Source organism: Lactuca sativa, chromosome 3 (genome assembly GCF_002870075.4).
Source record: "Lactuca sativa cultivar Salinas chromosome 3, Lsat_Salinas_v11, whole genome shotgun sequence".
NCBI lineage: Eukaryota > Viridiplantae > Streptophyta > Magnoliopsida > Asterales > Asteraceae > Lactuca > Lactuca sativa.
Window position 1 is genome coordinate 238,082,642 of NC_056625.2, and position 72,089 is coordinate 238,154,730.

General features: G+C 38.7%; 1 protein-coding gene and 1 non-coding gene across 2 annotated transcripts; both read right to left on the reverse strand.

Annotated features, from left to right (window-relative positions):
- Positions 1 to 26,221: 26,221 nt before the first annotated feature.
- Positions 26,222 to 29,211, reverse strand: LOC111883234 (uncharacterized). The gene is made up of 5 exons (XM_023879575.3): positions 28,828 to 29,211; positions 28,364 to 28,506; positions 26,896 to 27,077; positions 26,674 to 26,787; positions 26,222 to 26,560 (listed from the first exon to the last, which is right to left on the reverse strand). The coding sequence occupies exons 1-5, from the start codon at positions 29,086 to 29,088 to the stop codon at positions 26,424 to 26,426; spliced, it is 837 nt and encodes a 278-aa protein (XP_023735343.1). The 5' UTR covers positions 29,089 to 29,211; the 3' UTR covers positions 26,222 to 26,423.
- Positions 29,212 to 33,180: 3,969 nt separating this feature from the next.
- LOC111883241 (small nucleolar RNA R71) lies at positions 33,181 to 33,287 on the reverse strand. Its single transcript, XR_002847380.1, has one exon. It is a non-coding gene; the product is annotated as a small nucleolar RNA R71 (small nucleolar RNA).
- Between the last annotated feature and the right edge of the window lie 38,802 nt (positions 33,288 to 72,089).

Consider the following 72,089-nt stretch of genomic DNA (forward strand, 5'->3'; position numbering starts at 1 on the left):
CTCGCGCAATCACCATGGACGAGGCACATCAAGGAATCCTTTACTACCAGGCCCTAGTGGCCCACAGAGTGATCGAAGAAGACCCTGTGATGGGTCAAGAGGAAGCCCCCGGTGTTGGGCCCGAGGAGTATATGGAGACGGACTACGAGTTTGGAGAAACCGACGAGGTCATGAAGAAAGACAGGGACACTGATGAAGTCCGCAGTGAACCTCCTATGGTATTTTAATGTAATGAACTTGGTAAGTTTTAAGCTTGTTGTTTATCTTATAGTATCATAAAATACTCCTATAGTATTTTAACTTTATGTTTTGATCTAGAAATCCCTTGAATAGAGTTAGGTAAGTTTTAAGACTGTTGCAACACCACATCACTCCCAAACACATGTTTGTCATATCTCAAATAAATATAGTTGATCAGGCTATATTGATCCCTTATATGATTACATAACTGTCCAGGTTTGACCATAGTGTCCAACCTTTAAATACTTATGTTTTGTTCTTCCTGTGATACTTGTTCTAGTATGTATATATGTATAAGCATGTATGTATACTTTTATAAAATGTTGTTATATATATTTAAAATATACTTTTAGTCAGAGCACTTCGGCCCCATTGTATTTATAGTTGTATATATTTTATAGGTTGATATACTTAGTTCACTATAAACAATGCTCTGATACCAATCTGTCACACCCCAAACCGGAACGGCGAAAACGTTCGGGGGCGGAGGACGTCATATGTAGTATCACAACACATGCATCATAGTACTCAAAGTAACAAACAACCATTGCATTAATATTAAAGTGTTTACAATGTATGTGATTCACAAAAGATTGACTCCAAAAGTAAATAACAAAACAAGACATGAATCTACTATACTTCATCTTCTAAATCCCAGTGTGTGTACATGTCTACTAGTTTCATGATAATACAAGTTATTTTGAAAGAGTAGATGTAACATACACGTTTGAAATCGTGTTTTAAGTAAATAATATTATGAAATATTAAGTGAAATTGAATGTTGAGTTCTAACAGATAGTTTTTTACTAGAAATGAAGTAAAATTATGTTTAGAATCACTCATAAAATGTTGGAAGTCTTATGAGATTGCAATTAAAAGCCAAATAGGGAAATTTAGCAAAAATATAAAATTTGAAATAAGTGAAATTTTATTATGTAATGTTTGCAGAGAATCTCGTTAGAAAATTTTAGGCGAAAACCTCGTCGAAATCCGAGTTATAACGAAGAAGTTATGACCAAACGAAAATCCGTGATAAATCCGGAAAATACTTTGTCGCGTAAAAATTTAGTTTTCGATAAACTAATTTTTAGCCTTAGTGATGTAAATGAAACTTGTAGACCTCATGAAAATAATCAACTTTCATATAAAGAACCCCAAAATTTGACTTCGTATGAGAAAGTTATGATTTTTCGAATTTCAGCTTAGCAGTAGACAGCTAAAAACTCGAATTTTAGATCGAGTGATTTTTAGCCGACACAACCTAAACGAGAATTGAAGGTCTCGTCATTTGTAATACAACGGTAAAAAGTCTGACAAAAACGGATGTCAGATGAAGAAGTTATGAATTTTTAACGGATTTTCATGTCCCGGTCTGTTAAAAATAATAATATTAAAATTAAAGTCAAAATTAGCCGACGAAGTCTAAACGAAAGTTGTAGAGCATAATTTTAGCTACGCGTGCATATAAAGAACGTCAAAAACGGAGCTCGTATGCGAAAGTTATGGATTTTAGAAGTTTTTGCACAAAAATCGAGAAATTTCGCATAGGTGGCTTCAGCCACGTCACCTTCGCTCTATGCGCGCCACGTGTTCGAACAGCTGAGTCATTGAATCCAGCTGGCGAGGCGTGTTGCAACCCTCGCATCCGATGTGTAGGTCCAACCGCGGTCCGACGCGTGCCCTCCTTACGCGTCTGAAGCTCGCTCCTCCACCGCGTCATCCTCGTTTGTCCGAACCGAGCCTCGCTGGAGCCCTGCGCAGCTGCCGCGTGTCTTCGCTGAGTCACCCTTCTCGGCCGACCCTCGCATCTGTTGCCGCGTGCAGCCTTCTCAGCCCTCGGATCCGAGCCTCTCCTCTATAAATAGAGGGCCTGCGAGACTTCCCGCGTAGTTTGAGAAATTTCACACTTTTTCACCATTTTTCAATACTTTTACTATCCCGACATCCCCCGAAGCCCCGGTACTGATTCCAAAGCCCGAAACGCGCCCCGAGACACCCGAGAAGCCCGAAAAATTTATCTTTTCGGTTTCGAAGCTCAACCTTCGCAGAGCCCGGTTTTCAACGACGAAAGTCATATTTAGAGCCGAAGTACTGCCCAAATTAATATTTTAGCCCCCGGTTATTTCACGGTGAGTTTAATATATAGGAACAATTGTATGTTATGTGTTATATGTGCTACGTGCCTTTCGGTGTTATTATTCCAGGTTATTTTTATTTGCTATTTTTAATAGCAAAGAAATACCTTTGACCATGTGATCAGTGAAAGGACTTAGATTCACATTGGTACCGGTATGTAGCCTCTGGCCATGTAGAACATATCTCCGTAAGAGAATGAATTCTATTCTATGGTATTGGCAGAAGGTTAGACAGAGCTTTAAGCCTGAAATCTACCAAAATGTTAATCCGAAGTTGTATATCTTCTGTGCCGTTTGGGCCAAAGCTTTATTGATGTATATCAAGCATGGAAATTGTTATGTCTCATTGATTGTATATCTTTAAATCAAATCAATGATTGATGTGGAATGTTTGTCACATGATTCACATATACCCTTGTTGTTCCTTGTTTCTCTTTGCTTCTGTCATATTAAAGTATATATGGCATAATGTTATATAGTATCTATTATTGAACTCACTAAGCGTCACCGCTTACCCTCTCAATGTTTAACAAATTGCAGGAGATAAGCATCCAGTATAGTTATATACTGGTAGAAGATTTTTGAATAGTTTAAAACTATTATATCGATAGAAGCTTATGAATAGTTTGAAACTATTGTATTTTGCACTCCCATATGTATAAAACTATAGAATCCTGGGAAGTTATGTAATATATAACACTTTAAAATAGTCGGTTTGTATCCAATAGTTTGTAATCTCTTTATCAATGTAAAATATTGTTTTTATGAATATGCAAGTAGCATGTTTTGGAGTAACTATATTGTCGAGTATGAAAGTTTGGGTCTTTCATAAATACGAAAGTTAGGGTCTTTCAGTAGATCAGCATTTAAGCTGGTGATTTCTTAAGTATATTAGTGATGAAAAGTAAATTGTAAGTTCTTTAGAAAAATTCGCCTGGTGATTTCAAAGACGTACCGCTTTTTGTTGGTGATTCTGGGGTAGTTTCTCCTGCGGTGATCATCAGAATTCGTCCATCCACGGCTGAGTTCCTCGTTAGCGAGCAGTCTCTCTTGTAGTTCCCAGTCTCGCCACAGCCATAGCAAGCCTGGTTTACTTCAACTCTAGGGATTTGGGAGATCGGTTGTGTCGGCGCCCTGCAGAAATGGGTAGTGTGCCCCTACCTGCGACAATTCAAGCAGTGCATTTCACGATACACTCAGGTGTGGTGGTAGTTACACTTTCCACATTTCGGGAGGGTCTAGCATATCGACTGACAGATGTTGGAGTGGCAGGTGTTGTGGCGGCGTATACAGTAACCATTTGTTGCTCCTGTGGGGGTTCCTGTGTTGTTCGCTCCTTCCTCTTTTTCCCCAACTTTCATTTATAGTCCTCTCCCTTTGACGGCTCGGGAACAGGGACCACCACGCCATGGCGGACTCCATGGTCAATGAGTCATTGGGCCAGGTGTTTGGCACTATCGAAGGTTGCTGGTTTAGAAGACAATACATCCCTCTAAATCAGGGTAGATAACCCCTAGATGTACTTTTCTATCTTCTTGCTCTCCGGGGTAAACATCCCGGGGCACAGTGCTTCCAGGTCGCTAAACCTGTCAGTGTAGGTCACTATGTCTGAGCCGACCATGGTATGCTCCCATAGCTCTTGTTCCAGCTTTTGAACTTCTCCTCTTGGGCAGTATTCTCCCAACATCATCTCTTTTAGGTTCTCCCAGCCTATTGAGTTAGCCACTGATAGGGTCAGTGACTTAACATGGCTATTCCACCATGTTAGGGCTCTGTCAGAGAAGGTGCAGGCAGCAAACTTCACTTTGCTCCCTTCTGGGAACCGATATATTTCAAAGACCGAATCTGTTTTCTCAAACCATCGCATCAGAACAATGACTCCCCCATTTCCATTAAAGGATTTGGGTTTGCAGTTTATAAAGTCCTTATACGAATACTCCCGTGGGTGTCCATGGGTAACTCTGGGGTTAGTTAAGTGGGTACCGCTACCAGATCCGCTGGCACTACTTGCGAGAATGTGAGTTATAGTAGTTGTTACTGCGGCCGTTATCACTGCTTGGAGAGCAGTAGGATCGAATTGTGGTGGTGGATTCTTTGTTGTGCTATTGACTACACACCTTACAGGTCTACTGCGAGGCATCTTTTGCTAAAAAGAATACAAAGATGAGATGGAAATAAGTCCATATCAGTTATTATAAGTCGAAAGTTGAATGACTAAGTTATCCTAGTTTTGAGTGTTTCTGATTCCGACTCTCATAGGGTTCTGGAAACAATTCATAAAGGAAGTCTACATAAAATAAACTTTATGAATCAGAAGTGGTTGTCCTTGAATGAATCACTGTGAATTGAATATCCGTTACTGGCTACTTGAAAAAGAAATAATCCTAACACATAGTGTGAGTAGTGTACTCACTAGCTCACAAAGTCATTTAAGGTTATTATTTATTAGTGTGATGCATAGGACGTTTTGGTTTCTTCGGCTGATCCTTCCTTGGAAAACTCTTTATGAACTTCTTCTTGTTCCTCCTTGACTTCTCTACTGACTGTTATGATGGAGTGGTTACATCTATCTGGGTTTGTCGTGCGAGAATCGAAGTGTCTAAAGAATATATTGGATTAAGTGAAACATTATGGGGTGATCCTTACCGGGTCCTCCTATAATTGCACAGTGTACACAAGTAGTATATAATTTAAGATTAAATAGACCTTCGAATAAGTGATCCTACTCTAAAACCACAACCAAACAAGGAACAGGAAGTAAGCATAGATCACAAATTCTAAGTCTATAGAATGTCAATTATATAAAACCTTGGGAGTACACACTCCGAAATTATAGACCTACCAGGAGGGTCTTTAAATTATCACATAAGTTATTTATAGTGCCTAAAATAATCCTATGGTATTTTAATGTAATGAACTTGGTAAGTTTTAAGCTTGTTGTTTATCTTATAGTATCATAAATACTCCTATAGTATTTTAACTTTATGTTTTGATCTAGAAATCCCTTGAATAGAGTTAGGTAAGTTTTAAGACTGTTGCAACACCACATCACTCCCAAACACATGTTTGTCATATCTCAAATAAATATAGTTGATCAGGCTATATTGATCCCAGATATGATTACATAACTGTCCAGGTTTGACCACAGTGTCCAACCTTTAAATACTTATGTTTTGTTCTTCCTGTGATACTTGTTCTAGTATGTATATATGTATAAGCATGTATGTATACTTTTATAAAATGTTGTTATATATTTAAAATATACTTTTAGTCAGAGCACTTCAGCCCCATTGTATTTATAGTTGTATATATTTTATAGGTTGATATACTTAGTTCGCTATAAACAATGCTTTGATACCAATCTGTCACACCCCAAACCGGAACGGCGGAAACGTTCGGGGGCGAAGGACGTCATATGTAGTATCACAACACATGCATCATAGTACTCAAAGTAACAAACAACCATTGCATTAATATTAAAGTGTTTACAATGTATGTGATTCACAAAAGATTGACTCCAAAAGTAAATAACAAAACAGGACATGAAGCTACTATACTCCATCTTCTGAATCCCAGTGTGTGTACATGTCTACTAGTTTCATGATAATACAAGTTATTTTGAAAGAGTAGATCAGCATTTAATCTGGTGAGTTCTTAAGTATTTTAGTGATGAAAAGTAAATTGTAAGTTCTTTAGAAAAATTCGCCTGTTCCTCTAGATAATCCTATATTTTCCGATGTGATGAATGATAAGTAAAAATGACTCTACAATTCCTTCTATGAGTACTAAATGGATACAAGTTATCCCTAATGTATCCACCGAGGAATCATAAAGTTAGCATTATAGGCCCCCTTCTAACTGAATGTTCATGTTACTAGGAAGTTATGTGGCGCTGTTCTATTTGTTAGGAAGACTACTACAAGTATTGAAATCCTATACTCTAAACGCCTTAGTCGATACTGTTGTGAGTTTTATATATTGCTATGTTTTATTTATTATTGTCCGGTACTTTGTAGATGTACCCTTTTTAAATAAAACCCGATACTTTGTAGATGTACCCCATATATAAGTCCGGTACTTTGTAGATGTATCCCATATATAACCTGGTACTTTGTAGATGTACCCCATATATAACCTGGTACTTTGTAGATGTACCTCATATATATCCTTATACCTTGTATATTATCATATTTTGTTTTAAATAATGAGTTAATGATACGTTCCCTTCCTAGGTTACTGGGAGTGTAAAGTATACGTTCGTGAATCATGATTTGTTCCTCTGTTCTAGAATATAGTATGTTCCTTCCTGTTCTTGTTATAGTATGTTCCTTCCTGTTATAGTTATAATATGAACTGAACCCCTAAACTATACCTTATGTGGGTGATTCAATTGAAGATTCGAGTAAGGATGAGAAGTTCCACGAATGAAGTCCCGAAGCACAAACGAGTCCTAAATGACATATATTGATACATATAGGCATGTAATCAGTGAATATAACTACAAAGGAGATTGGGAAACAACCTAGGATGCAAGAATAACTAACCAAAAGAGTGTTAGAAGCAAGTTAGGAGGTTGAAGGGGTGTTTACGGCCCAAAAGAAGGATGGTTCACGGCCCAATGGAGTTCACAGACCAACTTGATGTTCATGGCCCAACTTGATGAGTGGTTCACGGCCCACTTGATGTTCACAACCCAAATTATGAAGAACACTTGAAGATCTTGGTGTTTTAGTGAGTGTGTTGAAGATCCTAGTAAGCTTCTATGAAGTAGTAAAGGAAAGGGGTGTTTAGGATGATGAAGCTGAGCGACACTGCTCCTGAGAATCATTGTCGTGAATCACTATCAACTAGATTTTCTTTCCTAAGTCTGAAATGGTCAAAATCCCAGATGGTTTATATGGTAAATTAGAACTTAAAGTGTACTTAAAAGGAAAAGGTGGGTCCATAGGCAACCTGACTTTTGACTTTCATGCTATGAAACATGACCTACCGCGAAATGGTGGGTACACTGGCCAAACTTTTGTCATATTGGTGTTATAATTAAAATAAATAATTGAAAAAAATGAGAGATGATTTGCGAACATGGCTTTGTCTCATTGGCTATGGGTAAAAATCTTTAGACTCATAGTCATTTGCTTGCTGCTCCACTATCGAGAGTACAAACTTTTTCACGTAGTTATTTTATCTTAGATATTAAAAACATGGTATAATATATATATATATATATATATATATATATATATATATATAATTTTATCTTAGATATTAAAAACATGGTATAATATATATATATATATATATATATATATATATATATATATATATATATATACACTAGTCGTTTACCCGCGCTAAGCGACGGGTGCAAATAACTTATTTCAGAAAATAGTTTCTAAAAGCTACTTTTTTTTATGTAAGTAGTTTCCTACATCTAACAAAATTTCAATAATAGTCATGCTAGTAGAAATGAAATCAATAAGTATTAAAATTGAAAAGTTATATTTCGTAAAAAGAAATATATTAATCGTGCTACACATCCTTATTCATTACTTTTGATGTATAGATTTCATTGTCATTAAATTGTTCATGATGTTTCACTTATGTATGTTTATATTAACACGTGATTTCGGCAGACAGACAGGCGGTTGATGGCAAAAATTTTTATTTATTCGAATAGTTTACTTCTAGTAACTTTGGTTCTAAAGCATAAATAATTAAGTAGTATTAATTTAAAATAACAAATGCATTGAAAATATATAACTATTATGTAAGATTTTATTATTATTTATTTGATTCTCTATAGTTGAAGTATGACTCAAAACTTTCTAATCATAAATAAGAATGTCAAATTTGTCATTTATAATAATTTTACAAAAATCATTTTCCATATATAAGATATAGTTAGGGGGTTTGTAACCCAATTGCAACTGTTAATCGATAAGAAAATTAACGCACGCACATACAAATCCGTTGAAGAACACATACAAACTCATCAATCGTGTTGAACTATGATACTTGAGAGAGAGAATGGAGTGTTTGCGGCCAAGAGAAAAAGAAGTGAAGGAAAAGTGGCAAACACTCATATATATGCTAAGGGTTCACGACCTAAGAGGGGTTCACGACCGTGAACATGGTCCTTGGCCATGAACGTCACTTGTTGAGGTTTAATGGCTCAAATGTTGTTCTAGGCTCTTGGTTCTTACGTGGCTCACTTCCTAACACGCAACCCTTATGTATATTAGGCTCAGAACTCATTAAAATGACCCTTAATGAGGCTAAAAGGTAACAGAAACAAGTCTGACTTTTGATTGATTGAATTGACTTTACAAGATAGAAATTTATGGGTTGTCACATCATCCCCTCGTTAGATGGAATTTCGTCTCGAAATTAGCTTTCTTAGCAGCACTCTTGGGGTGGTGCTCCTCTGAATGGCAGAATACCCACTCATAGACTTGGGCAACTTTGCCCTGCCATTCATGATAAGATTCATACTTGGTCCATCTATCATTACCTCGTGTATACGAGTCGTATATAATTAAGATTAGTAAGACAGTCGGATGTGTGACTCTGCCCCAGGTCCACAACCAAACAAGGAATAGGAGATAAGGCGGAAACACACATACTAAATCTGCATAATCATAATTATATACTGTCACACCCCAAAACCATGAACGGCAGAAACGTTCTGGGGCAGAGGACGTCATGTACAATATCACAACAATGAAAAGTTGTAAACAAGCAACAACATCATCCATTGCATTGATAATATAATTTTAATACAAGTGTGTTCTGTCAAATTATAATAGACACTAAAGTATAAATCAAAAATGAAAGATGAGTCTTGAACGAGCACCATCTTCTCTAAACCTTGCACTGGTACCTGTCTACTGTTGACCTGAGGATACAAGTTATTTTGAAAGAGAGTATCAGCTTTAAAGCCGGTGAGATCATAAGTATTTTAGTGTCTTAATTTGTATGTAAGTATTTGTACGTATATGAAATGTAAGTATTTGTATGTATATGAACTGTAAGTATTTGAAAACGTTTTGAACATCCTAAAAAACCATATGTGTTCCTACTAAAAGTATCCTTCTACCAAGGCATCTAGTATCTATGTGTGTCTCTTGTAGGAGTGTGTATTTTTCCAAATCCGACTATCATTACCGTGCATCGTGTGAATGTTCACGAAGTGAATGTAATGGGAAAATGAAATAGTACTATGGTGTAGTATCAAATAACTACAACCGTACTAACTACCTTTAACCTATTGTAATCTCGTAAGTACTGTAGTATTTGTAATAAGTGACTACTTTTGTACTAATATTGCCTTATTTGAGGGATAAGGCATAATGTAATGGCTAGATCCCAGGCTAGACGCTCCCCTGTCAAAGAGATTTTGGAACCCATACACGACCCCTGCATGTTTGCAAGCCGTGAACATCCACATTACTATGATCATGTATACCCAAGATAACTATCACAATGCGTTGTGATTCATTGGTATAGTTAGATCCTAAAATCGTTCCATGCTATAGCACCTAGTGATGTATGTCCTATTATCGTATATGTAAACGCACTCATGTAAACGTATCTATGTAAAGCCGGTGAGATCATAAGTATTTTAGTGTCTTAATTTGTATGTAAGTATTTGTACGTATATGAAATGTAAGTATTTGTATGTATATGAACTGTAAGTATTTGAAAACGTTTTGAACATCCTAAAAAACTATATGTGTTCCTACTAAAAGTATCCTTCTACCAAGGCATCTAGTATCTATGTGTGTCTCTTGTAGGAGTGTGTATTTTTCCAAATCCGACTATCATTACCGTGCATCGTGTGAATGTTCACGAAGTGAATGTAATGGGAAAATGAAATAGTACTATGGTGTAGTATCAAATAACTACAACCGTACTAACTACCTTTAACCTATTGTAATCTCGTAAGTACTGTAGTATTTGTAATAAGTGACTACTTTTGTACTAATATTGCCTTATTTGAGGGATAAGGCATAATGTAATGGCTAGATCCCAGGCTAGACGCTCCCCTGTCAAAGAGATTTTGGAACCCATACACGACCCCTGCATGTTTGCAAGCCGTGAACATCCACATTACTATGATCATGTATACCCAAGATAACTATCACAATGCGTTGTGATTCATTGGTATAGTTAGATCCTAAAATCGTTCCATGCTATAGCACCTAGTGATGTATGTCCTATTATCGTATATGTAAACGCACTCATGTAAACGTATCTATGTAAACGTACTCATGTAAGCGTAATCATCTAAACGTAATCATGTAAACGTAATCATCTAAACGTAATCATGTAAATGTAATCATGTAATAGTATAGTAGTATATTGTAATGTTCTGCGTGTGCTAGTGTGACAACCCGATATTTCGAGACAATGTAATGCAAAACCAATCAAATTTAGGTCAAAATGTAACTTTCCTAAAATCTTATTTGGGTTAAATAAAGTAGTAGGAATCGTGTCAAGGTTTCCAAACATATAAAGAACCCTAAAATCCGAGTTATAACGAAGAAGTTATGACCAACCGAAGATTCTCGGCAAAACCGGCATCAGCGATTAAACGTAAAACGCGAAATTTCGATTCCATAGTTTTTAGCCTTAAGTATCTAAATGAAAGTTATAGACAACCTCAATCTATGATCGTACATAAAAAGAACGTCCAAATCTGACTTCGGATGTGAAAGTTATGAATTTTTGAAGAAATTCCTTAATCGCGTCATTTTATTAAATAAATAATAAAAATAACTTTGGAATTTGCCAACGGATTCTAAACGAAAGTTGTAGATCTTGGTCTCACCTTCGCGTGGATATAAAGAACATCAAAAACGGAGTTCGTATGAGGGAGATATGAATTTTAGAAGTTTAATTAAAATAAATATAAATTTAATTATAAACTCCCGGTATTATCCGAAGGGGAGTCATCGGATAGGACCGAAGTACGCCCTGCGTACCTTCGTACGCCCCGCGTACTGAGATCAAGGGCCTCGGATCGTCCACGTCGCCCTATCCGAGGTGTCCGACCCGTCCGACCCGTCCGAAGCGTCCGACCCGTCCGACCCGCCGTCCCATCCGACCCGCGTACCCAGCAACCCGTCCCATCCGAAGCTGAGGCAGTCGAGGCTTCGGTCATGCATGACGTACGCGTACGCGCTGCGTACGAGCGTACGCCCCGCGTACCGAGGCGGTTCAGCCTTCCTATAAATAGGATGCGAGGCTTTCCGAATTATTTGCTCAATTCTCCTCTTTTCTCTTGCGTCTTGCCTCGTTTTCCATGCCCGTTCAAACCCGAAGCTCTGGCCTTTTTGCTCAAGTCCCGAGGGTCGATTTTACTCCCGAGATTCCCGAGAATCCCGAGAAAAATCCGCTTCCCGAGACGAAACTCTACCCGGTTTTCCATCTCGCTATCTTCAAGCTTTCAAGTGAGTTCATACCCCTTAAATAATGTTTTAAACTACTTTTAAATGCTTTATGGGGGGGATACAAGTAGAATCATGCTAGTATTACATCAATCACATGTGATTATTATACAACATTCAAAAGATTTGGCTACTCATTAGCCGTTTTACCAAACAGTTTCCTTCAAATGATTTTTATAAACATTTTATATGTTTTAAACTCCTTATTTCACTGTACCTCTTACTCCATTTATCATATTTCAAACTCATTTACAACTGTGTTTCAAACAAATGTTCCTTATACTTATATCGTTTTATCAAACTTATGCCTTCAAATTGTTTTATAGATTGACATCAAGTCGATCTTTCCTTAAACTAATATTTATGTTTCAAATGTTTTACCAAACTTATTTATGCTTTTATATTATAAATTCCATGCCTCTATATGTATAGTTATATAAGAAATGTTTAAAAGACTTAGGAAGGCTATCCACCCTATTTCCTTTTTCTCGATTTGGATGTGGTCTGGTGGGATATTGGATACTCGTCCGAAGGTCGTTTAAATATTAGTTATATATCATGTGTACATATAAAGTCATTAAAGGTCCTTCCAGTTCATCCTATGCCCTTGGGTAACAAGGGTATACATCCACGTCCATACATACCACTTAGATTACTAGTAAGCTACCATATGGGTAGTTTAGGAAGATACCAGAACCATTACTAGAATGCGATATCATAAAATGAGTCAGTTCATTCATGAGTCAATACTTTCTAAAACATTACTATACATTACATGTACAAACTATACTAGGACGAGAACATATACATCTATACTAGAACGTTTATATTGCTATACTTGCTAGATAGAAAGAACACACATTACAGCTAGCAGCACGTAGAACCCTACCGTACTACTATAATATTTACATTACTATACTTATAGGAGTACTTGTGCATAGATACATCAGTAGGAGTCCTATTACATTTTATATGTATCGACTCCGTTATTAAATCCGTGTTCTTACCTTTTCCTTGTGATAAGATCACATAATCGACGAGATAGAATAGATTATTATCCTAGTACCAGAGGATGCGAGTTGGGGGATTGACCATTCCTAGAATCTCTGTTAGCTATAGAGGTAAAAGTACATCTACGGATGTCAAACGGTTGGTACCTTTTCAGGTGCACGATTAAGGGATTAACTATTCCTATACCCAGCTGTTAGCAACAGAGGTAAAGAGTACGTCTACGGATGGCTTAAAGTTAACGTTTACAGTACCAAAGGGTATGATTCAGGTTAGTTATATTATTACCCATAATTGTGACTCATTCACATAACCAATGAGGTAAAATTATATTAAGGTATCCTTGTACCAAAGGATAAAATTTCTTATAATGAAAATAATAGTAACACAATTAGGTCTTGGTAGAAGACTACAAAGAGCACAGTTAAGTCTTGGTAGAAGACTCCTTTTGTTACTAATAGGAATCATAAGGATTCTAGGGCTTCAAACATTTACAGCTGATCCACAAACATTTTCATACTTTTATGAGCTTTCTTTCAAAACAATGTCAAGTCTTAAAAGTTATAATTTTTTTTCAAATTAAGACACATTAAAACTTATGATCTCACCAGCTTTATAGCTGATACTCGCTTTCAAAATTACTTGTATCCTCAGGTCATCTTAGATAGGTACCGATGCAAGAAGAAAAGAAGATGGAGCTTATTCAAGACTTATCTTTCATTTTGATTTATGCTTTAGTGTTTATCAAAATTTGACAGAATACAATTATATAATAATTATTTTATTAATGCAATGGATGATGTTGTTTCTTGTTTACTACTTTACATTGTTGTTGATATTATACATGACGTCCTCCGCCCCCGAACGTTTCCGCCGTTCTTGTTTGGGGGTGTGACAGATTGGTATCAGAGCCTTGTTTATAGTGAATTAAGTATATCAACGCATAAAAGATATACTAACTATAAATACATAAGGGATTAAAAATACTCTGACCAAGAGTTTATATTTTAAATAGTAAAATATTTAAGTAGGTATACGTGTTGCATTCATACTAAAATCAGTGTCACTAGGACAGTACAAAAGAATTACGATTGTTGGGAAACACAAGTGGGCTTAGAGACATATGGTCAAAACTGGGAAGATATAGCCTGATCGCCTATATTATCCGAGGGTTGACTAGCATGTGCCTAAGTTTAAGTGTGTGGTTGCAACAATGCTAAAATCTTACCAACCCTACCACAATGAGAACAATAGAACATAACATTAAAATTAAAATACTATAGGAGTATTTGGTGTTACTATAAGTACTTTATACTTGAGAATTAAAACGGGATCTTCATTATTAAGTTGATAGTTGCTAAGTGGATACATTGAGGCTATATGTAATTAGGATGTTATAGACTTAGAATTTGTGAAAACTTTGCCTTACCCCTATTATGTGTGAATTTGGAACTAAGGTCACTCATTCGAAGGTCTATCCTGTTTAGATTACACATAGCTGGTATGTACTTCACAAATAGCGATGTAACTAATGAAGGTTTTCTAAATAATTATCTAGATAGTTCGTCTAATAATTATCCACTTACCCTAAATTCTCGCATAGAAATCATAGTTGGACTCCATCCCCTTGACAACCAGTATCTTCCGAATGAAGTCATAGTTGGTTGGTTTGGAGAAGAACCAGAGAATGATCATCCTATCCCCTTGGATGATCACCATGATGAAGACTTTTCGTATGATGCTAACTCCGAACCAGAGGTTGAGAACCTACCCCGAGCAGCTCCCGTTTCAATTCCTAACCCTCGTCCGGCTTTTTCATGGTCCGACCCTGAGTGAGTGGAATGCTTGGAAATATGGAGCCAAGGACAAGATCAGTCTATGCTATTTGATAGCGACCGAAGCTTTTACGACCTGAGCAATGGGGGCTCAGAAGATAGAGTCTTGCCAATCTTGGTCCGCAGAAAGGCCCGCAATGAGATTCAAGGCAGGACAGCCCTACATCAGATTGCAGAAGTAGGCGCCTATGCTAGAATGCATACCCTCCACACCATTCATCTAGAGGATGCTCACGAGAGATCAGAGAGAAACCATGAAACCCTACTACAAGCACTGACTGAATCACGAGCCGAAGTCATAAGGCTCCAAGTACGCCAGATGGAGTGCGAAAGACACCTACGTGACATGGAACGTCAATTGGCTGAACTAAGCGTTCACCAGAGGGATGACCGTCGCCAGTAGTAGACGCTTTACTTTATTTCCTTATAAAGAGGAATCGTATTTTTCTGTCTATGCCTGATGTGGCATTTTCTATGAAATTATCTTGTACCTTAAGTACTTTAGTTAGGTCTTTATGCTGTCAGGAACTATCTTCTGTGGATATGATGTGAGACCTTTACAAGGTCATTTTCCAGAATCCTTACATCGTGAATATCAAAGATATTGACAGCCGGCTAACTTCTGTGTCATTCTTCATTCAAGTACTTTTATCTTACTTTCATTAGAGTATATCGGAATCATGCTTTAGTCAAGTCATTGGACTATGGTGATTTATCTCCGGAGACATTTCCAAGTCTCTTTCAGTGGTTGGATCTTGTTATTCACTAACCCCGATACCTCAGCTCGAACATCAAACGTCTTGAGACCATTCTACGAACTTACTTTTACTCATTACTAGGACTGCATCATAGGGATGTAGGTCAAACCTTCGTAATCATACCTCCAATCTGTTCTAGGACTGCATCATAGGGATGTAGGTCAAACTCTCGAGAACATACTTCTATTCTTTTCTTAAACAGTCAAATTAAGTCTAGGTTCAACCATGCTCACTCACAAATTCATTTTCTTTCCGTAAAACAGAATCATGTCGCCAAAGAAGGACGAGCAACCCATCAACCAAGCACCAACCCTCCAGATTGATGCAGCTACCGTTCAAGCTGCAGTCTCGGCTGCCGTGTCAGCTTTTCTGACGCACCTTAACACTAACAATGCGAATGTTAGCGGGATTGTTAGCAACAATTCCAATCCGAGTAACAATCAAATACCGCAACGAGCAACAAACTACCACGACACCCCGAGTTCCAAGACGAAGAGTAACAAAAGGAAGTTTTGGGATAGAAAGAAGGACAAATCGCGTAAAGGGACGAACAAGAAACAACCACGGGTAACGACGTTTACAACTACGACATCTATACCTCCTACCACCATCCCTTCGGAAACACCAGTTGTCCCAAACCCAGCCCAACAATATGCTGGAAATCTCCCTAATTGCATCAAATGTAATTATCACCACCTTGGACCGTGTCGGGGGAAGCAGTGCTCAAACTGCAACAAAAAGAGGCACACCAAACGATACCGCAAGAGCTTATCAGGATCGACCAATAACTCACCCAACGCCGAGGGAAACCAGACTTGTCATCACTGTGGTGAGTTTGGTCACTATAAAAGAGAATGCCCGAAAAAGGAAAGAACCCGCGTCCCCATAACTCCTACTCGACGTTTCACTACCACCACCAATGTGGGTGCTGTCCATCTATGTCACCAATGCGGTGAAATTGGACACCTCCAGAAGGATTGCCCGATAACGCAGAATTCTGGTGCAGATGGGAAGATTCTCAGGATCACAGCTGCAGGAGAGCCTACTTCGGAACCACGTTAAATGTAATTTGGGCGTTCGTTGTAACAGACTTATAAACTATCTAGAATTAGTGCAACTAGAGTCTTACCTTTTGCGAGATCCTGTCAGTATAGGAATGCTCGTGCTGCGTATACTTGTCTTTTGTAGTATATCCTATTCGCAGCAATAGTCTTGTGGTAAATCTAAAGTACGGTAACTCTGTTCATGGTTGCACAGTTGTGTTTTGTCTGTAATCGTCTATGTTTAATTCTAATGTCTTTAAAGTTTCTGTATGATTCCGACATTATCATACAATCATATTCAATTTGATCTACGCTAAAACAACTTCATACGTACATCTCTTTCTTCTGGATCGTTTTTTTTTCAGCGAAGCCGTCATATCAGAACACCGAAGTACTCATTCCAGGAGTGCCTCTTAGTTATTTTCTTCCCAAAGAAATCCCCGAGGTACCACTCGTGCAGTACGTCAAGTTCAATCCAGGGATTCATGCAGATGATCTGTCACTAAGGAAGGTATACATAAGAGTGTTATATAATCAAGGTTCTACAGGTTTAGAATTGATGATTCCGCCTTAACTCTTTTCCTCCTTGGGATGTGAGGGTAAGGAAGAATCAGTTATTCGACTACCTTTTCAATCTTAATTATATACGACTCGTATACATGAAATTGTGATCGTGAAGCCCTGTATGAATTCTAAAATGGACTTCAGGACGGAGAAACTGCCTAAGTATACGAGTAATCACATCGTCATGTGAATAGACTTAGAACCCAGCACAACTCCCGAAAACAGATCACCCTATAGTTTAAACACCCACGGAGATACAAGAACAGCACGAGCAACTTGGCGAACCACACAGAAATAGAATTAGAAGACTAGGTTTCTCACCCTAGAGAACCCCGGTCAGATTCTTCCAGAGATCGATGGATCGCATCGTATGTTCCTCGGTTATCGAGGAATCCGTCAAGATTTTCATAGAAATCGTTATCTCTGCCTCACATAGACAAAATGGTTGAGCAAACGTAAGGAAAGAATCTACTTTCAGAAATGGACCTGAGATCCGAATATCACCAGTTCGATGTGTTAGGGAAGGATGTCTGGAAGACTATCTTCCGAACCCGATACGGACACTTCGAGTTCGTAGTGATACCTTTCGGATAGGACCAATACGCCCATGGTTTTCATGAGTTAAATGATTAGGGTTACGTCTTTCTTACTTGGATCAATTCGTCATTTCCCCATGAAATGACTTACTTATCTACCCTCGTAGTAAGAAGAAAGCCCATGGTAACATTCCTACAGAGGAACTCTTAGCAAAGTTCTCTAGGCATGAGTTTTGAAATTGAAGAGTCAAATTTCTAGGACACACTGATAGTAATGTGAGAAATTTTGAGTACCCTCTCAATTTGTCGAAACCGTTGAGCATTTATCAACACCAGAGACGCCGACAGTTTTTCGCCAGATTCTAGGTCTTACCGACCTACCGCCTTAGTTCATTCAGAACTCCTCGCAAGCTACAGAAACTCGTACGACTTTGACCCAGCAAGGGGTGGCCTTTGACTGGGAAGTTATGTAAGAAAAGGAACCTTTGAGATTCCAAGTGAGTGACCAAGTTCTTTAGGATAACTCACTCTGGGAATGGCTTAATACGCTTCGTAAAGCGTGGAAAGCTAAATCCAAGTTAGACAGGACCTCCGAGATTCTTATCAGAATCGGTCCTATGCCTCACACAAACTAGACTTACTCCGCGAACTCAGTAACGTACTTTCTACTCTTCGCATCTCGATCGTGAAACCATACCTTTCCGTTAGTACTCTTGCAAGTCCACTCTTCGAGATCCTCAACTTCGTATTAGAACCGTAGTGACCCTCGACCGAGAGGTCAAGCGGACGAAGAAACGCCATCGCCAGTTAGTGAAGGTTCGTTGGGATGCCAACCGAAAACCCGTTATCAATTAGATGCACTAGAACCAATCGATTAGGAATTTTCCTCCTCACGACTCGACCATTCGTGCATACTTCCTTTCTTAAATTCTAATTTCGGGACGAAATTCCTTCTAACGGGGAGATGATGTGACAACCCGATATTTCGAGACAATGTAATGCAAAACCAATCAAATTTAGGTCAAAATGTAACTTTCCTAAAATCTTATTTGGGTTAAATAAATTATTAGGAATCGTGTCATGGTTTCCAAACATATAAAGAACCTTAAAATCCGAGTTATAACGAAGAAGTTATGACCAACCGAAGATTCTCGGCAAAACCGGCATCAGCGATTAAACGTAAAACGCGAAATTTTGATGCCATAGTTTTTAGCCTTAAGTATCTAAATGAAAGTTATAGACAACCTCAATCTATGATCGTACATAAAAAGAACGTCCAAATCTGACTTCGGATGTGAAAGTTATGAATTTTTGAAGAAATTCCTTAATCGCGTCATTTTATTAAATAAATAATAAAAATAACTTTGGAATTTGCCAACGGATTCTAAACGAAAGTTGTAGATCTTGGTCTCACCTTCGCGTGGATATAAAGAACGTCAAAAACGGAGTTCGTATGAGGGAGATATGAATTTTAGAAGTTTAATTAAAATAAATATAAATTTAATTATAAACTCCCGGTATTATCCGAAGGGGAGTCATCGGATAGGACCGAAGTACGCCCTGCGTACCTTCGTACGCCCCGCGTACTGAGATCAAGGGCCTCGGATCGTCCACGTCGCCCTATCCGAGGTGTCCGACCCGTCCGACCCGTCCGAAGCGTCCGACCCGTCCGACCCGCCGTCCCATCCGACCCGCGTACCCAGCAACCCGTCCCATCCGAAGCCGAGGCAGTCGAGGCTTCGGTCATGCATGACGTACGCGTACGCGCTGCGTACGAGCGTACGCCCCGCGTACCGAGGCGGTTCAGCCTTCCTATAAATAGGATGCGAGGCTTTCCGAATTATTTGCTCAATTCTCCTCTTTTCTCTTGCGTCTTGCCTCGTTTTCCATGCCCGTTCAAACCCGAAGCTCTGGCCTTTTTGCTCAAGTCCCGAGGGTCGATTTTACTCCCGAGATTCCCGAGAATCCTGAGAAAAATCCGTTTCCCGAGACGAAACTCTGCCCGGTTTTCCATCTCGCTATCTTCAAGCTTTCAAGTGAGTTCATACCCCTTAAATAATGTTTTAAACTACTTTTAAATGCTTTATGGGGGGGGGGATACAAGTAGAATCATGCTAGTATTACATCAATCACATGTGATTATTATACAACCTTCAAAAGATTTGGCTACTCATTAGCCGTTTTACCAAACAGTTTCCTTCAAATGATTTTTATAAACATTTTATATGTTTTAAACTCCTTATTTCACTGTACCTCTTACTCTGTTTATCATATTTCAAACTCATTTACAACTGTGTTTCAAACAAATGTTCCTTATACTTATATCGTTTTATCAAACTTATGCCTTCAAATTGTTTTATAGATTGACATCAAGTCGATCTTTCCTTAAACTAATATTTATGTTTCAAATGTTTTACCAAACTTATTTATGCTTTTATATTATAAATTGCATGCCTCTATATGTATAGTTATATAAGAAATGTTTAAAAGACTTAAGAAGGCTATCCACCCTATTTCCTTTTTCTCGATTTGGATGTGGTCTGGTGGGATATTGGATACTCGTCCGAAGGTCGTTTAAATATTAGTTATATATCATGTGTACATATAAAGTCATAAAAGGTCCTTCCAGTTCATCCTATGCCCTTGGGTAACAAGGGTATACATCCACGTCCATACATACCACTTAGATTACTAGTAAGCTACCATATGGGTAGTTCAGGAAGATACCAGAACCATTACTAGAATGCGATATCATAAAATGAGTCAGTTCATTCATGAGTCAATACTTTCTAAAACATTACTATACATTACATGTACAAACTATACTAGGACGAGAACATATACATCTATACTAGAACGTTTATATTGCTATACTTGCTAGATAGAAAGAACACACATTACCGCTAGCAGCACGTAGAAACCTACCGTATACTATAATATTTACATTACTATACTTATAGGAGTACTTGTGCATAGATACATCAGTAGGAGTCCTATTACATTTTATATGTATCGACTCCGTTATTAAATCCGTGTTCTTACCTTTTCCTTGTGATAAGATCACATAATCGACGAGATAGAATAGATTATTATCCTAGTACCAGAGGATGCGAGTTGGGGGATTGACCATTCCTAGAATCTCTATTAGCTATAGAGGTAAAAGTACATCTACGGATGTCAAACGGTTGGTACCTTTTCAGGTGCACGATTAAGGGATTAACTATTCCTATACCCAGCTGTTAGCATCAGAGGTAAAGAGTACGTCTAGGGATGGCTTAAAGTTAACGTTTACAGTACCAAAGGGTATGATTCAGGTTAGTTATATTATTACCCATAATTGTGACTCATTCACATAACCAATGAGGTAAAATTATATTAAGGTATCCTTGTACCAAAGGATAAAATTTCTTATAATGAAAATAATAGTAACATAATTAGGTCTTGGTAGAAGACTACAAAGAGCACAGTTAAGTCTTGGTAGAAGACTCCTTTTGTTACTAATAGGAATCATAGGGATTCTAGGGCTTCAAACATTTACAGCTGATCTACAAACATTTTCATACTTTTATGAGCTTTCTTTCAAAACAATGTCAAGTCTTAAAAGTTATAAGTTTTTTTCAAATTAAGACACATTAAAACTTATGATCTCACCAGCTTTATAGCTGATACTCGCTTTCAAAATTACTTGTATCCTCAGGTCATCTTAGATAGGTACCGATGCAAGAAGAAAGGAAGATGGAGCTTATTCAAGACTTATCTTTCATTTTGATTTATGCTTTAGTGTTTATCAAAATTTGACAGAATACAATTGTATAATAATTATTTTATTAATGCAATGGATGATGTTGTTTCTTGTTTACTACTTTACATTGTTGTTGATATTATACATGACGTCCTCCGCCCCCGAACGTTTCTGCCGTTCTGGTTTGGGGGTGTGACAGCTAGCTATAACGTGTGTTCTCTCTCTATCTAGCATGTATAGTAATGTACTGTGTGTACTAGCTGTAATGTGTGTTCTCTCTCTATCTAGCATGTATAGACTCATGAATGAACTGACTCGTGGTATGGTTCCGCATTCTAGTAAATGTATTAGTATCTTCCTAAACTACCCATATGGTAGCTTACTAGTAATATAATTGGTACGTATGAACATGGAAGTATACCCTTGCTACCCAAGGGTATTGAACTGACTGGAAGAACCTTTATGACTATATATGTACACATGATACATAACTAATATTTAAACGACCTTCGGACGGATACCCGGTACCTTACCAGACCACATCCCAACGGGGAAAAGGAAATAAAGCGGCTAGCCTTCCTAAGTCCTTTAAACATTTCTTATATAACTATACATACATAGGCATGCAATTGACAATATAAAAGCATAAAATAAGTTTTGTAACACCTTTGAACATGATTACTATCTAAGAAAAGGTCGACTTGATGTCAGCCTATAAAACGGGTTGAAAGTATCTGTTTGATAAAACAGCTTAAGTATAAAGAAACATTTGTTTGAAACACAATTGTAAATGAGTTTGAAATGAAACATATAGTGTATAATGAACAGTTTAATAAGGAGTTTTAAACATATAAAACGTTTATGAAAATCATTTGAAGAAACAACTAATAAGAAGTAAATCATTTGAATGATGCTTATTAATCACATGTTTAATAATATAATAACTAGCATGATTCTACTTGTATCCCCCCTAAAAACATTTAAAAACAATTACAACATTGATTAAGGGGTATGAACTCACCTGTAGTGAGTGGTACGGATGAACTGAAGATGTAGGATTGCTAGGTGTCAAGTGAAGTCTTGAACACACTCTATGATCCTAGTTAACATATAATATCACATATATGTATCAAATTAGTCTTAAGCTACTAATAAACAAAGTCAAGACACCCTAGGACATGTTAAACACCTTTAACAAGTGTTATAAGCCTCAAGGATTGCATCTAAGTGTTGTAGGGAAAAGCTAGTGTGTGTAGGGTTCAAGGAAAACTCCCTAATGGAGTTCACGGCCCTAAGGTCATCAACAAATAAGTTTACGGTCATCAACAAATGAGTTTACGGTCGTAAACTCATGGGTTTACGGCCGTAAGCTCATACTTACTTGACCATTTGATGTTTTGAGGCTTTACAAGACCCTAAGAAGCATTTCTACTTAATGGCAAAGTCTTTGGAAGAGATTAGGGCACCTTTCAACTCCTTTGAGGATTTCACGACCCTAGAACGAATTCCCTTAGAGATTACGGCCGTAATCTCTCATGGAAATGGTGTTTTTGGTGTTTTCAAGTCCCTAACTTAACTAGGAATGAATCTAGGCTAGTGTCCAAGGCTTATGAAGAGTTAAAGCACACTTTGGCACCCTTGATTGGGGTTCACAGTCCAAGAACTTCTTGGGCCGTGAACTCCTTACTCTTGGTGTTCTTGGGGTGTTTTCTAGTCCTACATACATTAGGGTACAAGTCTAGGCTAGTTTTATTGCAAAAGGAAGGGACTAGGGCACTCTTTTATCCCTTAAAGAAGGGCTTACGGTCCAAGATGTTCTTGGGCCGTAAACTCTTTGATCTCGTGGGTTTCTTATGATTTCTTGGTTACTAGACACATATCAAGCCCTATAATACACTTAGATAGAAGTACTCACGATTTGGGACGAAAGGCCGAAGATTCGTGAGAGAGAATTTCTTTTCTCTAGTTGGAAATGGAACAAATTAATAAATATGGCTACGGACCATATATATACCCCTGGGGTTTTTGATAGAAAATATTTTATTCAGGCAATAAACTCTAGTATCATAGAGTTTTGGAATAACAGAGTTGCACAATACATTAGTGCATCCTCTCTCCTGATATCTCTTTAAGTGTAAATCCTGAAATACTCAAACTTATACCAAAAGTCTGAAAATTTATTGCAACTGTTCTAACTTCTATTGACTTGATATTGATTGTACAAAATAGAAATTTCGGGTTGTCACATATACCACCCTCGTGCATACACTTAATAGTAATAGGTGGGTTGTATTCGTCCTTAGCCTCTATGCTTGAACTTGATCTGTTGGACGAGTGGTAGTTCGGGAAGGTCTGCTGAGTATACGGTGGCAAGGTTTCAGAGGGAAAGGTACTCCTCGCATGAGTACTTCGAGGTTTAGAAAACAAGAGACAATATTGAGGTTTGGGTCGAGTTGTCATTACGAATGACGAAGGTTTCGTTAATTTGTCGGTTAAGGCGTTGGATTTTCGAAACACATGAACTTGGTATGGTGAGGACCACGCCAATCCATGACGAATGATGACAACGGACCCTTTACATAAACAAATGTTAGGCTGATTTGAAAGAAACGTTTGTTATACGACGGTGTATCCCGAGTGTGCTCGACAATGTATTCTATGAAGACTTTCTAGTGCTTTCAGTTTTCTCCTTGATAAAACCGCCGCCAAAAATCGTACCTCGATGAGCGAGTACTAATAGTGAAAGTGTTTTGATAACTAGTGTCAATACTTTATATTATGATCCTCCTCGGTACCTCTATAATCGCTTGGCACATACAAGTTATGTGTAATTAAGATGACTAAGACGGTCGACTGAGTGACTCTGCCCTAAATCCACAACCAAACAAGGAACAAGAAATAAGGTGGAATCAGTCACTCTAAGTCCGCACAATCTTAGCTATGCATAACCCTGATGTATAACTAAGCCATCATAGCTCACCTATACAGATCTTTAGTTCTCTTATGAATGTTGTGACTTGTGCAAACGAGTGAGTTATTATAATTACTTTTAATATCCCTAATTTTAATCTTATATTAAATATAAATTAAATTTCTTAAGTAATTGTTTTATTTTGAAGACGTACCGCTGTTGGTGATGATTTCGGGGTAGTTTCTCCTGTAGTGATCATCAGAATTCGTCCATCCACGCCTGAGTTCCTCGAGCGGTCCCTCTTGTAGTACCCAGTCTTGCCACAGCCATAGTAGGCCTGGTTTACTTCAACTCTGGGGATTTGGGAGATCGGTTGTGTCAGCGCCTTGCAAAAACAGGCAGTGTGCCCCTTCCTGCTGCAATTTAAGCACTATGTTTCCTGACACACTCCGGTGTGGTGGTAGTTACACTTGCCATATTTCGAGAGGCTTCCAGCATATCGACTGACAGATGCTGGAGTGGCAGGTGTTGCAGTGGCGTATACAGTAACCATTTGTTGCTCCTACGGGGTTCTTGTGTTGTTTGCTCCTTCCTCTTTTTCCCCGACTTTCATTTATAGTCCTCTCCCTTTGATGGCTCGGGAACGGGGACCACCACGCCATGGCGGACTCCATGGTCAATGAGTCGCTGGGCCAGGCGTTTGGCGCTATCGAAGGTTGTTGGTTTAGAAGACAGTACATCCCCCTGAATCGGGGTAGATAACCCCCAGATGTACTTTTCTATCTTCTTGCTCTCTGGGGTAACCATCCCGGGGCACAATGCTGCCAGGTCGCTAAACCTGTCAGTGTAGGTCACTATGTTTGAGCCGACCATGGTATGCTCCCATAGCTCTTGTTCCAACTTTTGAATTTCGCCTCTTGGACAGTATTCTTCCAACATCATCTCTTTTAGGTTCTCCCAGCCTATCGAGTTAGCCATTGATAGGGTCAATGACTTAACATGGCTATTCCACCATGTAAGACCCCCGCTTATGATTTTCCCTTTTCTACCTTTCAACCCAAAACACAATTCAAAGGTTAAGATATCGCATCCATCATTGCCTCCATCCAAAGGTCTAAACATTACCTCTTTAAGGCTCAGAGCCTTTACACAATTGACTTCCGACACACGGCCTTGAAATAAGAAATGACAAGAAACAGAATATTACAAAAAAAGAAAATCGGGAGGGCAAAATAGTATTTTCAAGTTTATTCAAATTTTCGAGGGACCAATTCCGCATCGAAGTTTCAGTTTTGGACCATCCGTGTGTGAAAAAGAATTGGCCCGAAACTGCACTTTTGGTAAACTGCAGGGACCAATTTTGCGATTTCAATCCCTATAGTTTATAACAGTTTTGGTCCTTGTAGTTTATTTTAGATGACTATAGTTTCAGTCCCTATATTTTTTAATTTGTATTAATTACAATTTTGGTCATGTAGTTTTTTGTTTCAACAACTATTCATGTAGTTTTTAATTTTAATAATTACAGTAACGCTATTATAAAAATGGTCCTTATGTAATAGCAATATTACACAAATGATACCTGTGTAATAACGACATTATAGAAATGGTTTCTTTGTAAGAAATATTTATAGCAATGGTCCTGATTGAATAACGAAATTACAAAAAAAGTTTTCTTGAAGAGAGCATTACATAAATGGTGCTGAAATATCTTGTACTTAAAGTGCAATTTTTTAAAAATATTTTGCTTATTTATGTAATGTTCCAGGATTATTGAGTAACATAATACCAATCTTAGCGCAGATGTTTTGAGAAACCTTCAGCCCATTTTACACGTTCTAGTTTAGTTCTAGATGATTCAATTTTTGCACATAAACATCATTTTAAACACACAAACCCATATTCTATCCTAATACACTCAATTTAACACATTTCTAGGGTTGTGTTGTAACATTCCTAAACCTAGTGATATTAATTTTTTCCTCTATCTTCTTTCTCCATTACATACGACATTTTTGTTCCATTGTCATGTAAAACGTGTCACATTACAATTTTACTATTGTAAAGAAAACTGTTATAACCTACAAACTACCAAACATCAACATGTGGTTTCTTGAATCTCTTAAAGAAAAACAAAATTCATGAACAAAAAAAAAAATAAGCACAACACACTATATGTTACGAATCAAAAACAATTCATCACTATGGCATCGACTTCTTAACCATTACATACATAGCAACACGTGGACTTTTATAATCCGGATGCCAACCTTCTTGATCTACACGCCCAATGATGAAATCCTCCATTGCCACTTCCATGAAATATTCAAGGATAGCATCTGTTACACAACCAAAAAAGAAAGCTTCAAATCTCATATATCTTTAATGTCTGAATTCAAATAGACAAATACAAAGTGTGATAGAAAATAGAAAGAATGTTATTAGTTATTACCATTTCGAAGTTCTCCAGCCAAAATAATTGTTGTTTGGGTCCCACTGAGTTCTAGTAGGGTGTCTAACAAATCTGTTACTGCTTCTTCACTATAGATCACATCTGATCCTATCACTGTATTCATAAAACAACAGCCATGTCAGCAACATGTTATACATGTGAGTATGCTTATCCTATGTGGCATCAAATTTGTAGATTGCTATTTAAGGAAAGAGATGTTACCAAAATCAGGTAAAGGTTCCACCAATGCTGAGTCAGCATGATCTCCCCATGTAAGCTCATTAACTGTTGCACAACCTCTCACATCTCCATATAAATTATCTTCAACATTCTTTTTTAGAAGCCTTAGTCTATCTGGCATATCTGTAAGAATAACTTGAGAACCTAAAAGAGCTGCAATACATCTGAAAACACAATCACATTCAAAAAGGGTAAATCTACTTTCATTTATTTTTGTATTATCGAATCCAATTTTCATTTCTTTCTAATATAGCCTTTTTTGTTTTCAATTGTTTTTCTTATTAAGGCATTGTACTTTAAAAAAATATATCTGATTATAGCATTATACATTCAATGTTTTGTTAAATCTTATTAAGACATTATACTTTGAAAAATCAACGCAATTGTAATTGGTTAAAGAGGGTTAATCTCAAAAAAGACCTTATATTTTGTGTTTTTGCAGATTAAACCTCAACTTTTTTTTGCCTAAAAAAGACCTTGTATTTTTTATTTTTTCCGATCCGGCCCTTTTAGTCATTTTTTTTTTTCAAAAAAATTTGTAGAATGTGAGGGTTTTTTCGAGAAAAACTAAAAAAGTTGAGGGTTTATTTGGAAGCATTTTTAAGGTTGAGGGTTTCTTTTTCGGGGAAAATACAAAGTTGAGGGTGTTTTCGGAAAAAATGAAAAAAAAAAAATACAAAGTTAAAGGTTTTTCGAGAAAAAAGAATGTATCATGTCATCTTTATTTGTTTCATGAAAAAGACCTTATATTTTTTCATATTTCCTGAAAAAAACCATTAACTTTGTCTTTTTTTCCGAAAAGAACCCTCAACCTTCTAAATGTTTCCAAATAAATCCTCAACTTTTTTAGATTTTCCTGATAAAACAATCACATTTTACAACTTTTTTTTTGGAGAAAAATGACAAAGGGCCAGATTGGAAAAAATGAAAAAAATGCAAGGTCTTTTTCATGAAAAAAAAATAAAGTCAAGGTTTAATCTGGAAAAAAAAAAACACAAAATAAAAGGTCTTTTATGAGATTAACCCTAAATCTTATTAAGACATTATACTTTGAAAAATCAATACGACTGTAATTGGTTAAAAATTACTACATTTAGGTAGATTTTTCAAGGGTAAATGGCACAAAAGACACTATGTATTCACTTTTTTCAATTCTAACACTGCATTTTCCAATTTTTGTTCTATGTTTTCACTTTTTATTTATTTATTTATTTTAACATCGTATTTTCCAACTCTGAAGACAAACTGAGAGGATCCTAATGAAATGGTGAAAAATTGAACAATACTGGAAAATGTGATGTTAGAACAAAAAATAATGCGGTGTCAAAATTGAAAAAAGTGAAAACATAGTGTCTTTTGTGTCATTTACACATTTTTCAATGTATAATGTTATAATAGACAAAAGAATATAATAAAAAAAAATGAACAAAAGTATGTTGCTATTTCTTACCCAACTAAGCCACATCCTGCACCTAATTCAACAACCTTCTTGCCTTGAAGAACAAGTAATCCTGTTTCCACTGCATTCTCCAAAAATTTCCCTAAAACAATTCCACTGTCCCACATAACTGATCCAGTTACTCCAGGAACACCCTGAAATTATATATACCAATCAGTGTAACAAAAGATCAAGAAGTTATTGTGAGAATCGAAATATTTGAGTTACAGGTAAATTATAACATTTGACTCCAAAATTACATAATAAGAGAATGGTACATAGTATTATAAGTTATGACCAAATAAAGGGTTTTAGGGTTTAGGGTTTTAGGTTGAAAGTTAGGGAAGATATTTAAATTCTTATGAACCATCAGGAATTGGTTCAATTTTCTGAACAAATCCATAGTTCGAAATAGATAAAATCATATGAATGATGTAAGAGATTGTAATTGAGATCAAGATCCAGGAGCAACTGACCAGTGAAGAAGGGGACTGAGAAATGGAGAGACAACGTCCGCAAGCATCGAGGGAGAGGTTGAGAGAAGACTGAGCGACGAAAGCATTGGGTTTAGAGAACGTTGGCTGTTGAAGTCCCCAAAGCAACATCATCTCATCGGAGGGATCTCCTCTCACCATTCGAACTTTTCCTTTGTAAGATCCTAACCCTATCACCGTTTCTTCCTCTTCTTCTTCGTCTTCCGTTGGGTTGACTTCTTCTTCACATTCAGCGCCTGACATTTACCTCAGGTGGATGCCTTCTATGCTTTTATGCTTTTATGAACACTTGAACAAACCACTCATCAAAGGCTCAAAGCAGCTGTCTCAAATGGTCTGTCACTCCTTCAACAAACTCTCCAAAACCGTATACACCTCTCCTGTTGTATAATTTGATATAAAATATAATTATATAATTTTTTTTTATCTTCTTTAAACATTAAAATATGTTCACTCTAATTTTTTAATATAATATTTATTCTTAATAAACTTTCAAAATACCATTCACATAATCACATAATAACATATCATGGGCCTTGCCGCTTCATCGGGCCCCGCCCGGCATTGAGCAAAGCTCGGTATACATATAAACATATCAACAAATACATATAAATAATCACATAACATAAATATATAAACATTCATTGGGCCCCGCCCGACATCGGACCGAAATTCGGAAGCATAATAACATTCCTCGGGCATTGCCCGACATCTGACCAAGATTCGAAAACATACAAAACTGACACATGCAAGAATCACGAAGACATTAAGAATAAAAACATTCCTCGGGCACCGTCCGACATCGGATCGGAATTCAGAAACATATAAACCTACATCGGGCATTATCCGGCATCGGACCTTGGTCCAGAACATACTAGCATACATATACGGGTCGACATTGGTGCCTTCAACCTGTTCATACAGGAAGAAACTCACATCGCATAGCTGAATGCAGAATCTCACGGTAAGGAATCTCTAACGGCTGCTCCCACGACTTCCCGAGCTATCATTACCACAATAATACTTAATCAAAAACTAATAATCTTTCTTAGGGTAAAATGACCATTTTACCCGTGATCTAATTTGGACCATAACTTAGGCCCAATTCCATAACATCCATGGTCCAATTCTATATAGCCTTTCTAAGCCCACTAATGGCCCAATTTTCTAAATTGGGCCCAACTCCTCAAATGGGCCTTCCCTTAAGCCCAAACATGTCCTTAGCCCAATAATTGTCTTTTAATGGCGCACTAAGGCCCAATAACTAAGGAGTCCAAAGATCGGCCCAAACTGAGGCCCAAATGACGAAAACCCATATCCAGTGACTACGCGGGGGCATACTCCTTTGTACGCTAAGCGTACAACTTGCATGGCATGTACGCTGCGCGTACGGGCTTGTACGCCCAACGTACTAACCTGTTAAGCCATATTTTCCAAAAAGGCTTAATCCCTTAAGACCTTAAGCTCCAAACACAGATATGAGTCCAATAAAGTGTCTTAACCAATAAAGTTGATTACTTGGTGGCTTGCAACCCACCAAATGGACCCAAACTTGAAATATGTTAACTAATTTCCATGGAAATGACTACAACTCATGCACGATCACAAAAAGACCTTCAAGATGCAAACTTTTGTGTTTGTGGGACTCATATAGCACTAAGGGTGGTAACCCTAATCCTAGAAACGGATTTGGGCCATAAAAATCCATTCTTGGGACCAAAAAGGTCCAAAACACCCTTATCATAGATTTAAGCATGCAAGAGGCAAGTTGTGAGCTTTTTGCCTCAAATGAGTGCTAAATGGTGATGATATCTCAGATCCTTGAGCTCAAGCTACTCAAGTTCTTCTTCAACTTCCTATCTCTCCTTCCAAGCTTCAAAACACCACAATGAGCTTCACAAGAACAAAATCACACAAATATGAGGAATGGTAGGCTTTCTAGGGTTTATGAGTTGAGAGGCTAGTAAGGAGGCAAGGGTTTGGGACATAATATGGTATTTATATGGCTTAAACCCTAGAATTAGGGTTTTGAGTCTGCTCGCGTACGCTGAGCGTGCTCCTTTGTACGTTGTGCATACGTGTATCAGCCCCCCCCCCCCCCCCCCCCCCCCGCATACAATGCCTTCACTACGCCCCGCGTACGCCAAGCTTACATCCAACGTTCATCTTCAGTCAGCCCAATATACAATGGACCACTCACTAAGGCCCAACTCAACAATCCCATATTAATCTCATGGTCCAACAATTAATTATAAGGAAACTAAATAATTATCATTACCTCAAGTCACGGGTGTTACACTTGTGGAATACGGAATAACCATGAAGACCACGACGTGTTGGCCTTAACACGTCGTGGTGCCCTAATTTCGGGAAAAGTATAAATATAACTCATTCTTCTATGAATGGAAGGCTTTTTGGCTGAAGTTTTGACGAATTTCGAAGACCAAAGTGCAGAACTAAGGCTTGGGAGTGAAGATACTAATTGAAGCTTGGAAATTGAATGCATTAAGGCAATGAAACTTCTCATTACGATTTTCTCTTTAGTTTAATCATGACTATGCTATTGAATTTCGTTTTTATATCTTTAGTTGCTGAAATCATGGGCTAAACCTCATGACTTTCGTTTAGCCTAGGATTATTTGCTAAATTATGAGTTGATTTATGGATTAGATTTAGTTTTTATTGGTTATTTGTTGATCTAGCTTATTAAAGAACCTCACATACTTTTGATAACTGCTTTTCTCTACTTATTGTTGAATTTAATTAATTTTGTATGACCATCTTTCTTAGTTAAATTTGAATCTTATAATCTTGTGACCAACAAAATTGTAGGACTAGAGTTTTGAACGAAACCTAAGGTTAAGTAGGAAAGTGGGTAAAAAAGTGTAGGGGCTAATATATGAAGACAAATCGTATATAGAATTAATTCAAACAACCAATTTAATCAATTGATTATAAGTCTAATCAACTCGAACTGAACACTAGTAAACTAGTTAGTTTGTCCGTATGATCACCGTATGAATGAGCTTATTTGCTAAAGGATTAAAGGAGTGAACGCGAATTTGGTCATTATAGGAATCGATAACTAATAAAATTATAATCCATTGCACTTCCATTAATCAACCATAATAACAAATAAATCTGAAGCTAAACGAAAGTACCTCAATTACCTTGGTTAATTAACCTTCGTGTTCCTTGCTTAGTTTTAGTGTTAGCTTAATTAGTTAATAGCTAGTTAGTTTGGTAAATCAAGTTTCTAGTCTTCCAAACTAGAGAAAAACCATTTTCCGTTTTATTAGTAATTAATTAGTAGTAGATAAAAATTAGCTAAAATATTGTTCCTTGTGTTCGATACCTGTCTAATATGCTATACTATCTTCAACAAGGTACACTGCCTTAGGAAATAATTAGTCACGTTAGTAGGATTAACTAGTACATATTATTTTTTGCATTAAGTTTTTGGCGTTGTTGCCGGGGAACGGTCCATATTTGGTTAATTTTAATCTGCTATTTTTAGGAATTTTTCTATTTCTTTGTTTTTAAATTTTAGTTTTAGGCTTTTCTTCGTTTTTACTCACCACGTTGTGGTAATTATCACCACGTCGTGGTGTTGCACTAGTAAACGTTTATTTTTCGTTTTTGTTCTTTTTATGCGTTTCATTTGTTTCTTTCCAGTAGTATATAACCATAGGATCCAACACTCCTCTGATTCCACCACTTGAAGACCCGGAGTCCGCTTTTCGTAAAAACACGTACAAACCCGTAGAAGATTCAAACACACCTAAGAAGTCACCCTTCAAGAGTCTCAAATCGGTTTTTAAGAAGAAGGGAAAGCAAGTGGGAGAATCCAGCAAATCACCAACAGACGAAAGCACATACGAATCAGAAAAGGAAGAAAGTGATAAAGAATCGGAAAAGGGTAGCAATCAAGAAAGCGAACTCGACAACATCATGGCGTACATTGCTGACATTTCCATGGAGGCATATAAAAAGAGAATTCGTGGTGATACCGGACCAGGCCTTGTGCAACCCACCATACCTACCACTGCGACATTTGAACTCAAGGGGAACATCCTCGTTGCACTAAAGGAAATTCCTTTCACCGGAAATGATCATGAAGATGCTTACAAGCATCTTAATGAAGCCAACGACATCACCGACTACTTTAACATTCCAAATGTTCCACAAGAAACAGTGTTGTTAAGGATGCTCCCTGTCACTTTCAAGGGAGCTGCAAAGGACTAGCTAAAGGCACTTCCACAAGGCGCGATCACTACATGGGCAAAGATGCGTGAGGAGTTTTTGGAACAATTTTTCCCACCATCCAAGATTGCTAAGCTCAAAAAGGTCATTGTTAATTTTGAATAACAGATAGGGGAGTCGTTGTTTGAAGCATGGGAGGGCTACAAGGGTCTACTTCGGAATTGACCCCAAAATGATCTCAATGTGCAACAAGAGGTTTCTATCTTTTATGATGGGGTGAATGTCACAACTAGGTAACTCCTTAATTATCAAGGCCCCTTAACCAATAAAAATCTCGCAGAATCAAGGAGCTCATTGAAGAATTCTCTAAACACTCTAGAGAGTACCATAACCCTAGGAATGATGTAACACAGGGATCGGAAAATGCTGCTTCGGAAGACATGTCGGCAGTTTTGGCAATGTTGCAAAACATGGATAGAATGATGACTAAGATGGATCAAACAATCCTTGCAATAAGAGTTGGGTGCGAAAACTGTAACGGGCCACATTTGACTAAGGACTGTGATCTTTATGAGAATGGAAATCGAAAGGTTCAAGCTTTCTACTCGAGTGGTGATCGATTTGATGAAGATTGGATAAAGCCCAAGAAAAAGTGGTTACCTTATGAAGAGTACAAAAACCCAAAAGAAGAGAAATATAAACAAAGAGTAAGAGGCTTTTACCAACGAGAGGAACTAGCTCCCGAAAAGAAACCTGGGTTCGAGTCAATGCTTACCCGTTTTCCTGCTGCATCCGAAAAGAGGCACGGGGAAACAGAAGCAGCAATTAGAGAGCAACAAACTATAATGAGGGAACAACAAACTCTATTAAGAAATTAGCAAGCGTCAATCTTAAACAATGAAAAACAACTTGGCAAATTAGCTAAACAAATGAATGAAAGATCACCGAGAGGACTTCCAGGAAACACCGAAAAAAACCTGAGGGAAGCTCACATCCAAGCTGTAACAACGAGAAGTGGGAAAATTATTACTCATCTTACTCCCATTAACAGAAGCAACCCGTATGTGGAGCAAGAAATTCGAGAAAAAGTCAAACCAAGGAAACTGAACAGTCATCACGTCGTGGTACTGATGTCACGACGTGGCAAGAGACTGAAAAGAAAAATGTTGAACCCGTTAAGCTATACCGCCCACCACTTCCCTTTCCAAGTAGAGCAATACAAGAGAAGAGAAAAATGTTGAAGATTACCAGAAGTTCTTAGATCATGTAAAATCCCTTGAAATCAACATACCATTCCTTGAAGCCTTATCTGAAATGCCAAAATATACCAAGTTTCTCAAGGACCTCTTAACAAACCGCAAGAAAATGGGGGGATTATCTAAAGTTGTATTAAATAAGACTTGTTCTGTTGCAATGCTAAACATGTTACCAAAGAAGATGGGTGATCCAAGAATCATAACTTTACCATGCCAATTCAGGAACCTAGCAACTAGTCATGCTCTATCCGACTCAGGAGAAAGTGTTAATTTGATGCCCCACTCGTTCTTTAAGATGATCGATCTCCCCGAACCAAGACCGTTCCGAATGGTCATCCATTTAGCCAACAAGACCATAACCTTCCAAGAGGTATATGTGAATACTTGATAGTAAAAGTTGACAAGTTTGTTTTTCCCACATATTTCATTGTTTTAGACATGGAGGAAGACAAAAAAAAGTCCCAATCATCCTTGGAAGGCCCTTCTTGAGCACCGCCTGAGCCTTGGTGGATATTAGAGAGTCCAAACTCACTCTTCGAGTTGGAGAAGAAGCAATCACTTTTGAAGTAAATAGAGCAATTCAACATTCAAGAATAAGTGATGACATCGCTTTTTCAGTTGATGTTATTGATGATGTACTTGAAAAAGAGCTAGGAGGGTGGAAAGAAAAAGAGACCGAGAGATATATGGTGCTAGGAGAAGGTGACTTTGATGCCGAACTTGATATACAAGAATTAGAGAAGCTATTGGAGGAAAGATAGTACAATGAATTGAAAAGGGAGACAGAAGAAGCAACACGACGTGACACGGGCAACACGTCGTGGCCCTCAGTTTTTCCATGATCTAACATTAAAAGTTGCGACAACACGATGTGGCATATGGCCCACGTCGTGGTGACTGATGAAAAACCAAAAATCAAGTTGAAAACATTGCCCGGACATCTGGAGTATGCGTTTTTGGAAGAAGGACAATAAAAGCCAGTTATTATAGCATCCGATCTAGCCAAACATGAAAAAGAAAGCCTAGTGAAAGTATTAAAGAAAAGACATAATTCCGTAGCATGGAAGATAACTGACATCAAAGGAGTTAGTCCCGCCTATTGTTCACATAAGATCAATCTAGAAGAAGGAGCTAAGCCCATAGTGCACGTCAAAGAAGGCTTAAGCCAAATATGCAAGAAGTAGTGAAAAAAGAGGTGTTAGAACTGTTGGATGTCGGCATCATATATTCAATATCTGATAGCCCATGGGTAAGTCCGGTATATGTGGTGTCAAAGAAAGGAGGAATGATGGTGGTTACCAACAAAGATAATGAGTTAATCTCAACAAGAACGGTAACTGGGTGGCGCGTTTTCATTGACTATCGAAATCTTAATGATGCTACATGTAAGGATCGCTTTCCTTTCCTATTTATCGATCAAATGCTCGAAAGGCTATCCGGTCATCTTTACTATTGTTTTCTAGATGGTTTTTTGGGATATTCTCAAATTCCAATTGACCCTCAAGACCAAGAAAACACCACTTTCACTTGCCCAAGTGGGACTTTTGCATATAGACGCATGTCATTTGGGTTATGCAACGCACCAACTACTTTCCAAAGGTGCATCATGGCTATCTTCCATGACATGATCAAGAAATTTATGGAGGTTTTCATGGATGACTTCTCGGTTTTTGGGTCCTCTTTTGAAGATTTTTGTCAAACTTAGACCTAATGTTAGCAAGATGTGAGAAGACCAACCTAGTCCTAAATTGGGAAGAGTGCCACTTCATGGTAAAGGAAGGAATTGTATTGGGACACAAAGTCTCAAAATTATGGACAGAGGTGGATCTAGCAAAAGTTGACACTATAGCTAAATTACCACCGCCAACAAATGTAAAAGGGGTGAGGAGCCTTTTAGGCCATGCGGGATTTTACCACCGATTCATCAAAGATTTTTCAAATATCACATGGCCATTGATTCAAATTCCTTTGAAGGATGTCCTATTTGACTTTTCTAAGGAATGTCATGAAGCCTTTCAATTGTTGAAGGAAAAGTTGACTAGTACCCCTATTATGATAGCCCCAAATTGGAGTCTTCCTTTTGAGCTGATGTGCGACGCTAGTGACTATGCAGTGGGAGCTGTTTTGGGACAAAGGGTTGACAAACATTTTCAACCTATCTATTATGCAAGCAAAACTCTAAACCCGGCTTAAGATAATTACACTACTATCAAGAAGGAGTTGTTTGCAGTGGTTTATGCGTTTGATAAATTATGCCCATATTTGGTCTTATCCAAAATTATTGTTTTTACCGACCATTCTGACCTTTAGTATCTTTTTGCTAAACAAGATGTCAAACCAAGATTGATACGTTGGGTTTTGCTTTAACAAGAATTTGACATTGAAATTAGAGATAAAAAAGGAATGGAGAACGTGGCTGTCGGTTACTTATCAAGACTTGAAAACCTGAATTTGGAAGAATTGGAAGAAAAAAAGATTGGAGATGATTTCCCCAAGGAATTTCTTATGGTTATAGCAGGAGAAGTACCTTGGTATGCAAACATAGCTAACTATTTAGGGAGTGATTATCTTCCAAAAGATTTGACACATCAACAAAATAAGAAACTATTTTCTGAAGTCAAGTATTACTTTTGGGACGGGCCATATTTGTTCAGAAGTTGCGCTGACAGAATAATAAGAAGATGTGTGTTCGGGAAAGAAAGGCTTGAAATCTTGAAACATTTCCATAACGGACCCACCGGGGGACATCATGGAGCACAATACACGGCTAAAAAGCCTTTGATACCGGTTTTTACTGGCCACTATTTTCAAGGATGCTAATAGATTTGTTAAAGAGTATGATTCGTGTCAGAGGACAGGAAACATTTCATCCTGAAAGAGAGCCCTAGAATAGCATCCAAGTTTGTGAGATATTCGATGTTTGGGGAATTGACTTCAAGGGACCTTTTCCAATGTCAATAGGGAATAGGTATATATTAGTGGCATTTGACTACGTTTCTAAATGGGTGGAGGCACAAGCATTACCTACTAATGATGCTCGGGTGGTGGTTCGTTTTCTTAAAAAGCTATTTTCAAGATTTGGTGTCCCAAAAGCTCTTACTAGTGATCGAGGTACCCACTTTGCAAATGATCAATTAGCTAAGGTGTTACAAAAATATGGTGTACACCATAGGTTTTCGACATCATATCTTCCACAAACGAGTGGGCAAACCGAAGTTACAAACCGGGCGTTAAAACGAATATTGGAGCGATCGGTTTGCAATAATAGAAAGGAGTGGTCAGAAAAGCTTGATGATGCACTTTGGGCATTACACACGGCTTTTAAAACACCTATTGATACTACACCATATAGGTTGGTATATGGAAAAAGTTGTCACTTGTCGGTTGAAATTGAATAGAAGGCATTCTGGGCTTTGAAGACTTGTAACTTTGATTTGGCCGAACTTCGTACCAACCGTTTGATGCAAATAAATGCACTTGAGGAATTGAGGAATGAAGCATACACTAGTTCATTAATTTATAAGGATAAAACAAAGAAATGGCATGATGCAAGGTTAAAAGGGCGAAAGGATTTTCATGAAGGTCAAAAAGTGCTACTTTTCAATTCAAAGTTAAAAGCTTTTTCCTAGAAAATTACAAACCCGATGGGATGGACCTTTCGTTATCAAATAAGTTTTCCCACATGGTGCCATTGAGTTAATATCAAGAAATGGAACTCCCTTCAAAGTTAATGGGCATAGAGTGAAGCATTATGAGGAAGGTATGCCAATTGAAAAAATAGAAAGGGAAACTATGGAACTTGCACTAGCTAAATCAACGTAGACGGGAAAGAGTCCGACTCATGACTCCCCAAAAAGAAGCGCTTGCAGGAGGCAACCTGTGATTTTGAGTTTGCATTTTCTTTCATTTTCTTTTGTTTATTTTTGTTTTATTTATGTTTGATTTTTACTCTCTCATTCTTCTAAATTGTTATGGACTTCGAAGTGGGGAATCGCATGGAATGAGAGTGGGGTAGAGAATTTATAAAAACTTTAAATAATGACATCCTTTTAAAACCACGACGTGGAATGTCTCAACACGCCGTGGTGATTTTTCAAAAAACATAACCACAAATTTTTATGCGACACCACGACGTAGTGCCCTTGCCACAACGTGGTGACGATTTAAACTCAGTAAAAGTAGGGTTTTCTCTCCACAGTCAAAAACATTTTCTTACTTTTACACCTACTCGCTCTCGGCATGCCATCGTCTCCCACAAAGAACTTCCCTCCAAAGCTTCAATTTCTTTGCTCTTTCAAAAAAAGGTATGATTTTCATATGATTTCCTAGCTAAAATCGAGTATATGCTAGTATTTGGTGTGTAATTGCTGATTAGAACAAGATTTAGGGCCAATTTTGAGAACCAGGGTTCCGATTTTTGCAAAAATCAGAACAAGATATTGATGTTTTTGGCTTGAGTTTGTTGTTATTCTACTTGTCTTCATACCCTAAACAAACCATCAAGTCGATTTCAGTTGGATATGTTGGAATTTTGTTCGACATTTCAAGGATTTTCGCGACGGTTTATTGATCACGACGACTCGTCGTGGTGACTTCTTTTGAGGATTAATCTGTTTCGTTTTGTTTTAATTATGCATACGGTTTCTTTGTTTGTTCTTTTTGGTAATTTTGCAGCCATGGCTAGTCGTTCACGCCGCAACCAACCCGGCCAACGCAATGATTTCCTGTGGTATACTTTTCCACGGGTTGTTGGTCCAGAAGTTCTAGCCCAATGGAATGCAAAGCTAGGGTGGATGAAGCATAGGAAGGGTCATGTTCCTACAGTGGTCGATTGGCAATGGATTGATCAAACGGGGTTATTGGAGGGTATTAGTTGTATTTGGTTAAAAACTTTGTTGGGTTACATGGCCAATTTATGTGCATGGGGTGGAGACTAATATTCCAAATCTAAGAGATCGTATACAAGGAATTGGTAATTGAGTTTTTAGCCACAGTATATTTCTGGAGGAAAGATGGAGCATTTGATGAAGACAACCTCACTTTTTTCCTTGGTGGGGAAAAGTGCACTCTTAGCCCTACTGATTTTACGTTGAGGACGGAAATCTATACTCCGTCCGAGGTCCATTCTGAGCCATATCTCCAATACATTACGGGTTCCTTGCGCATTACAGAGGCTTTCAAGGCGGAAACGCATTGGAACAACATAGCAAATGGAGCCTATCAAAAGGGGACAACTCAGGAAAGTGACATTCGATCCCCTTTTCATCGACTCTTGCATCGATTGATAACAAATACAATCAATCAAAGGCAAGAAGGGGACAAGGTCCCGAGTATTGATGTATTTTTCCTATGGCCCTTGACGACTCCCAATGTTTATGTGGACCTTCCTTTCCTATTGGCCGAGTTTCTTACAGTTAGAGTGGGCAAAGACATGTGTGGCTCTGCTCTTTATGGTGGCATGTTGATTACTCGCCTTGCACGATCTTTTGGTATTCTCGAGAAACGTGAGGCCATGTTCTTGACAATTGAGCCACAAAAGCCTTCTCTCATCTCCTTTATAAGCGGGACGCATTATTGAAGATCATAGGATGGGTACTTTTTCCATTCCCGTTGACACTCCCCACAAACAACCCGGGAGGTGGGTCCACCAAAGAGGAGGGGAACCGGAAGAAGATGAGCGGCCCGTGGTCCTGACAGAGGACGAGCTTCCCATGGATCCCTACAATATGGCGTGTAGAAGATTTCAGGATAACTTGGCATGGAGCGGGAATCATACTAATATAACTCTAGATTATATGATGCAGCAGTTGCACTTTTCTAGACCCAATCATTTTCCTGCATCATGCCCTTATGTGCCTAGTTCGGAGGAATTGTGGCATGAGCAGCAAGGTGGCGTAGGAGGCAACGGAGGAGGCCATGGTGATGATGATGATGATGAATGAGAGTTTCTATCCTTTTGTGTAATTGGATTAAAGACTTGTTTCTTTTATGTTTTTTATTTTTCATGTGTTTCATTTGTTTCTTTTGGTTTGTTGGATACTTATCTTTATTTTGGGTTGTTTAACTATGTTTCCTAGTTTCATTACTTTTCTTTAGATTCAGGGAATTTTTCGAGTCCGCGTGAGGGTATTTTTGGCAAAAGGAGGTTCTTTATAGAGAAAGATTAGAAAACGGCGAGAGAGGCGAGATTAGAGCATTTTCGGGTGTTCATTTAAGTCAATAAGTGAAGAGTCATTTCCAAGCAATATGTTTAGTAGTTGGTGCTCAAGAATAGTTCGTGAATATGTATATATCTGCACAGTTTAGCGCAATTTTACGACCAACACGACATGGTAATAGACAACACGCTGTGTTGTCGCAGTCAGAACACCAAATAAATGATTTTGTTTAAGCCACCACGTCGTGTTCTATTTCACCACGAGGTTGTTCCTTTTTGAGTCTATTTTTTTAGTCTGATCACATACATTCTGAAGTCTCAGTGTCTGTAGGATGCATGCTGATATTTAGAGAGATAATTATTTCAAAGAGTGGTGTTTCTAGTTGATTCCCATGGTATGGATGAGTTGTTCCCACACCATAGAGTTTTATTGTGACGCAATGTCGAAGTATCATCCCAACTGCCACGACATGGTTGACACTTTCCTATGTCGTGGGGGAGTTTTTCATCGCATAAGGAGGCTGCCATTCTACATACCAAGATGTAACGACCCAAAAATCAAGGGTAAAAATTTCATTTTTGTTATAGTCAAAACACATATATCTATTAATCCAAGTATTTCAAAAACATTTATCAGAGTTCATCCCAAAATCACATAATGCGGAAAACACGGGTGTGTGTGTGCTATGATCAAGTTGAGCCCTTCCTTTCCAAAACAATGATACATGAAACCATAAACAAAACTGTAAGCACGAAGCTTAGTGATTTCCCCAAAGCATACCCCGCATAATCCACATAACCGCATAAACCATATCAATCACATAGGCCATATCAATCATATAACCCATAACAATCATATAAGGGAGCCATGGAAAGCCTCCAAGGTCTTATACACATAATCACGTAAATCATATCAACTACACAATTCATGCATATAACATATAGGGGTGCCCTGGAAACCCTCCAGGGTCTTACTCTGGGTGCCCTGGAAACCCTCCAGGGTATTAGCCCACTGTCATGGGAACCCCCACATGGTCTTCACTAACTACCAATCAAACCATACATACAAACATATGAGCTAAACATGCAAACATATAAGGATGCCCTGGAAACCCTCCAGAGTCTTATACCGGGTAGCATGGGAACACCCATATGGTCTTAGCCCAATGTCATGGGAACCCCCACATGGTCTTAACTAAGGATGCCATGGAAACCCTCCAAGGTCATAACCCCTAGTGCCTCGGGAACCCCCCGAGGTCTTCCTTGCAAGTATCACAAAGACAACCAGCATACCAAACATCACACAATCAACTAGCATATAGTATATAACTAATTGCCATGGGAACCTCGACATGGTCTTCACATAAATACATATTGTATTGATAGCACATGCCCAATAATCATTACAACTAAATAAATGGGCCGACCTTGGTGCCTTAGACACATTGGTATGATGAGGAGACTCACCTGGCACTACTAAAGTCCCACAGATAAAACTCTCATTGCTGGTTGACAGATTCTCGAACTGTCAACATCAAAATGACACCCAATTAATAATTGGGTTCTGATACATAACCATAAGTCCATGCTTGGGGTAAAAGGACCATTTTACCCCCTAACCTAGCTTGGTTTAAAACCAAGGCCCAACTCACACTCAAAGGCCCAAAAGCCATTTAATCAACCAAAGCCCAACATATGGCCCAATTTTCTAAATTGGGCCCAAACCTCTACATGGGCTTATCTTAAGGCCCAACCATTTATTCCAGTCCAAGCACATGGCATTCTGATGGCCCAATAGCTATTAATCCTCAAGGCCCAATTATGGCCCACTTATGGCCCAATTTTCCAAATTGGGCCCAAGCCTTTCTATTGGGCTTATCCTAAAGCCTAATAATTCCTTTAATCCATAAGCATGTTCCCCATTTGGCCCACGAAGGCCCACAGCAAGTCAGTCCAAGAAGTGGCCCAATAAGAACCCAAACCCAATTAGGGTTTTTTCACATAAAATGACGATTAGGGTTAAGTGTTCCTACTTAATCCATTAAGTTCAAACATACAATGAAATTGGGCTTGAGTCATAACTTCACTCCAATGGTCCAAAATGCGGGTCCCGATAAGTCCAAATTAGAATCTCCAAGATTAGGGTTTTCTAAACCCTAATTAGGGTTTCCAGCCCAAAACACGTCAATTCGGCCCAAAAGCTAAGTCTTAAGGTTAATTAATTATTAATTAAGTCGGGCACCTCCCACTACCACCTCAGGTAGTGGTGGTCAATGATGACTTGCAGCGGCGGCCACCACCTTACGGTGGTGGTGATGGATTCCCTTAACTATTCGGGTCAAAATACATATTACAACGAATTATTCAAATGAACGCACACACACAAGTAACACATACACACACACCCAGCCACCCTTGTGGCGGCAAGCGGTGGTTGGAGGTGGCGGCCACCACCTCACGGTGGTGGCCATGGGTTTTTCCTGCCAAAATTCGCACATACAACCCAATGAACACAGAACACAGCTTGTTCACTCGAACACATTGTATTGAAAACCGGACCGAACCGGCCTGTCGGACGGGTTTAACCGGGAACCAGCCATGATTCCGGTTCTTCAAGGCCTGAAAACCGCTTGTGAAGCTAACCGGAAAAAACCAGCGGTTCAACTTAAAACCGGTGAAAACCGGCCTGGTCAAACCGGAAATCCGGTTGCTTTTAATAAAATAAATAATTTTTTTTTACTAAAAAACACACCAAAGAGACCCACAATTATATACGAAGGGTTCACGCTTTGCTTTTTTCAATTCCTTGGTACCCTACTCCTTTTATGGAACTTCCAAACCCTCCTATTTTTGTGTTTTAGGCGATGTGGGATATGGGTTTGCTGCCTAAAACATAAAACAATCACTAATACATACTCCTCTTCCACGTTAACATATAACTTAGTATTATTTTATTTTAGTTTTTTATAAAGATATATAACTTATTAGAACACAAATCGTGCGTTTTTCTTAGAACATAAAACTTAAAATGTATTGTTTTATTTAAATTGTGTGTGTGTGTGTATATATATATATATATATATATATATATATATATATATATATATATATATATATATATATATATATATATATATATATATGACGTCATCCGGTTCATCCGTTTTTTGGGACCGGTTCGACCAATCGAACCAACTGAACCATCGAACCGGTAAGACGGTCGGTTCGATGTCCTGTCCGGTTTTCAAAACACTGCTCGAACACACACCAAAACATGCACACAGCCACCCCCCACAGTGGTTGGTGGCGGAAAACGAAGTGACAAAAACAACAACCACCATAGCTAGTGGTCATGGAGGTTCTTCGCGGTTACCGACCAATAAACACACACAATGCATGAGATCTGAAATCAATCTCGCACCTGGTGGTGTACAATGAACGACAACAGTGGCAACCCTAATAGTTGGCGGCGGACGATGGTTGACAGCAGCAACAGACGCCTAGCATCCGACGACAACTTGTCTTCAACGGAAACGGGTAGTGGCGACAACCGATGAATGCTACGACGGCGCTCATCAGTAAGGTGGCGTGCAAACGGGAGGTGTTTGAACTCGACTGGCAGCGGCTTCGCTCACTCAACCCCCAACATCCCCTTCGTCCAAAATCTTACCGAATCGTTGAACTCTCCCTCGCCGGCAGCAAACATGGTGGAAGTCTGGTGGTCACTGTGGCCGTTCGCTGATCGGAAACGGGATGGTGGCGGCGCCGGTGAGGGAGACATAAGGGTGGGTGGCGGCTGAAGTTGGAGCTAGGGTTAGGGTTACATGTTGCATATATATGAAGGGGGTGACGGGTTTATGCCCGTCAATTTCAAAACTTAGACTATAATTACACTTCTAGCCCCTACATCCAAATTCTTTTCAACTTCAATCCGTTATTTACCAAATAGCCCCCATCCTTAATAATTCATTACAATCCAAGTCCCAGAAGTTACCGTTTAACCCTCGACATTCCAAAATCCTTTCAATTTAAGTCCAATAATTACTAAACACCCCTGATTTTTGAAAATATTTACAAAATAAATATCGGAGTCACACTTTAACCCCCGAAAACCCAAATTATATCATTTGGCTCCCCGAAACCAACACCCCGCTAAATATTATGGATTTTTAGTCAATTATAAAATAATATAAAATATAAATTTACATCTTGGAGTTCCGGGTTTATTATTTAATTACTGTGTTTCAAATGGAGTGTTACACATGACGTAGCGGTCAACCACTTTCGTTTCCACACTTTAGACCAAGCTGGCGATCCTACACACGATTCGAGATGCGTCTTCTACCTCAGGGGAGTCTGTTCCTTTTTCTCCCTATTTTTAATTTTATGTGTTATTGCATAGCATGCAATGAGGACATTACATGAAATAAGTGTGGGGGTAGGGGTATATTGCGTTAAGAGAAAAAACATTTGATTTTTTCAACAAAAATTTTGCATTGCTAGTTTTCAAAATTTGCATTCATATAAACTTGAAATAATAGTGTAAGTTAAGAAAACTTAGCTAACTAAAATTGTTACTAGTATTGGATGGGATGATCTGAAGAGAGCCCAATTGTTTACTCGAGACAATATATGTATAGTGTATTTGTGGCTTCCCACTAATTAGTGAAAAGTCATGAAGCATGAAAGGTAATCTGGTAGCTTATATGGTGTAACAAGTTTTGTAGCCTAAACCTGAAATCTATCCAGAAAAGCTTAAGTAGTCATTGCACTTAGACTAATGCCTCTAACCAATAAAGGTTGAAGTTAAACTCCTTGCTTAAGCATCTAGGATTTGAGTGAAAAAGGTGAGATACATGTAAAAAAAGAGAGAAATTACCGGAAAAGTTGAAAGAATTTTGGAGCTGTCAAAGTAAAATTCAAAGATCGAAAATTCTGAAGAATCCAAAAGTTGAAGATACCAAAAATCAAACAAAAAAAGGTGGTGAATTCCAAAATCAAAGATCAAATATTCAAAGAAGTGAAGAATTCAAAGAGCTCCATTGTGGTATCAAATTTGTAATTTTTCTAGATTATGTATGCTTGGAAGTTTAACCAAAAACACCTTGAGGTTAAGAAAGATTTATGAGGATTGATTTAAAGGGTTGCGAAAATGAATGTCATATAAGCTAAGGGGTGAAGGTTCATATGAATTGCGAGTATTTAGGAATGGGAAGTTCTTAGGAATTATAGACACAAATACATGCATTGCAGTCGTGGGATAATGGTTGGGTTTGAAATGGACTGTTTTGTCCGATATTGGTGAGATGATAAAAATCAATTTGCTTGAGGGCAAGCAAATAATAAGTATGAGGTATTTTGATATGTGCATATTTATACACACAATTATACAACATATATTAATATTTTTAATTACTTTTATGACCTTTATTGAACAAAAGGTACTTAATTTGTTATGAATTGTGTTGTAGGGATAAAAGATATGCTTGGAGCAAAAAGGAAGCTGGAAGCTAGGAGTTTGAACCAATGCTTAAAAATGAAGAAAAAAATACACCCAACACGTCGCGGTGACCCTACCACGACGTGGTATTTTGAAGCTTCGTGATTGGTTTCGAAGACTTATGGAATACGAGATAACCATGAAGACCATGACGTGGTGGCTCAACACGTTGTGGTGCCCTGATTTCGGGAAAAGTATAAATATAACTCATTCTTCTATGAACGTAAGACTTTTTGGCTGAAGTTTATGACGAATTTTGAAGACCAAAGTGTAGAACTAAGGCGTGGGAGTGAAGATACTAATTGAAGCTTGGAAATTAAAGGCATTAAGGAAATAAAACTTCTCATTATGATTTTCTCTTTTGGTTTAATCAGGACTATGCTATTGAATTTCGTTTTTATATCTTTAGTTGTTGAAATCATGGGCTAAACCTCATGACTTTCGTTTAGCCTAGGATTATTTTGATGAGTTTAAGAAACTCTTTGATCGTTTAGATCTTATAACAGGTAAACCACGAAAGCGATAACAGCAATATAAAACACAAGAATGAATCTGAATATGTCGAATGATTCGATTGATTCAATCCTCAGCAGAGCTCGATAAAGAACTTCCGTTGTAGAGGATATTAGGGTTACAAAAGATAAAGATCAAAAATACTTGACAGAATAACTTCTAAAATCTTACGTCCTAGGATGCATGCAAGCACCTATAAATACAAAACCCTATAAAATAACTCACGGATGGACAAGCCCATACTGGAGACTAAATGGACTAAATAGCGAGCCCAAGACGCAACACCTTCTGGACCTAACAATCTCCCCCTTTGCGTCAATTGGAGCGAGACTATCTCTTCGGCTTGCTAGGTCCAGCTGCAGGAACTTTCTTAGTGGTATCAAACAGACGTGGGATGAGAGCAAGGATAGTTTGTCTGAAGCGAATGTACCACTGAATCATGTCATCGAAGTACTTCTTGTCATCTGCTGAATTATGCTTGCATCGATGAATGATACTTAGAACATGTTCCAAGCATGCAGTGGTGTAAAGGTGTTTGTCAGCCAAGGTGAACAGGCATTTTTGGCCTTCGTTCCTTGTAAACATGACAGAGTTCCGCTTCGGGTCAATTCTTCCCATCTGCATCATGTTCAAATCACTGGCAGAGCCTACAGGAGAAATAGTAGGCTTTTTTCTGAAGATGCTAGCGTTCTCCTGATCCATCTTGACAACCTCCATAATGTAGCATACGAGCATCCTTTTGAAGTGATCAATAATTGGACCATACTCAGCTTCGTTGGTGAGGAGGATGTTGTGCAAAATAATCCAGTCATGTGGATTCAGGTTGGGAAGATCAGCAAGTGATATCGCGTGTTCGGTTTTGGCGGAACCTCTCAGCACTTTGAACTGAACGTTCGTGAAGTTCCCCTCACGAAATGGCTTGAGGACCCAAACGTTGACAATCTTTTAAGCGCTCCAAGTTTGATACTGTGGTTGAGCAGACTTCAGATAGAATTTGACGAGTTCCCTATCAACCTTTGGATGAGGATGAGGGACATCAGCAACGTTATCAAAGGCATGAAAGATGAAGGCTTTTCGGGTCAGTGGCATGTCGAACTGAGAATCGACAGAGTTGATACGATCCAATGAAATCACCGGTTCGAGCCACATAATGTTGGGAGTTTCAATAGCCTCTTTCAGAAGCTTCTCAAGAGTCCATGGAGGAAAAAGAGTTTTCCTACTCTCAAGAAGGTCATGAGCCTCCTTCATTTTCCTTTTGGTCGCCTCAGCCTCTCTGGCAACACGAGCGCTCATGTCATCATCTTTATCACGACCTTGTTTCTTTAAGAGATCTGCAATCGTCTCTTTATCATCGTCATCACTGTCTTCAACAATTTTCTTTCCTTTGTCTTTGACAGCCGACCCTGAGGCTTGACCTGCTAGAGAAGGTTCGATTGCTTTAGTTGCTGTAGAAGTGGGAGATGGTTGGGACTGAGACACATCTTCTCCCACTTGTTTCGGATTGGACACGAACTCTAGGAGCCCTTCAAGTTTGCTTAAGAGAGCAAGGGCCAGAGAAAGCTTTTCTACAAGAGTGCGCCTCACCGAGTAGTTCAGAATCGGATCATGGGCTTCAATGATGTTGGAAAGGGCGGCGTGGACATCCGAAACACACGAAGAAATAACTTCTCGCTTAGATCGAAGAGATTCAACTTCCTTTTGATAATGAAAAGATGAAGACTCTTGACCTTGAGAGCAGTGGTCTTTCGTGCGAGAGCATCCATTACTGAGTTCTTGGCAGCTAAGTCTTCATGCAGCTTAGTCAGGCGCTCCTCAATAGTCGCCTTAAACGATGTGTTGTCATCACTGAGAGTTTGACGAAGACTGGCAAAGGGCTGTAGTTCTGAGGCAACTGAGGTAGCCAGCTTGTTGACAATAGGGTCAAGCTTCGTTTTATTGGAATCAGCAGTTTCCTGTAAAGACTGCAAAAGAGAAGAAGTGTCAACAAATAGTTTTTCGACTTTTTCGGTCGCAGCAGCACACGCCTTGGTGGAGGCGTCAATAGCAGCAGTGGCAGAGTTGATAGAAGTTTCATGAGCCTTAGTAAACTTATCAACAATCCCCTGAATAGCAGCCTCTGAGATGGTAGACTGTGAGGAAGAAGAGGAGGAAGCAATGAGAGAATCAATCTTCTCATGAAGCTCCTTGAGATGCTTCTTGGTTACCGAAGCATCATCGTCATCATCACTCTGCATTTGGTACGGACTGTAATAGACCGAGTCAAATGTCATGTCCTCTCCTCCAAGAAAAGGGTCTTCATTATCTGCTGAGTGAGCAGGAGATGAGGGAGAGGGTGAGGGTGGAGGCTCGGTTGTGGAAGTAGGTTCGGGTATGAATGTATGTTCCGTAGTGGGAGTGGGTTCGGGTGCTATAGTAGGAGCCCCCGTATCAGATACGTTGGTTCTAACTCCAGCGGTGGTTGTTGTGGTAGCTTTAGTAAAAATGGGAGGTCGTACAGGGATAGAAGTAGGTGGTATTTGAGTAGTGGAGGTTATGGGGGAATGGAAATAGAGATGGAGATTGGGGGAGGAGAGATAGGTCTAGTGGAAACAGGTACCTCAGGAGTAGGCGAACGTGGAGGAGTGTTACCACATAGGGACTCTTCAGAGTCTGAACTCTCTTCCTCAGATTCACTGGAGGAGGAGGCTAGAATAAGCTTTCGCCTAGGTTGAGTCTTTCTCTTCTTTGGAGGAGGAGATTGAGTTGCTTTGGAGGGTTTGTGTTTCTTTGGAGAAGGACCTTTCGCTCCTTTGACAACATTCTTGTCTTTTCCTTTGTCATTCTTCTTTCCCCTGGGAGCAGGCCGATCAGCATCATGAATCGATTGAATCATGTCAGGAGTGATTTCTCTGGGACCAGAGCGACGAAACTCCTTGTAAGTTCTGATGATCCGGCTGTCGCTTGGAACATCCCCATACATTGACTCAGGGATTGAGCCAATAAACTGAAACTTAGAGGAATCAGAGACAATTATCTTCATGGTGTAGAAAGTGCCTATCGAAGAAAGTGGTGAATCCGCAACAATTGGAATGTGATACTTGTCCATCCCCCACTTTGCGACCAACGTCCAGAATCTGGTGTAGGAGATCTCTGAATGGCGAGATGTAGATGCGAGACTCTGAATCAGCTGCTTCCATAGAACCGACCCATAGTCAAGGTTGATGCCGTGGTACAGGCCATAAAGAATGATCATAAACAGACGACTCGCCCCGTCTGAACCTGCACTTCGTTCTGATAGCCCCTTGAACAAGACGGTGAAGAAGCCGTTCCACTGAGGAGGTAGGCAAGATTTCTTGAATTTGGTCACCGTCGTCAGAATTTTAGTGTATCCCATGTTATAAAACATGGAAAACAACTGTCCCACCGGGATGGATTCAGGGTTAACCCTAGATTCATCGGGTGCAAACCCTAAAAGCGAACAGAATCGCTGCTTGGAGATGGAGGCATTGTGATCAAGAATGTCGAAGAAGATTCGATCGACAGACTTGTCATAGTGGGCAGTGGAGAATATTTGCGAGAGACACTCAATTGGAACTGTTTCGACCTTGGTGAGAGCTGGAACCAGCGGCGAATACTTGAGACATTCCATGATTGGAAACATGAATGCATCGTAAACTTGAGGAGTGAGGTCAATAATCAAGCTTTGTTGAGGACGGATTGGCAGAATGTGAGAAGTAGCATGAACTGATGATGAGTCCGCCATTGAAGGAGAGAATTTGGGAGGGATGATGAACAGTAGAAAAATCAAAGCTTTTCTTGCTCTCTGAAGGTTTGATGCAGTAAAGAGGTAAATTACGGTAGAAATTACCTTTTATACCGTGGTGAGAAGAGAGAAAAAAATTTGTTCCCAAATCTTCAAGGGAAATGCAAAGAGTTTCCTTAGGTGATTGACGCGTGACAGTCTAGAGCCCCGATGATTACGCAGGAGAGAGAAAAACTGTCCCGTTTCACACGCCTTCCTATCAGGCGCCGTTTGAAGTGTCAAAAACGGTTCCACTTCACACGCCTTCCCATCAAGCGCCGTTTGAAATATCAAACCGATTGGACTTTCGGCTGAGTCAGCAACTTATCCCTTTAAGGTGAGTTGTCGTCATAAAGCAAAATAACCACGTGTAACATTGTGAGCCACATCTCTTTTATAACCTCAAATTCCATAGCGAAAAATAGCTTGTTAGTAATGAAACCTGAATTATGGAAAATCAAAAATATTTTCATGCATGGTGTGTAAAAGAAAAAGAAATAAAGCAACACATATGTGGGAAATTGTGATGTCAGTGAAGACACGAAACAATGGATCCCGGGCACGAATCTCTTCCTTCAAAGTCAAGAGAGACCTTAAAGTGTTTGTTTGGTTTCCCGTTGAATTACGATCAGACACTTATTGAGAAGTGTTGAAAGGCATCTTTTAATTAGGCTAATTTGGGTGGCTTTCGCTTCAGTGCAGAATTCCTGATCTTGACATAAGACAGAAATCGACTGAAGTACTTGTGAGACCAATGTAGTCTGTTGAACAAGTAGGTGTGAAGAGAATTTAATTGGCAGTTTGAAAATACTTTTAGGGGAAATCTCAAAAAAAATAGAAACTATATTCCAAGGGAAGAAATGTTATGGGATTTAACAATTTCATAGGAATCACACAAAGAGAAAATTCAGAGATTTCAAGGTACAGCCCCATGGGTGAATTCGTCAATTCTTTAGTGAAAACTAGAGCAAATTTAATTGTTCACCGTCAATGCATAGTAGGTATTGAATTGTGGGTTTCACTTAGCACATAGTGGCACGAAGCTAAGATCATGAACACAGAAATTGTGTAACCATAAACCTCAGTGGTAATTTCTGAGAGTCTCAAGGGTTACTTGTATGAGGCGAATTGGATGGAGAAAAGTATTTGGAGATGGTGTAAAGAAACCAAAGTACCTCTGCTGTAAAATAAGGACCAAGCAGAAAACTCTTATCTCATGTAAGAAGAGAGTAAGGTAGCTCATGATTAGAATAAATATAAAAGCCTAATTGGGAAGACAAGGTTTGTATATACCAAGTCAGTAAGGCTATTCTTCAGAATCGGATGAGGCTTTGGAAACATACAACATCATGCTTATAGGGACACTTAACTATTAAAAATGTGAGAACAAGAATTTCTCCACAATTATCCACAAAAAAAAAATTAACGAACACAAGTAAAAAAATGTTTTTGGACTTTTTGATTTAAAGAAAAAAAGAACAAACAAAAATATTTTGGAGTTTTTGAGTTAAGGAAAAAAAATTTGGAATCGAACCCGAAATAGACCGAACGCTCGGTTCATTTCGGTTAAAAAAAACTTTGAAAAAGTAAGAAAGAAATGAGAAATAAGGGTACAAAAAGTTTACAACCAAAATTTTACCACGGAAGAAACTACCTTTACGTGAGAAGCGAAGATAAGAGAATAGGACCGAACCCGAGCGCTCGGTTCATTTCGGCACTCACGCGAACCGAACCCGAACGTTCGGTTCATTTCGCTTCCAACTTTTAGGTTTGAGAAGTAGTTTTTGGTACTGACTCCGATTCCATCATACCTAGCCCTTGTAGAATTTTATTGAAACTTGCTTCAAGAAGAGCTTTAGTGAAGATGTCAGCCAGTTGATCAGTAGTTCGTAAAAAATGAATCTCTACGTTTCCGTCTTCTATGTGATCTTTAATGAAGTGATACCTCAATGCAATATGTTTGGTTTTGGAATGTCGCACTGGGTTATGATAGATCCTAATTGCACTTTCTGAGTCACAATATAGTGGGATCTTTTTCATATTGAGTCTGTAATCCCTGAGTTGACTTTGGATCCAAATCACTTGAGATGTGCAAGAAGCGGCTGCAATATATTCCGCTTCGGCTATAGACAGTGAAACACATGTTTGTTTCTTAGATTGCCAACTCACCAACTTTCCATCGAGGAATTGACATCCTCCTGTAGTGCTTTTCCTGTCTAAACCACATCCTCCAAGGTCTGCATCTGAGTAGGCTTGAACAAAGAACCCTGAGTTTGAGGGATACCAGAGACCGAGAGAGGTGGTTCGCTTCAGATATCGGAGTATGTTTTTCACTGCTAGCATGTGTGGTTCACGAGGATTCGCCTGAAACCTAGCACAATAACACACACATAAAACATTATATCGGGCCTGCTAGCTGTGAGGTACATCATGGAACTAATCATTTGGCGATATAACGTAATATCGACTGCCGGTTTTTCCAAGGATGGTGTGAGTTTGGTGCCGAATGCCATTGGAACTTTGACCTTTGAATCTCCCATCATGCCGAATTTAGCAAGAAGAGTCTTGGTGTATGCTTCCTGGTTGATAAAGATGCCTTCAGGTCCCTGTCTAATGTTTAAACCAAGGAAAAAGTTAATCAGACCCATTGAGCTCATTTCAAATTTAGTCTCCATCAGCTTTCTGAATTCAGCTGTTAAGCTAGGATTCGTTGAGCCAAAGATGATATCATCGACATAGATTTGAACTATCATAAGGTGGTTACCTTCCTTCTTTCGAAAGAAGGTTGGGTCAACCGAACCTTGTTTGAATTTAGACATCTTTAAGAACTTAGTTAGCGTTTCATACCATGCCCTAGGCGCTTGTTTCAGACCATAAACTGCCTTGTCTAGAATGTAACAGTGATTTGGATGCTTTTCATTCACAAAACCTGGAGGTTGCTCTACGTAAACCGTTTCTTCAAGGTCTCTATTCAGAAAGGCGCATTTCACATCCATTTGATAGACCTTGAAGTTCTTGTGTGCAGCGTAGGCAAGAAATATTCGAACAGATTCCATCCTTGCTACTGGAGCAAATGTTTCTTCGTAATCAATTCCTTCTTCCTGACAGTATCCTTTCACCACAAGACGAGCTTTATTGCGAATCACATTACCCTCCTTGTCGATTTTGTTTCTGAATACCCATTTGAGACCAACTACTGAGGCATCCTTTGGTGTTGGAATGAGACGCCATACCTTGTTTCTTTCAAATTCATTGAGTTCATCTTGCATAGCCTGAACCCAATCAGAATGGTCAAGAGCAGAATTGACGGTCTTTGGCTCAACTTTGGATACAAAGGAATTATACATGCAGAACTCTACTTTGGAAAATAGGGAGGTTTGCTTTGCCTTCACTTGGGATCGGGTCAGGACCTTTTCAGATACGTTACCCATTATCTGAGATACAGGATGATCTCTGGTCCATTTAACGAGGGGAGGATAGTTTGGATCATAGGATGGATCCAATTCAGCGTTGACCATTTCTTCCAATTCAGATTGACTATCATCATCATAGAACATATAAGAATTCTCCCCCTCGACTGATGATGAATCTTTTGGATTTTCAGGTTGATTTGGACCTTCAAGTGCAACAGAACTCTCAGGAGTAGCCGGACTTTCGGGTGCTACCGGACTTTTGGGTGTTACCGGACTTTCGGGTGTAGTTGAGCTTTCGGGTGCTACTGGACTTTCGGGTGCTACTGGGCTTTCGGTTGTAGCTGGAATGGAATTCTCCCTCTGAAAGTGTGAGTTCGGTTGATTTGAAGAGATTAGATTCTCCCCCTCAACTGAAGTGCCGTGCTGAGGAGGTTCGTTTTGAACTTGTTCTCCTTCTCCTATTTGTTTGGCTGCATCTTTGACAATCTGCTTCAGATGATCGATTTTGTTGTCTGCTGCCTTGGCTTTTGATAGAGTGGCTTTCTCAGGTTCATCGAACAGGTCAACGAACTGATCAAATAGATTAGCAATCGTGGCTGTGACTTGACCTGTTTGAGAAAAAATCTCTCCAATAGCTTCTTCAGTAGTCTTTAGCTTCTTGACGTAGCTGTCATCGAAAGTCACATAATAGGTTTCTTCAATCTTTCTAGAACGCTTATTTAAAACCCGGTATGCTTTTGAAGTAAGAGAATATCCCAGATAAATTCCTTCGTCAGCTTTAACATCAAATTTGTTACGATGTTCTTTGGAGTTGAAGATGAAGCACCGTGAACCGAACACATGGAAGAATTTTACGTTCGGCTTCCTGTTATTGATGATCTCATAAGGAGTGAGAGAGAAACTCTTGTTGAGATAAGACCTATTCTGCGTAAAACATGCTGCAACAATAGCATCAGCCCAGAAATATAAGGGAAGAGAAGCAAAACTTAGCATAGTTCGGGCCGCCTCACACAAGGATCGGTTCTCCTTTTGACAATACCATTATGTTGAGGCGTGTAAGGAGCTGAGAAGTTATGACTGGTTCCTTTTTCTGCCAAAAAGTTTTCGAATTCTTTGTTCTTGAATTCCAGTCCATTGTCGCTCCTAATGTTTCGAACGACTTTTCTCAGTTGCACTTCAACCTGCTTGATAAACATCTTTAGCTTGGAAGTGGCCTCAGATTTGTGCTTCATAAAGAATACCCATGTAAAACGTGAGAAATCATCAACGACAACAAGAATGTACTTGCTACCGCCAATGCTCTCGATTGATGATGGGCCACATAAGTCGATGTGTAGCAACTCAAGTGGTTCAACAACTTTTGTGTTTATAATTGGTGGGTGACTTTGACGACTTTGTTTCCCCATTTCGCATGCATCACATAAGTGTTCTCGATCAAACTTGAGCAATGGAAGACCCCAAACATGACCTCCGGTGACAAGCTTGTTGATGTCTTTGAAGTTGAGATGAGAGAGCCTTCGGTGCCACAACCAGCTTTCGTCAGAGTGAGCTTTGGACAAAAGACATATGGCTGGATTTCCTTTGATTGGTCTGAGATTCAGAGGAAACATTTCGCCTTTTCGATCTGATTTGAGAATGACCTTGTTGGATTTCTTCTCTATAATCTCTGAACCTTCGTCGTCGAATGAAACTTTGAGACCGGTACCTCCCACCAGTTGAGATACACTTATGAGATTATGCTGCAACCCTTCTACGTACGCCACCTTTCTTAGTGTGAAGTCTCCGTTGGTTATCATCCCATAACCCTTTATCGTTCCACAGGAGTTGTTACCGAACTTAACATTGCCACCATTTTGAAGCGATCGAAACTCCCTTAACTCTTCCTTCCTTCCTGTCATGTGATGTGAGCAGCCACTGTCAATGTACCATTCTTCGTCAAACTGCTCGTCACTAATAACCTACAAAAATTAAGCAAATTTAGGAACCCAAAGTTTCTTAGGTCCACGTGAGCCTTTCACAGGAACAGGAATAGTAAGAGAAACATCAACAAGATATGTTCGTTTTATTAAGGTTGTTTCATCTTTTCTTTTAACAGTAAACACTTTGATTTTGTTAGAATTAGTTGCAGGTGTTTTGGATTCAGATTCTGGTGTTTGACCACTAGACTGATTTCGGTCCCCCTTGACTGAGGAAATCTTCGTTTTTCCGTTCAAGTTCGTTGATGATCTTGAATTTTGTGTGGAGACTGAATTGGGTTTAGAAGAGGGTTTAGAATGAGAAGAATTAGAAAAAGAGAATTTAGAATGAGAGTTTTTCCTGACTTGAGGTTCGAAATGACCCTTTTGTTTATGGTCATTAGAGGGACCGAACCTGGACCTTCGGTAGCTCCTCGATGATGAGCCGAAGTTGGATTTTTGGTTGTTGTTGGCTGGTGGTCTAAAACTTGGTCTTTTATTATAAAAGCTTGAAGGACTGAAATTAGGTCTTTGCCTGTTATTACTTGGCGGACCGAAACTCGCTTTTCGGTTGCTGCTGCTTTCAGGACTGAACCTATCATTTCGGTTCTGTGCTTCATGTGGCCCGAAAGTCTTTCTCTCTGACTTAGAATCTTTATCATGGTAAGAGTAATGAGGATTTTGAGAGCGCCAAAACTACTTTCGCTCTGAGATATTTTTCTTGTATCTAAGATTTCTCTGCTGCTTTTGATTTTTCACCTGTTTCGGTTGTCTGTGGATATTGGCTATTTGTTTTAGCTTCTTGACAGCTGGTTCACTTTTCATAGATGAGGATTCGCTTGTGGAGGTGACTTCTTCTACAGGTATTTCTTTTGTGCCACTTGTACCAGGTACGTCAAAGTTGGTAGGCTTATTCAGCGGTTCTGGCACATATCTTCCTTTGGTCTTCCAAGATGTTTGCTCCGACAGACCAACCGTTTCGTCTGCATTGTCTATAGGAGCTGACCAGAAAAACTCGTCACAGTCATCTGCATTGTCTTCATTCACTATGGCAGTGAGTTCGGCTGTTTGATGTTCGGTTACTCCTGTAACCTTATACACCTGATTGGGAGTGGTTCTAACCTTCTAAAACACAACGGCCTTTTCTTTAAGGGATGGGGACTTAGTTTTGGACAAACGAGCGAATTCCACGGAATTTTCAGAAATCAGATTTTTGTGGTTTTCGGGTTCGCTCTTGACAAACTCAGAACAATCGACTTCAACCTCTACAGAAATTTCACTCATATCATCGTCCTCATCAAGTTCAGATGCGTTTTCAACATCAATTTTATTTTCTGAACTTAAATTGGCACTCAATGAGTCAAATTTTTGTATGGTTTCGGTCCTGAGTTTCATCTTATCGTTTTCACCCAAAAGTTTTTTAAGCATGTCCTTATGGTCTTTGGACTTTATAAAAGATTCTATTTTGTCCATACCATACATATAAGTGGGATTGACATCATCGGAAGATACAACACTTTCACAGTTGTATGCTTCGGCATCGATTTCATCCTCCTTAAACTCAAGGAAAGGTAGAATCATGCGGTGTATCTTCTGCCTTATTTCACAATTTAGATGCAGTTGAGTAATGTTAGCATAAAGTCTTTTAGCGATCAAACAAAAAACATTCCTTTGTTTTAACAATTTCAAATTGTCTCTTTGTAAATAAATGTTTTCATCCCTAGACTTAATTAGCTCCGACTCCTTCTGCTCAATCCACATCCTTCGCTCCTCACTCTTGGATGACACCCTGCTTATTTGGTCAGTCAGATTAGAATTTGTGACTTGAGTTTGAGTTAAACAAATATCTAGATTTGAAAGTCTTGAATTCAAGTTATTTAATTCCTTTTCATATGATTTTTGTGGAATTTTAAACGAAACAAAAACAGATTGTATCTTCTTGATCAGTTCATCAAGTTCACTGATCTGCACACTGAGAGGTTTTGCTGTAAAGCATAAGTCCTCTCGCTCCTTGGCCTCGTCATTTCCACCATCAATATTATATCCCCTCGTCTGAGATACGTCAGTCACCATCAGACATCTCCCGCTGGTTTCATCATCTTTTGCAACATAAGCCTTTCCATGCGAAGGCTTTCTCACCTCATCGTCTTCTGAATTGGTCGACCATACCTGTACGCCACCGAACTCGTCATCCTCTTCCGAACCCTGCACAATAAGAGCATTCATAGAGGGATTAGTAGCAGCTTTCTTCCTTTTAAACTCCTCCAGCTTTTTCATAAGAATCGCCTCTTCATCTTTCTCATCATCTTTCTCAGCCATCTTCTTCAGCACACAATCCTTTGCGTAGTGGTTCTTTCCCCCCGCAGTAGAAGCAACTGACACCAGAGTCAGCTTCACCCTTAGCTTCCTTTTTCGACTCCTCAACTTTCGGTTCATCTTTTACTCTTTCGGAACTATAGCTTCCTTGCCAATTACGATTTTTGTTGGAAGGAAACGTCTTCTTGATAAACCTTCTGGGATTTGACACCATTAAAGCATAATCTTCGGCCGTCAGATTGTGATCTCCTAGATTAAGATCCTCTTTATCATATTCTACACTTTTACCCTTGGATAAGAGCGCCAGAGACCCCAGACTAGAAACCACGCTCTTTTCTTGCATCACTATCTTTTCTTGGGATTTCAGAGTTCCCACCAGTTTCGCCAGCGAGTAAGATTTGAATTGTTCGTGTGCTTTGACTGTTGACACAACAGCTCTCCATTCAGATCTTAGACCATTCAGAAAAGTGACCTTCTGTTCAATAAGCTTCCTTTCAATATCATGTTTTATCATCTTACTGAGAAGATGATTGAAGCGATCAAATGTCTGTGTAACAGATTCATCAGGGCTTTGCCTGAACTCTCCAAATTCAGACAGGAGCAAGGTCTGAATTGAGTGCTCTAGATCTTCATCTGTAGAATACAGCTCTCGCAGTCGATCCCACATTTCTTTAGCAGTACTACAGGAACTAACCAATCTAAACGTGTCAGATTGAAGAGCGAATCGAATTAGTCTCAATGCTTTGATGTTGCACTGAAACTTCTCCTTTTCGTCCTGAGCGACATCTTTCACATCTTTTAACAAATCATTATACTCCTTTTAAGTTTTAATAATTCTGGATGTTCCTGAATGAGCAAATGGTCCAGACACAATGGCTTCCCATATCAGATACCCATTATCTTCAGATCCAATGACGTAGTCTTCGAAATGATGCGCCCAAACCTTGTAATCTTGAGTGTAGAGAATTGGAATCTTGGTTGTAGATCCTATACTGTTTGAGATGTTGATAGGATTGGTTTGAGAATCGTCCATGCTTGATCGTTTAACCTGTTGTAAGATCAGACTTGTAGTACGTAATATTAGGGCAAGATGAATAATTACTGAGATACGTCAATTATGGAGTGACGGCTCAATAAATATCAGTAAATGTGGAATAAACCCTAATCACTTCTTTCACAGAAGAGATGTGTATGAATTACACAGCCTCCTGCTCTGATACCAATTGATGAGTTTAAGAAGCTCTTTGATCGTTTAGATCTTATAACAGGTAAACCACGAAAGCGATAACAGCAATATAAAACACAAGAATGAATCTGAATATGTCGAATGATTCGATTGATTCAATCCTCAGCAGAGCTCGACAAAGAACTTCCGCTGTAGAGGATATTAGGGTTACAAAAGATAAAGATCAAAATACTTGACAGAATAACTTCTAAAATCTTACGTCCTAGGATGCATGCAAGCACCTATAAATACAAAACCCTATAAAATAACTCACGGATGGACAGGCCCATACCGGAGACTAAATGGACTAAATAGCGAGCCCAAGACGCAACACCTTCTGGACCTAACATATTTGCTAAATTATGAGTTGATTTATGGATTGGATTTAGTTTTTATTGGTTATTTGTTGATCTAGCTTATTAGAGAACCTCACATACTTTGGATAACTGCTTTTCTCTACTTATTGTTGAATTTAGTTAAGTTTGAATGACCATCTTTCTTAGTTAAATTTGAATCTTATAATCTTGTGACCAACAAAATTGTAGGACTAGAGTTTTGAACGAAACCTAAGGTTAAGTAGGAAAGTGGGTAAAAAAGTGTAGGAGCTAATATATGACGAAAAATTATATATAAAGCTGATTCAAACAGCCAATTTGATCAATTGATTATATGTCTAGTCAACTCGAGCTAAACACTAGTAAACTAGTTAGTTTTTCCGCCTGATCACCTTATGAATGAGATTGTTTGCTAAAGGAGTACAGGAGTGAACGCAAATTTGGTCATTATAGGAATCGGAAACCAATAAAACTATAATCTGTGACAACCCAAAATTTTCATTCGGTCAAACCCTAAAAGTCAATCACTTCAGTTTATAAGTCAATTACATGAGTACTTATTTTTAGCAAATTTAAAGTTCGTTTGATTATTTTAATATTATTCTTTAAACGAACGGGTGAAAGGAAGTGTCGTCTCGGGTCTTGATATTTCAAAACCGCAAACACCTCGCATCTTAGAAGTTCACGGCCAAACTTTTATGTTTGGGCCGAAAAATCTTCCAAAAACCGTGAACTCATGCATTGAGCATGAGTTTACTCCCCAAACTAGTCATTTTATGTTTACTCTCAAGAACACATTCAAAAACCCTCTCAAGTATCATCCAAGATTTAATTCAAGATCTTCAAACTTGTAAGTGTTCTAGCCATTTCAAGTTGGTATAACACTTAATCTAGTGATTGTACATCTTTTCATCCATCCATTTTTGTGTTTTGATTAGATTTGCAAAAACACCAAGAACACACACTAAGTGTTCTTGGACTTTTAGCTCATTTCAAGATTCCTTATAGTAAGTACTTCCATCCTTGAGTCTTATTAAGATTGTATTACATGTTAGCATCAAGAAAATATGCCAAAAACACAAGGATTAACGTGTTCACGGTCCAAGAATGTTATTGGGCCGTAAACACCAAGAAAGGCACCAAAGTGTGCCTAAGTCCTTTATCTAGCCCTAGTTTGATGATTAAGCCTTTACTTGATATGTTTAAACCTTCCCTTGATATGTTTAAGCCTTGAAAAACACCAAATACCACCATTTTTATGTGTTTACGGTTTGGGGATCTCCCAAAACCGTAAACACCCTAAAGTGTGTTTATTTGGGCCATATTCCTTCCTTAGGCCTAAAAACTAACCTAGACAATTACCTTGACGAGTTAAGGACTTGAAAACATAGCAATACCATTTTCCATATGGGTTTATGATAGTAAACCCAAAGGGAAATGACCATGAGGCCGTAAACTCCTCAAAAGAGTGTTTTGTTGCCCTAGTCCCTTCCAAAGGCCTAACCACCAAGTAGAAATGCTTCAAAGGACTTGTAAAACCTCAAAACAACATATGGTCATAAGGTGTAGAGTTTACGACCGTAAACCCTTGAGTTTACTGCCGTAAACTCCTTAGGTAATGGTCATTAAAACCGTAAACTCCAAAGGAGTTTACCCTTGAACTCCAAACACTCTAGCTTTGCCCTACAAACACTTGGATGCAACCCTTGTGATCTTTAACACTTGAAACGAAGTATTTTCATGTTATAGAGTGTCCCAACTTAAGTTATAAATTGGCTAATTAGTTATATATATGTTCATTATATGATAACTAGGCTCGTGCGTGTGTACAAGTCTCCATTTGTCAGCTAGCACAGTACCCGACACTTCAATCCAATCCACCCACTGCAAGTGAGTTCATACCCCTTTAACTAACCTTTGAAATACTTTTAAATGTTTTAAATGCTTTTATGGGGGGGGGGGGGAATACAAGTTGAATACTTATAGTTATTACATCAATCACATGTGACTAATAACTACAAAACCAATGATTTTCTTACTGTTCAAACTGTTTATCAAACTGTTTTGCTTCAAATTGTTTTACAAATTCTTATACTTATCAAATACATTTACTTAAGCTCTTTTTTACTTTTATTAATTGCATGTCTATGTATGTATAGTTATATAAGCAATGTTTAAAAGGCTTAGGAAGGCCTGCCCGCCCTATTTCCTTTTCGCCGTTGAGATGTGGTCTGGTGGGGTATCGGGTATCCGTCCGAAGGTCGTTTATAATTAGTTATATATATCATGTGTACATATATAGTCATAAAAGTTCTTCATATTCATACGTACCAGCTACATCATTAGTAAGTTACCATAGGGGTAGCACAGGATAATACTTATACTATTGCTAGAACAATGAGATGTTCAATGAGTCAGTTCATTCATGAGTCAGTACTTATTACTATGAGAGCATATACATTACATTACTATGGGAACATATACAACTATACTAGAAGAAGAACATACACAACTATACTAGAAAGAGAACATTTACAACTATACTAGAAAGAGAACATTTAAAACTATACTAGAAAGAGAACATATACAACGATACTATAACGAGTAACAATACATTACATATACATGAATACGTTAACATAATTGTAATCCACTGTATCGGAGCATGCCTTCAATGTCATGGCCCGAGTTGTAGCCAGAGTCTCTTGGAGGGAGAGTGTGAGTTTGCATATAGATCTATACTGGATTGACTATCCTACACCTTGCTGCTAGCTACAGCCAGACCTGCAGGTCTGTGGGTGCCAAACGTCATACCTTTTTACGGCTTACATTGTCGTGTTTCATAGTCGATAGTATGGTACAATTAATCACATAATACCTTGATATAAATCCGGTTTAAGGTAGTTAGTACAGCAGTAGTTCCTATAATACAACACTACAATACTACATTAATTTACCCTTTACATATATTTAGTGATCATTCCACTTAAACATTAATGTACAAACTATATTTTGATAATGATAGTTACACTTGGGAAAATTACACACTTTTACAATAAACGAACATTCAAAACAGTTATGCCTTGGTAGAAGGCTACTTTTAGTAGAAAATATAGGATTTTCTAGGAGGTTCAAACTCTTACAAACACTTACAAACATTCATATACTTTTATTACAATTGTTTACAAACTCATACTTCAAAATCGCATTCAAACATTTTGATACAAACACCGACACTAAAATACTTATGAACTCACCAGCTTTAATGCTGATAAGCTATTTCAAAATAACTTGTATTCTCAGGTCATCAGTAGACAGGTACCGCGGCCAGCTTTTGAGAAGATGGAGCGCATTCAAGACTCATATTATTATTTTGATTTACATTTTCGGTGTCTATAACTGTACATAACACGCTTGTATTAAAATTATATATTTAATGCAATGGATGATGTTGTTTGCTTGTTTACTGTTATACTGTGTTGTGATACTTTACAGGACGTCCTCCGCCCCAGAACGTTTCCGCCGTTCTCGGTTTTGGGGTGTGACATAATCCATTGCACTTCCATGAATCAACCATAATAACAAATAAATCTGAAGCTAAAAGAAAGTACCTTAATTACCTTGGTTAATTAATCTTCGTGTTCCTTGCTTAGTTTTAGTGTTAGCTTAATTAGTTAATAGTTAGTTAGTTTGGTAAATCAAGTTTCAAGTATTGAAAAACTAGAGAAAACCCTTTTCCATTTTATTAGTAATTAATTAGTAGTAGATAAAAATTAGCTAAATTACCGTTCCCTATGTTCGATACCTAGCTAGTGTGCTATACTATCTTCAATAAGGTACACTGCCTTAGGAAAGATTTAGTCAGTTAGTAGGATTAACTAGTGCATATTATTTTTCGCATCAGCTGCCAAGGAGAACCCTGAGGAGTTGGGTCTTTACGGTGCTCTAAATAGGGTGGATCCTAAGGAGGAGTGATGGATTGGTTAACTAAGGGAGTCTTTGACTTGGACGATTCAGAGATGAAAGCGTTTGAATCGTTATACCCTGGTTTGGATCACTTCCCCCTTTTAAGGAAGCAGGCTCCATCTATTCCTCAAACCAATACTTCAAGTCATCCAACTTTTGAAAAGTTATGTTGAATTGTGTTTCCATCTAAGAATACACAACCTTGTTAGTTGGAATCTCGAGGTTAAAAAGTGTTTGATAAATCCCTTTGGTAAGACTAAGGATTTCATCGACACTTTCTTTGGCAGTTAAGGATCGTCGTAACCCTTTGATTTTCTCTTGAAGAACCGAAAACCCTTATTCATAAGCAATGTGAGTTTCATCGATGAGCTGCTTAGATTTGCTTTCTTGAGCCTGTAGGGTTTGTTGAAGTTTGGTCATGAGCTCTTTCACTTCTTCAATAAGATCTTTTGCCTTGGAGATAAATTCCTTATGATCATATGTCCTTTGATTATCAAGTTGGCGAATACCCATTTCTATGTGTAGAAGTGTCCTCCCTGCAGTGAGTTTCTCTCTAGTTTCTAAAACTTCGACTCAATCAAGTAGAGATTTTGGACTGGGGGCTTCAGTGGACTACGGGGTTGCAGAAGTGACTGCAGCCAAAATCTGATCAACTTTGGACTGAAGATCGAGGAATTCCTTACGTGACACAACTAATTTCTTCTTCTTCTTTTTTTGTTTGGGCTTAGAGGTTGAATGTTGGTAATCACTGGATTCTTCATCATCAAGTACCATGATGAAGTCACCAGAAGGGAGAGGTCGTTGGACTTCATCATCGTTGTTATCATCCAAGCCGAAGGTTAGTGGATAACTGATTTCAATCGTAGTGTCGTCTTAATTAAAGTCATGGTCTTCAATGGGGGGGGGGGGCTTTGGAGTACCAGCAATATCTTCCATATCCTGAACATTCTGCACTGTGTTTTTGGCATCCATTTTGAATTGTGAGGATATCATGCACCATTTTAGCATTATTGAAAACAGTGGCCTAATATTTAGCCACATGAAAAAGAGATTCTCCCTTCTGCTGATGTTGTTGAACTTGCTGAGCTTTTCTTGCTTGAAGAGCCCTTTTGAAGGCTTTAAATTTTCTCAGCCCTGATTTTGTTGTAGGGCTATAATGAGGCTATGAATCATCTTATGCATATCCGTCAAATCCTTGTCACACCAAGGTGTCCCTCAGGTTCTTGGATCATTGCACATTAGTGCTCACCATGCCTAAATCGCTTGAATGTAATGTTGGCAACACAGGATTTCCAAAGCTTCCTTGATCTCCTTGGTCTAAAACCAAGTCTGTCCTCGACTTTGTTCTAGCTAGGGCCTCTAAAAAAGGACCCTACAGTGTAACTGGTATTTGTTATGTTTGTGTGACACGAAAGAGAATGGAATTCAGCTCCTCGGAAGAGATAAAGTGCAGATGTGAAGCCCTGGAAACCTTAGGGCGGACACTGATAGCTGGATCCACTTTGGATCTAGATTGGGCTTTGTCTCCATGTTTTGATGAAATTGATACACCTTCTGTATCAGAGTCGTTATATTGGGTTGCTTCGGGTGAGTTAGTGAGGATTCAAACGACTGTGGGAGTCTTTTGAGAGACTCCGGCATTGGCCTTGTTTCTCTTTTGGCCATGACTTGGGGTAAGTTTCAACTTCTTTCTTCTAAACACGTCTCAGGAATCCGAAGTCTCATTCAAACTATCATCAATGACGTTTACTAGTGGATCATGAGAATTTGATGGAGAAAGTTGGACCTGAGGAGTGGACTCTACGAATGTGGCTTTCCTTTTCTTTGAAGCACCCGCACTCTTGGATACAACATTTGTGGGTGTTTCGTTTGACAGACAGGGATTTGACCCTTTTAGGCTTGGGTTGCGAGTATTTGAGTTTGGTTGACTAAGGGGGGATTAAAGGGGTAGAGCGGTAAGGGGCAGTACCACTTGTATCTATAATTTGGTCAGCCACCAAAAGATTAGTAAGTCCAACAGTTTGAAGAATATGAGAGGGAAGACGTCTAGTAGGACCGAAGATAGATTGGTCCTTGGAGGGAGTGTACCTTTTAAGATCTCTTGAAGAAAGAGGTTAGTATCATTGCCAAGGCTGAGGTTAGCATCTTTGTGAAGATCCACCAAGCACAAGGACCAAAACCTTACAGATGTGAGTTCAGTCATCCCTTCCTTCGGGCTCCCTTTGCTGACATATTGGAGGAAGTCCTCCTAGAGGATGTGACCGTAGCTCACTGGGTTGCCAGGGAAGATGCTCCAAAAAAAATGTCAAGAAGAGGCTTGCCCATATTGTCTGCTCCTCCAGTTCTTCCTGATAAGCACCTGATCACGTAATGACACATATATTGCCAAACAACAGGCAATTTTCCTTTCTTGAACTCAACAACTCCTTTGAGCTTCGCTTGATACCCTATTTGGTACAATGTAGAGAAGACGTTGTTGGTACTGGGAGAGTAGAACTTCGTTGAAGGTAAAACCCTTAAATTGATGGATTCTAGGAATTTTTCTTTGTTCAGAACAACCAGGGAATCATTGATTAATCAGAGATGGATTTCTTAAGGTTTGTCGAGTGGCCTAAAAGTGGAGAAGGCACACTTGAACGGAATGGAGCGAGGAACAACTTTAGTAAATGAATCAAAAGCACCAAAAAGAGGATGAGTGGGGAGAAACTTGATCATGATCTTGATAGAGTTACTGTAGCTTTCTTGATCACTAAATATGCCTTTGTAGTTACTTGCTGCAATGGAAGGAGTTAAATCCTTGACTGTTGACCCAGATCCAGTGGGTTTAGCAGAGCAAGATGCCTTGGATTGTTTCTTTAAGATTCCAGATTTCACCATTGTTGCAGAAAAAGGTTTTGAAGAACTTTCATGAAAAACGTTTTTTGCAAGAAAGATGAAAAAAAGGAGATTTTCTAATAGGGGTTGTTTGTTTTTTTTTTGTGTAGATCTGCGCAACCACTTTTTTTTGCGCCGTGCAAACAACGCGCAGACATATGCCCTCATAGAGTGTTTGTTTTTTGGAAGTATGCAGATCAAAAAATGTATGTGCGAGGTCTTCCTGGCGCAAACATGGACCACTTTCATCAAAGGTCTTCACGCCTCATTTTAACCTAAACCAAAAAAAAACGTCGCTTATCTTTTTTCCTTTCTTCGTTGCCTATCTTTTTTGGCTGAAAATGTTTTTTTTTATGTTTATGACATGAAATTAAGTTTGAAAAATCAGTCTATTTTAGTACCTGCAAACGTTGAAAACCAAACAAACTTCTTATTGCAGACTTCAGACATTTGGTCCACCTCTTCTACTGCAGAGGCTTGTAGATATGGTCCGCAGACTGTAGACATTTTGGCTTCAGAAAAACAAACAACACCTAAGAGTTCAGAAAGCATAAAGCTTTCTTGGGGAAGAAGAGGGGTTTTTATACCTCCAGATTTCAAATTTAATTAACATCAGCTAAATTACAGATGTTAAAACAAAAACGTTTGGGTTTTTACTATTATCAGTTAAAATTAAATTAAAAATGTTTTCCAGGAAAAAAGAGCATTTAATGTGTTTGCAGGCGCATGATGACGCGCCATACAATCGTGGGGTGAAAATGGTTACGTCCGTCGAATAAAGTGGGGAAGTGGAACGGATGTGACCCCAACGGTTGCTTGATGTGATTGGTTGAGTGAAAAAGATTTTCAAAAAGGATTTCTTTTAGGGAAAATTAGTTTGTTTATCCTTTATCCAAAAAATAGGTCTGATTGAGGAAAGTCTTTTGTAAGGTAACTGAATTTTCATATGTGACAAATTGAATGTTGAAGAATGTTTCAACTTCATTAAGTAGCACACAATGAAATTTAGTGTGTGTGAGGAATGATGACTTCGAGTTGATTGATGCGTCTGCGGGAAATGATATTGAAGAGTAACTTATTCACATAGCTTAGAAATACAAAAAAATAAAATAAAGAGACCCGAGGAGTATATAGATCATAAATGGCTTCGGTATACAGATTATACCGAGGAGCAACCTAACATTTCCAAAAATCCATTTAGTTTTGTGGAATGAAGTGCCTTGATGAAAACGTCATTTATTTCCTGATGAGTTGGAACAAAAATTAGTTCAATGTTACCTTTGAGGATATGGTCTTTGATGAAGTGATACCAAAGCTTTATGTGTTTCGTCTTCAAGTGGTGAATATGATTGTGTGAAATGGCTATTTCACTCTCTGAATCACAATAGATTGGCACCTGCAACATCCTATACCTATAGTCCAAAAGTTGTGTCTTCATCCAAATGACCTGAGAGTAGCAACTAGTTGTGCCCACATACTCAGCCTCTACGATGGAGTGAGAAACACAATTATGTTTCCTTGAAGACCAACTTACTAATCTTCCACCTAAGAACCGACATCCTCCCGATGTGCTCTTTCGATCAAGTCTGCACCATGCATGATCTGCATCAGTGAATGCCTACAGACTGAAGTTGTTCCCGACTGGATACTAGAGGCCTAAGGCTTTACTCCCTTTGAGATACCTGAAGATTTGCTTGACTTAAATCAAGTGAGATACTTTGGGATCGGCCTGGTATCTAGCACATAAACCCGTGGCAAAGACTATACCGGGTCTACTTGCAGTGAGGTACATCAATGAACCAATAATTTCTCGGTATATCTTATGATCAACTGACTCTTCGACAGGTTCATCTGAGATCTTGTACCCGAAGGTCATAGGGTCCTTTTTTGAGGAGCAGTTATCCATTAAGAATTTCTTTAACAACTCGGTTGTATATTTTTCCTGACAATCTGTTTGACCTGAAGACCTAGAGAGAAGTTAATCTCTCTATTCATGCTCATATGAAATTCGTTGGTCATGAGCTTGGCAAAATTATCCACCATTCCTTGATCTGTTGAGCCAAAAATGATATCATCCACTTAGATTTGAACGAGCATCAATTGTTTATCATTTACTCATCTGAAAAGAATGGGATCTATCACACCTCGTTTGTACCCGGAGTTGACAAGAAGCTCTGAAAGAGTCGCATACCAAGCTCTGGGTGCTTTCTTTAACCTGTAGATTGCTTTCTCCAGCTTATAACAATGGTTGGGAAACTCTGAACTTTAAAAGCCTGGAGTTTGGTGCAGATGCACTTCTTCTTTCAGTTCACCATTAAGGAAGGCACTATTTACATCTATTTGTTAGACCTTGATGTTCTTATGAGCTGCATACACTAAAAAAAATGCGTATGGCTTCCATTCTTGCAACTCGCACATATGTTTCATCATAGTCAACACCTTCTAGTTAATTGTACCTTTTTGTAACCAAACGAACCTTATTGTGAACCACCGCACCCGATTCGTCTAACTTATTCTTGTAAACCCATCTAGTTAAAACTACAATGTGGCATTTAGGTTTCAGTACTAGCTTCCAAACCTGGTTTCTTTTGAACTCAGCCAATTCTTATTGCATTGCTATTATCCAATAAGGATGTGACAACCCGATATTTCAACTCTTTGTAATGGCCTAATAGGTCAAGTATTGTAACCACTTTTGAGTTAATAAAATTAACTTTGATAATAAAATGTCCAAAAAGTTCTATTTAAATTCCCACTATGTTTAAATGTCATTTAGAACGCCCAAATCCGACTTCGTATATTGAAGTTAAGATTTTTCCAAGTTCGGCTTAGCAGCAAACAGCTAAAAACTCGAATCGGAGACCGAGCGACTTTTGGCCGGAATGACCTAAACGAGAATCGAAGGTCTCAACAATGGTATTTCAGCGGTGAAAAGTCTGGCAAAAACCGACGTCAGATAAAGAAGTTATGAATTTTTAAAGAAAATTCCTTAATCACGTCATTTTATAATTAAATAATAAAAATAATTTCGGAATTTGCCAACGGAGTCTAAACGAAAGTTGTAGAGCGTAGTCTCACCTACGCGTGGATATAAAGACCATCGAAAACGGAGTTCGTATGAAGAAGATATGAGTTTTTGAAGTTTATTAAATAAATTATATATAAATTTATATCAAAAATCCGGTAATATCCGAAGAAGGAGTCAGCGTCCTCATCCGAGTTCCGCGCTGCGTAACCCTGTACGCCCCGCGTACCCGAGGGCCTTGGTCTCGGTCCGTCCATGTCGCCCCTATGCGAAGCTACCGACCCGCCCCATCCGACCCGTCCCATCCAATCCGTCCCATCCGAAGCCGAGGCAGTCGAGGACTCGTTCATGCATGACGTACGCTTACGCTCCGCGTACCGAGGCTTCTCAAACCCCCTATAAATAGAAATGCGAGGGTTCCCGGAAATTCACCCCATTTCTCTCCTTTCTCTCACGATCTTGCCTCGATTTCCGTGCCCGTTCAAACCCGAAGCTCTGGTCTTTTTGCTCAAGTCCCGAGGGTCGATTTTACTCCCGAGATTCCCGAGAATCCTGAGAAAAATCCGTTTCCCAAGACGAAACTCTGCCCGGTTTTCCATCTCGCTATCTGCAAACTTTCAAGTGAGTTCATACCCCTTAATTAACCTTTTTAAGATATTCTAAATGCTTTTATATGCTTTCAAGGGGGGAATACAAGTAAAACACACGAGTATTATCGTGTGTTACATAAAGAATTATTTTATATGCTTTTATATATCCAAATCACATGTGATTTATAAACTTTATAGGAAACTTTCGTATATAAAATATGTCACAATAGAATTCTATCTTTTGAAATATAAATTGTTGTAATGCATGTATAAACTAAACTTTTTCTTAGATTTTATGTATACTTGTCTATCTTAGGCTCTACAAAAATCTATACTTTCATAACAAGTGATTCCTTTTCTAGGTATTTCTAAACAAAAGAGACACACTTTTAGAAAACTATAATAGGTATAGTTTTACGAGGATATTGCTAACTTTTACATGCTAGAAACATGATTTTCAAGAAGTCACTTTCATATACAAGAACAAACGAACATTTTAACACGTAAATCTATTTTTATACCACGGTTTTGTGAGACATAAACTTCACGTACGTTCGAGTACACATTTCGAGTCCTGTATTATATACCAGAATCCCTTGGAGGGGGAGCATGGTGTTTGTGTATAGATCTATACGGGCTTGACAACCTGCGCCCTGACTGTTAGCTACAGTCCACCGTTTGGGGTAACAAACGTCATAACATTCCAACGCCTGAAGAACGTTGTGTATAGGCATTCCGAGTCAATAGTATGGTTATAAAACTCACATGGGGTATTAAAAATGCATTGATTTACAAGGTTTTCAAACACATTTGGTTATTTCACACTTACATACATTTCAGAAACAAACATTGGTCTTGAGAGAAGGCTACTTTTATACTAGTAGAAAATATAGGATTTTCTAAACACAAACAAACAAGGATAAAACATTTCATTTCATACAAACATTGTCATTTAAATACTTATGAAACTCACCAGCTTAAATGCTGATCTACTCTTTCAAAATTACTTGTATGTCCCAGGGAATCAGTAATTTCAGGTATCATTATGCTTTTGATGAAGGGATGTTGCGGCGCCAGTTTAATCTCATATTTTGACATCATATTGTAATTGGTTTTGAACATGTAACTTTTGACAAATGTAAACTTTCAATTATATATGTGATGGTTGTATTGCTTTCTTTACTATGTATTCATTTGTTACGTTACCACATGAAGTCATCCGCCCCCGAACATTTCCGCCGTTCAGGTTTGGGGGTGTGACAGATTGGTATCAGAGCAATGTTTATAGTGAACTAAGTATATCGAACCACATAAGATATACAAACTATAAATGCTTAAGGGACTAACACTCTCTGACAAAACATTTTTCTTTTTACGCTTAAGCAGCGTTACGTTTAACTTAAATTGATAGTTCATTTAAGTACATTTACATGCATACAACAAATTATTTTCATGATATCTAACTATACAACAAGTATTTAGACAAGTTGACACTACGATTAAGCCTCGATATATGTAATCAGATTTTGGACAAATATAGCGTGATCAACTATATTTGCTCAAGATTGGACCAACGTGTATCGAGGAATGATCGTAGTAAGCAACAAGTCAAAACTTACCAAACCGTTACTAGAATCAAACACAAGAATTTAAATATTATAGGAGTATTTGCTACCTAAACTAGTTTAACTTACATGTTCTACATGTTTTAACTTTATTCAATTCTTATAACCCTATTTCTCGTACAGTCAAATGGTTGGATTTCACCACCCCGGCGACCCCTACTTTCCCAACCAAGGCAACGGAGGATGGGTCGAAGATGATCCCGAAGAGGACGAGGAACCCATAGAAGTGGATGATGACTCCGGTACCGACTCAGAACCAGAAGTGATCGATCCACCACCTGTTCAACCTCCCGTCTTCGTAAGGAACTTTCAAGGACTGACTCCCGTCTAGGGAAGTCACCTCCATCATTGGAGCCAACAACAGAACTTACGCCCTCCCTACGGCATGTGTCGGGACTTCTATGATGTCCGCGGCGGAGGTTCGGCTGATCGGGTACTCCCGGTAATGGTAGGTAAGCTAGCCAATCAGTCCTATCAGTCCGGAGTTCAAGCTAGCCGAATCCGGGATGT

Coding starts and splice junctions, on each gene's coding strand:
- LOC111883234 (XM_023879575.3), bottom strand. CDS start 29,088: ATGTCAGGCGCTGAATGTGAAGAAGAAGTCAACCCAACGGAAGACGAA. Junction 28,507..28,827: donor CTCAGTCCCCTTCTTCACTG/GTCAGTTGCTCC, acceptor ATATAATTTCAG/GGTGTTCCTGGAGTAACTGG. Junction 26,561..26,673: donor GGCTGGAGAACTTCGAAATG/GTAATAACTAAT, acceptor GTTGTGTAACAG/ATGCTATCCTTGAATATTTC.